Raw genomic sequence first — 60,948 nt, 5'->3', positions numbered from 1 at the left:
GTATTTTTGGCCAATAAGGCACAGAAAAACTTCGATAGTCTGACACACTGGGATTTTGGTGCTGGACTGGAAGATTTGCCAGACTATTGAATGTTATTTGTATTACACTGTAGTGCAGCAGTTAGCGTTACACTATTACAGCACCAGCGACCTGGGTTTAATGCTGGCCGCTGTCTGTAAGGAGTTAGTACGTTCTCCCTGTGTGGGTCTCCTCCAGGTGCTCCGGTTTCAAAGACGTACAGGTTAGGAAGTTGTGGGCGTGCTGTGTTGGCGCTGGAAGAGTGGTGACACTTGCGGGCTGCCCCCAGCACAGTCTCAGTAATGCAAAAAGATGCATTTCACTATGTACATGTGACTAAAATAAATAAATATCTTATTAGTTCCCCAATCCACTTTTAATTCTTTTTTTTGATGTTGCACAGTATAATAAATTTCCCAATGGACCAGGCAAGTTTAAAGGGAGTGCAGGCACCTCAGCACTGGTTAGCAGAAAGGGAATGCGGCAAATATCACCTGGTGAGCCACTTGCTGAATCACTGGGATTTCTGAATATTCAGATGGTGGATTATTGGAGTTTTACTGTCAAGAGTAATCTCAGTTGTATTACATGAAATTGGAAACTTTGTCATTTATGACATGCTTATAATCAGCTAATTTGCATTCGAGTTACAACAAAACAACATTGATTGAGGCATAAATACTAGTCAGAACACCAGAGAGTGCACTTCTGCCCCTTTCCAAGATGGTGCCTTCACACCCATTTGAAAGCAGTCCAAGAATCAATTGGCATTATCAGAGAGAATGTCAGTTTTCAGTATTGAACTCTTCACAATGTAGGAATGTGAAAAAGTAGCGCAAGGATTCATGGATAAGGTGTAAAGGATTTAATGAAATTGATAGGTAAAAACAGTTGGTAGGAGGGAGGCCAGTCAACTGGTGTTGGCCATACTGGAACTAATGGTATCAATATATACTTGGCTTTGGACAGGGAGTTTAAAAATGTAGGAACCTGCCCTGAATGACTAATTTTCAAATTAATTCCTAGCACATGATAGGTCAGTTGAGAAGAGTTGCAGTCTAGATTGTGTATTTGTAAGGGAATGTAGGGTTCACATTTCTGGGACAATGGGGTGACGTCCATTTGTAAAATACTGGTTAGGTCAGTTATGAATACCACTTGTAGTTTTGGTTCCTCCAATATGGGGAAGTGTATAAACTCACCAAGATTATAATAGGATGGTAAATTGTTGTTATGAAGTCTTGCTAAAGATACTGGGACTATTTCTACTGACACAGAAAGGAACATAATTTTATGGATTTTTAATATTTAGGGTTTTAATAGAACAATTAAAATTAGTGAATATCTATATTCTCTGGAATAAAAGGGCATTAAGTATAGTCAACATTCTAAATTGTTGAGGAGTAGGGAAGGGGAAAAGATACACTTGCACAATGCTAGAATTGATGCAGTGACCAGTGCAGCTTTTAAATTTGGATTGCTGTAATGAATAACTGGTACATCCAGAAATGTACCTACCTGATTCAGCTGTCAAAAGGTGAAATCCCTCTTTGTTTTTAAAAACAAAGGAAAAGCAACTTCTTGACAAAAAAAGCATAAGTGTGTGCTTGTGCTGTGGCCATAATTTGGCCATACAGCCGACTATCCCAACCATGGGAACAGTGCTCTCAGTGTAAACAAGGAGACTTGTGTTTTTGAATAGTTATCTGTGAGGCAGTACAGTATGGGTGGAATGTTTGTATGTTGCAATGGCAAGCAGAATAAACATTTAATATGAAGCAGTCAAATCAGTCAAGAGTTTTAAGTTCACTATGGAACATAATTGATAAAGAACATTGAAGACCTGGAACATATATGGAGTTCATTGTGGTAAAAGATAACTTTTTCCCTAAATTATGAAATAATAGAAGTACAAAAATTGACAAAATTTACTTTTAGGAGGGAGATCCAAGAGGAATTGGGATCATCTCAAAAATGATTTGACACACAATCTTTATTGGAGAACTTAAATGAACAGGGATGAAAATTACAAATTTTTTTTTAAAAATCCCCAATGAAGTAAATAATTTCAAATTTTGTCTACATGAAAGGAAACATGTTTTTTTTTCAGAACAGAGTGGAGATTTACAGTTTATCACTCAAAATCCTTTTTTCATAGGTTGACCTGCATAATGGGCAAATGTGATCCTCTCCCTCTGAAAAGTCCTCAAAGGCCTTCAAGCAAGTGTAGTGAAAGGTGTGTGAACAAGACAGCAGCACTGTTTGCCGTACAAGTGAACCACTTTTCTCTCTCCTGCCAGGTCCTTCAGCTTGGCACATTATGTTGCTTACGTGCTCCAAAGGGGTGATACAAATTGGACAATCAAATATCTCTCTCTGGATTGCCTAAGGGAAGATTTAAAAAAAAATACACATTTGACGAGAGAACAAGCAATGTTTCCTATAATGGCTACAGAATGAGGGGGGGAAAGGAGGGAAATTTCTAGGAAATCTGTCTTACAATATTAACTTTTTATTTTTAAAATTCACTTTATTAAACTATTTAGTCTGCTACTTTGTTAGGAGTATTGGTCCCTTAAACAAAAATTAGTGTAATTGTTAATTCATTTCTATGATTCATGGTTTCCTGTACTCAATGCATCAAGATTTCCGCATTGGTCTATGCTTTCAAAACAAACAATATGTTTTTGAAAGTCCTCATGACACTGAGCATAGGACACCACCATTTCAAATGTCATTATACACTGCTAAATAGTAGAACACTGCTTGCTTGATTGTAGCCATGTAAATGCCTTAGCCAATTCCATAAATAATGTGAGTTAAATAGGTCAAAGGATATGTTTTCAGGTAGAACATTCCAAATCCTGATAAAAGTATGGAAGAAAATTAAAACTAAATGCTTAATTCACAAGTTAAGATCTCCATGTACAGTTCCAATCTGATTGTAGCCAAATGGGATTCAGTGTTCAGCTTGTTACTATGCAGTAATATTCATGAAGAAAGTGCAGTTTGTATAAATTTTAGTTGACTACAGCCCAATTATTTCCATGTGCATTATCATTTCACCTTTTACCTGTTTTCCATAATGTTTTTGTGCTGCAGAAATTATGCCAAAATGCTACTTTGTATAATTTCAAATACTGCATAAACCATGTTTAACATACTCAAAAAGGACAACTGCCAGCACTAATGTGATACTACAAGCTCTGACTCGAGCAACATCCCAAACCACTTGAGTTTGCATTGTGGTTTTACTTAGGAAGTCTAAGAAATGCATGGGCTAATTTTCCTTCTCAATGATGCAATTCTCAGAAAGACCTTTACCAGAAGGTGTGACCAAGGGTGCCCACATTATTGGTTTCAGCATGAGCTGAGGCCAGATGCTCCTTTAATGTTGACAAGAACTAGGGTTGGAAATCCATGACTATTGCAAGCTTGCCATGGCTGCCAACTGCTGGGCGAGGCTTCTGTGCTAATATAGCAGTTGGAACATTCCCAGCACTGGGGATGGCAGTGTTCTGGTATGACATCACCTTTCTCCAGAATTATTATCTGGTTATCTGAACCTGCCGGAAAAACTTGTGGGGTTTTTTTTGGGAAGAGAACCTTTCTTGTACAAGAGCTTGGTGGGCTCAGTGTTATGGCTTATGAATAATGTGCATCAAGCAATTTCTGATGCCATTGAATGGTTTGCCAAATTTGATGTCATTAGAACATTTTATTTTCCAATGGCAAACAAATAAAAAGAAAAAGTGCTTAACATGACTGAGGGTTAATCAACAATTGCTGTTACTTGGGGAGTTCTCCCCATCTTCTGCCCTTGCATCCCATTCCAATTAATTTTCATCATTGACTTCAAGATGTTCTGGAGATCATCAAAAAATCCCTGGGTGTTACAGATGGACAAAACCTAGCATGATTGTTGCCTTCTTATTTGCTTGTGCTTTGTTCCCTTGGAACTGAGCTCTCCTGGAGCACCTTTTTGAATTCTGAGGTTTATATTTTCTTTAGTGTATCTGTCCAGCAGTGACATACTCTGAGTTAATACCAGCTGTGAGACATCCAGAATCAAACCAAAACATTTTTCATTACTGACCTTAAGCTGTATTTGCTCCCATTCCTCTTCAGATATGGTGTGAACACATTGCCCCTCAAACTGCTGGAGAACTCTTCTGCTTGTAGCCACTGAGTGGTCAATTTCAGAAAAAAGTTCATCGATATTCACATTGCATGATCTCACTAACCTGTCATTAATCTCTTGCAACTGTGGAAATAAAGAAGTTTCATTGATTAGTAGACCACCAGTAGAAACATAACTTGACAGCTCAGTTGCAAAAGTAAGAAGCTGCAGAGGCTGGAAATCTCAAATAAAAACACAATGCTTGAAAATAAGCAGTAGGTCTGACAGCATCTGTGGGGAAAGACACAGTTAACATTTCAGGTCAAAGGCCTTTTATCTAAACTAGGAAAAGTTAGAGATAAAATGAGTTTTAAGTTGAAGAGAAAGGGAGGTCGAGATAACAAGAGGACAGGTGGATAGACCAGCAGAATGAGCTAGTGAAGTCGCAGGTTTGGGAGGTGCTGTTGGAGTAGCCAAAATAAGTAACTACAGTGCACTTGAGGATGATGCACACTGCAGTTACTGGTGGTGATGGTGGTAGAGGGTATGAATTCCTAGTGTGGTGGATGGGATAACAGTGAAGTGTTGCTACGTCCTGGCTGGCACCAAGCATCTTGGGTGTTGCTGAAGCTGCAAAGGGTATTCCATCCCGCTCTTGACTTGTGCCTTATAGATTGTACAGCAGTTTTGGGATGCTAGGAGATGAGTCACTCAGCAATGACGCTCAGCCTCTAGCCACCTGTGTAGTCATAGTATTTGTGATAGCTTGTCCAGATTAGTTTGAGCATTGGTCATGCCCAGGATGGTGCTGGTGGAGGACCTGATGCTGGTAATGCCAAGTTAGGCTGCCTCTTGTTGGAAATGGTCATTGCCAAGCAGTTATGTGGCACAAATGTTACATCACTTATCAGCCCCTGAATCTTGTCTGGGTCTTGTTGCAGTTAGGCATGGATGACTTTGGTTGTGTATACAAGTGAAAGTTATGCAATCATGAACAGACATTCCCACATCTGACTAGTGGCTGAAGGTAATTTAGTTTTGGACACTCTCTTGAGGAACTCCTGCAGTGATGTCCTAGGGGTAGGATGATTAATCTTCAACACATTCATCTTCCTTTCGTGCAACATGTGACTCCAGTTATCAGAGTGTTGTTCCCCTGATGCCCGGTGACTTCAGTTTTAGCAGGGCTCAGAGATGACAGGCCCAGTCCAATGCTGTCTTGATAATCAAAAGGAGAATGCTGAGAAGCTGTGAGGATGTTGCCAGGACCAGAAGGCCTGAGTTATAGGGAGAGGTTGGCCAGGCTAAAACTTTATTCCTTGGAATGTATGAGAATGAGGGGTGACCTTAGAAGTGTTTAAAATTTATGAGGCATAGATAAGGTGGAGAGTAGCAGTCTTTTCTCCAGAGTAGGGGAATGTAAAACTAGGAGGGCATAACTAGGAGGGCATAGGTTTAAGGTGAGAGGGGAAAGATTTGAAAGGGTTATGAGGGTTTTTCCACATGGAGGGTGGTGAGTAGATGGAATGAGCTACCAGAGGAAGTGGTTCAGATGGGTACAATGGTATTATTTAAGAATCACTTGGATAGGTATAAGGAGGGGCAGGGCTTAGAAAATTGGGACTAGCTGGGTGGGCACAGTGGTCAGCATGGACTCGTTAGGCCAAAAGACCTGTATCTGTGCTGTGAGTCACTGTCCTCACCTCTGGAATTCGAAGCCTTGCAATGTGTTTGGTACAAGGCTATCAAGAGTTGAGTAGCCCTGGCTAAATCCAAACTGGACATTGGTGAGCAGGTTATTTGAGAGTAAGTAGTCCTTGCTAGTGCTGTCAATGACATCTTCCATCCCTTTAGTGATGAATGTTTACAATTTGTTGGATTGGATTAGTCCTGCATTTTGTGTACAGTAATTAAGTGGTCAGGTAGATGCCAGTGTTGTATCTATCGGAACTGCTTAGCTAGAAGCGAGGCTAGTTCTGGAACACAGGATTTTAGTGTTACAGCTGGAATGTTGTATGACCTTGTAACTGTACTTGACAACTATTGCCTTCAATGTTCAAGAAAACGTAGGGAAAATTTTCTATTTAAGGAATTATTGGTGTTATTGAAGCGCTCTTTCTATTCCTCATCCTTGTAAACTGTAACCAAAAGTGTGTCACAGGACAATTTGAAAGTGATGTGACTTCTCATTGTACCCTAATCTATGTATGTTAGGGAGGGACAAAAGAAAACAAGCATTAATTTTAGTACTTTCAAAACTAGGCAATATCAAATGGAAAATTAATTCAATGGAATATGGTTAGTTCCAAATGTTACCGATTTTTAAATGATTTAATCTGCTGCTAAATGTACCTTCGCAACAAAACCAAGATCCAGATTGTCATTCTTTATAACCATGCTAAAGATAGGGGAAGCCAATCTAATTCCAAATGTAGTTTTGCATAATAAATGGTTTTGCACCCCACAGACCTTTTAAATGTGAAACTAAATTAAGACATGTTTGAGTTTATTGAAGCATATGAAGGCAAATTTGGCTAATGATACCCATAGCAGCAGGAAAAAAAAGTTCTTTAGATTAACCCTTAAAATGGCTACCATTTAAAAGGATTAATACATGGTTTACAGTAAATATCTGTACCTTAAGACACCAAAGCCTACTGGGAAAAGTGGTCCAGCTGTGCCCAACAAGAAGTTAAAGCATTAGCTAAGGAAAAGACTTGTAATGTTTGAGGGGAAAAAAGAGCAGTAAACCAGAGGATTAAGAAAACTTTAAATTTCAGTGAAGGAGGACCAAGGAATTGATGAGAAAGTAGAACAGTAATTTACCAATAAACCTGAAAAGACTGTAAAGCTTCTAGAATAAAAAAAGCAAAAATTAAAGAATTAAAAAGCAAAAATTAATGTGACTTCTTGACACTATAACAGAAGAAATTATATATTGGGGAATAAGGAAATGGCAGAGAAATTATTTTGTCAAAAAAATACACAAAATATCCTGGAAATGTTGGAGAACTGGTCTGGAACGAATTGGGCACTGCAAGAAATTAACATTAATTTTTCTTGTTTTAATCTGACATGATTAAAAGTTTATAAATGTTCAGTGATGATGAATATCATCACTGAAATCTATAAGAGGTAGCTGTGGAGAAGGTTGATGCACTGTCCATCATCATGCAAAATTCTGTAGATTGTAGGACACAGATTGTAAGGTAGTAATTATAATCCCACTATTTAAGGCAGGAGAGTGAAAATGGGGAACTACCTGATAGCAGTAATAAGGAAAATGCAAATGTATATAGTTTTAGGAAAATATCAGCGGGACACTCAATATGATTGAGCAGAGTCAACATGGAGTTATGAAAGGCAAAATCATTTCTGAAGAACCTTTAAGGATATAACCAGCAGAGTAGATAAATGGGAAACCTGTGCATGTATTTGTACATTCAGAAGGGCTTTGATAAGATGCCACGCAAGCCAGTATTAAAGTTGGAGCACATGGAAATTGGGAGTAACGTACTGGCATGCACGTAGGACTACCGAGTAGGAATGAAGGTGTCACTGTTGGAATGGGAGGCTCTGGCTAGTGAGAGATGACAGGATTCAGTGCTGGAGTCCCTGCTGTTCACAATCTAGATCAATAATTTGGATGAGGGAGACAAATTTTAAAAAAGCAGCAAATTTGCTAATAATTCTAAGTTTGATGGCAACATGGACTTGTAAAGAGAATGCAGAGGATTCACAGGGGTATAAACAAGGTAACAATGTGTAAGGACATGGTAGATGGAATATAAAGTGGAAAAAATTTTTTAAAAAAAACACTCGAAATATTCTGTATCCAAGGAAGGTTATACCCACAATAGAGGAACTGCAGTGAAATTTTCCAGGTTGATTTCTGGAATGGATGGGAGAAATTAAGCAGCCTGGGCCCGAAGTCTGGAGACACAAGGGACTGCAGATGCTGGAAATTGGAGCAAAAAGACAGAAGTCCTGATGCAGGTCTTGACCCAAACTGTCAACCAGCCCTTTGCCTCCACAGATGCTGCTTGACCTGCTGAGTTCTTCCAGCAGTTTATTTTTTGGACCTATAGTCTCAAGTTAAGAAAATGTTGTTCCCATTATCATGTCCTACCAGACATGTTGCCCTGCTTTCCTCTACTGGAGGAATTCTGGATGCCAATCTTCCACCCATTTGATGGATAAATATCATGAGCCAATAAAGAATTAGGAACTGCAGCATTTCAGCATCTACCTACAGATTCCTATTTCATGGCTTGACACCAGACTAGCTATTGTTTTCCTTTTTGCCTGCAACTATTCCCACTACCCTTGCAAAGACCAACAAATTTTAAAGCTATTTAACCTGCCTAAAATCTGAATTAATTTCTTTCTTCCATCAGCCACATCCTCAATTCCTCCTAATGTGGGCATTGATCATTTAGCAGCAAGCCTTCAAATACTGCCTGCCTCCTTAGAGGATATACATTGGTTAAGGCCACGTCTGTACAAACAGTATATGAAAATTCATCAATTTAGCCAAACCTGCCAAATTATAATGAGATTAGCAGATAGTTTTACAAGTACAGGTGCACGGGAAGTTTCCCACCTTCTTCCCCTGCCTCAACTGCGATCCTTGATATTGGAATTAGATAAGTTTACTTCTCACATTTTAAAATCTTGAAGTATAATGGGAAAATGTTTGACAACAAAGTAGGTTTTAGCTGTACTAGGTAGACAAGTGGTCATTGAGTTTAGCAGCTCTCTTTTTAAGAAGTTTTACAAGACTGGATATATTGGAAGGAGTTCTTGGGTATAAAGGAACCTGGTGTTTGGTATCATGCATGCCCTTTGTGACTTGACTGTGACAGGAATGAGGCATGTGAAGCTTTGTTAGCACTAAAGATTCTAGCACATGGTAGTACCAAGGGTCTGGAAGACACTGCCGTAGAGAAAAAGAGCTTAACATTTTGATGGTAGCCTTTCATTGGAACTCTAAGCAAATCAAACTGAAATTGCAAGATTTTCTACTTTTAGTTTGGATACCTAAACATTCATCATACTTGTCTATTGCACTGAGTTTCAGATGCTATTTTTACTTATAAAAAACCTTAGAAAAAACAAATTATAATTTATTACTATTTTCATATTGGAAAAGAGTCAATATAAAGTTATTTCAGAATCCACAAACTGTCCAAATAAAGGCAAGTTGGTGGACTTGGTTCACTTTAGAAAACTTTCATTTAAATGCCCACAAATTGGTTACTAATGTGTTGACCTCCTGTAAGCCTCAAAACTAAACTAAAAAAACAAGGAATTTACAACGTATCAATGAAGATAAGACTTGATTGGTTTAATATCTTCTCAGTCACACTGTTCAAAACCTAAAGTTAGTAACAGATTGTTTGCCATCTCTGTGTGATAAAGGAAGCTCCCCGACTAAGCAAACCTGAAAACCATTATACTGTTTGGTGAGATTTAAGTCAAAATTGTTCAAATCATGAAACAAGGCTGCCTTCCTTTTGTGGGAAATAAATGAAGCTGAGCAAATTGTTTCACAAAAGACTTGACTTACCACCTTTTAAAAACATCTATACAACCAGCAAAGCTGCTGATAATATGATGCATTTGAATAGATTTAATTGCTGCAATAAATGGCCATACTTCAATTACATGACATTTGTACGAAGATTTTATAGATAAAGATCAAAGAACTGTACCATGAAGCACCCTACATTCCAAGGAACACGTCTCCCTCGGGTAAACATTCTTGTATATGGTATTGGTATAACAAAGTTTCAGTGACCTTTTAGGCTACTTTGATCTAAATTATTAAGAAACAAATGGATTACTGGAAACTACTGTATCACCAACAGAAATCGTAAAATTGTCTAAAGCTGTTTGATATAACTTGTGTTTAAACATGTGAACAGTGGTATTTTCAAACCACAAACTGCAATATTATTTGACTAACTGGTCCAAAGTATAAAGCTGCAGTTTTGTTGGCTGGCTAGATTTTAGAATTGTTTGCTTACTGTATTTGTTATCCTTTTTAACTTTGAATTTTAAGACTCTAAACAAATGTTCTCAATAATTCATTGGAGTGTTTGTAAAATGACAGCTGAATCAGGCTGTACTTATCATAAATGTGTAAAAGAAAATAGTATAATTAATTTCTCCAATTAATTTTCCATGTGCAAATATGACCACTTGCTCCAAAGTATTTCTTATCACTAATAGAACAATTGAAATTTTAATCTAACATTCTCAAACTATTTCAGAATTCAAATTCAAGTCTGGAGCACTAATAAGATAGCAAACATGGTTATTGACAAATGCCATAAACCCTGAGTCAGAGTTGTACAGCATGGAAAGAAGCCCTTCAGCCAAACTCATCCATGACGACCAAGATGTCTATGTGGGCTCGTCCCATTTGCCTGCATTTGGCCCATATCCCTCTCAACCCCTGTAAACGTCTTTGAAATATTGTATTTGCCTCTACAGGTTCCTCTGGCAGCTCATTCCACATACACACCACCCTCTGTGTGAGGGAAAAAGGTTTCCCCTCAGGTCCCTTTTTAAATTTTTCCCCTCTCACCTTAAATCTATGTCCTCTTGTTTTAGACTTCCCTACTCTGGGGGAAAAAGACTGACCACTGAGAAATATGACACTCATGATCTTACATACCTATACAAGGTCACCCCTCAGCCTCCTATGCTCCAGGGAAAAAAGGTCCCAGACTAACCAGCCCCTCCTCTTAGCTCAAGTTCCCCTATCCTGGTAACATCCTCATGAATCTTTTCTGCATCCCTTCCAGCTTAATGACATCCTACCAAAGCTGGATGACAAAATTGCACACAATACTCTGGTCTCACCAATGACTTGCTCAGTTGCAACATGTCCCAACTCCTGTATTCAATGCTCTGTTCAATGAAGGCAAACATGCCAAATATCATCTTCACTACTGTCTACCTACATCGCCACTTTCAAGGAATTATGTACCTGTACCCATAGGTGTCTCTGTCCTACAACACTCCAGGGCCCTATTTACTGTGCAAGTCCCGCCCTGTTTTAACTGGCCAAAATACAACACCTCTCACTTGTCTGAGTTAAATTCCACCTGCCATTCCTTGGCCCACTTCCCTAGTTGATCTAGATCCTGGTGTAGTCTTAGATAACCTTTGTTACCATCCACTACACCACCAATTTTGGTGTCATCTGCAGATTTACTAACCATGTTAACAACATGGTCATCCAAGTCATTAATATTGATGACAAACATCAGTGGACCCAGTATTGATCCCTGCAGCACACTGCTGGTCAAAGGCTTCCGATCTGAATGGCAATCCTCCATTATCACCCTCTGTCTCCTCCTACCAAGCCCATTTTATATCCAGTTGGCTAGCTCACCCTGGATCTCATGTGATCTAACCTTCCAGACTAGCCTACCATGTGGGACCTTGTCAAAGGCCTTACTAAAATCCAAGTAGACAACATCTACTGCCCTGCCCTCATTAATCTTCTTTACCTCTTCAAAGAAAACTAAATTTGTGATACACGATTTCCCACACATAGTCATGCTGACTATCCCTAATTAGTACTCGCCTTTCCAAATGCTGGTAGATCCTGCCCCTCAGAATCCCCTCCACTAACTTTCCCACCATTGCTGTTAGGCTCACTGGCCTGTAGTTCCCCAGCTTGTCCTTGAAGCCCTTAAATAAAGACACAACATTAGCCATCATCCAATCTTCTGGTACCTTACCCGTGGCTAAAGATAATGCAAATCTGTCTGCCAGGGCCTCTGTGGTTTCTTTCGTAGCTTCCCACAATGTCCTAGAATAAACTTTTTCAGACACTGGGGTCTTATCCACCCTAACATGCCTTAACACTGCCAGCATCTCCTCTGTTGTGATGTGGATATGTTCCAACACATCATTATTCATTTCCCCTAATTTCTTAGCCTCCATGATCTTCTCCACAGTAAATACAGATGAGAAATACTCATTTAAGACTTTGCCCGTCTCTTGTGGATCCACACATAGATGACCACTTTAATCCTTAAGAGGACCTATTCTTTCCTTAGTTACCCTTTTGCTCTGAACATACTTGTAGAATGTCTTAGTATTCTGCTTTACTTTATCTGCCAAAGCTATCTCATGTCCTCTTTTTGCCCTCCTGATTTCTCTCTCAAGTGTATTCCTACATCTCTTGTACTACAAGGGATTTGCTTGATCCTAGCTGCCTATACCTGACACGTGCTGCCTCCTTTTTCCTGACCAGTGCCTCAAAACATTCTCCCCACGACTGAGTGGGTTTCCTCCATGTGATCTGGTTTTCCTCCCACATTCCAAAGACATACAGGTTAGGAAGTTGTGGGCATGTTATGTTGGCGCCAGAAGAGTGGTGACACTTGTGGGCTGCCCCCAGAACACTAAGCAAAAGATGCATTTCACTGTGTTTTTCGATGTACATGTCACTAATAAAGATGTCTTGTCTTGTCAATATGCCTCGTTATCCAGGATTCCCTAATCCTGCCAGACTTGCCCTTCACTCTAACAGGAACATGCTGTCCCTGAACACACTCCATCTCACTTTTAAAAGCCTTCTACTTGCTAGACATCCCTTTACTTGTAAACAGCTTCTCCCAGTCAATCTTTGCAAGTTCCTGTCTGATGCCTTCAAAATTTGCCTTGATCCGGTTTAGGATTTTAATTTGTGGACCAGTCCGATCTCTTGCCATAACTATTTAGAAACTAATGGAATTATGGTCACTGGTCCTAAAGTGCTCCCCCACTGACACATCAGTCACTTGGCCTGCCTTATTTCCCAACAGGAGGTCGATTGTTGCTCCTCTAGTAGGGCCACCTACATACTGTTTGAGAAAACCTTCCTGTATACATTTAACAAGCTTCACCCCATCCAAGCCTTTTGCACTATGGCAGTCCCACTCAATGAGTGAAGTTGAAATCACCTACTATTACAACCTCATCATTCTTACAGCTATCTGCAATCTCCTTACATATTTTTTCCTCTAATTCCCACTGACCAGTTATCATCCCCTTATTTCTAAGTTCCACCCAAATAGTCTCACTGGATGATCCCACAAGAATATCCTCTAAGTACTGCAGTGATGTTCTCCCTAATCAAACAACACCCCCTCCTCTCTTACCTCCACCTCTATCATGCCTGTAAGCATCTATACCCTGGAACACTGAGCTGCCAGTCCTACCCCTCCCTCAACCATGGCTACAATATCCCAGTCCCATGTACCAATCCATGCCGAGTTCACCTGCTTTACCTGTCAGGCTTCTTGCATTGAAGTAAATGTAGTTTAGTCTATCAGACCTTCCTGTCTTGCTCCCACCTGTCCTGTCTACTGAACATGCTTGCTTTAACATTTACATGCGCCTCAACTTGCCCATCTACCTCATTACTGCTTTGGGTTCCACCTTTCCTGCCAGACTAGTTTAAACCCTCCTGAGTGGCATTAGTAAATCTCCCTGCCAGGATATTGGTCCCCCTCAAGTTCAGTTGCATCCCATCCCTCTCAAACATATCACCTCTGCCCAAGAGATCCCAATAGTCCAAAAACCTGGGAGTAATTCAGAGATTACAGCCCTTGAGGTCCTTTTTAACCTTCTGCCTAATTCTCTATATTCACTCTGCAGGACTTCATCCCTTTTCTACCCATGTCGTTGTACACATTGGTACCAACGACCTCTGGCTGCTCGCTCTCTCCTTAAGAATTTTCTGCAACTGCTCAGAGACATCCTTGACCCTGACACCTGGGAGTCAACACACCACCCTGGAGTCTCGCTCGCAGCCACAGAATCTCTTGTTTGTCCTCTTAACTATTGAATCTCCTAGCACTTAACCCTCCGTCTCCATCTTCTCCTGCTGTGCATCAGAACCAGTCATGTGCCACAGACCTGGCTGCTGCTCTCCTCTGAAAGGCCATCCCAGTAATTAAATTAATTAAAACTTAGTTCATCAATGGGTTAAATTAATATATTTCTACACTCCAAAGAGATTTACTTCAATGGGACTTCATTCATTGTAGGATGCAAAAGGTTCTATATAAATGTAATTCTTTGATTGTATACTCTAAGCTGTCCTTTTATTTTTAAAAGCTGCAATTAATTTACTGTGCTGTCATTTGCTGGTTACTTTGGAGCAGCCCTGAAGAGTAAATGAAGATGCACTGCTGCCTCCACAGAGCAATGTGTTTTTACATCCATGTTATAATAGTAGGAGGAATTGCAGCAACAATCTAACACTAAAACACAACTGGCCCTAGATGCACTGAGCATTTACCCCAAGTCGACTGACCTACATGCAGATTTCCTACAGTTTCCTTTAAAGTGGAAAAGGAAATCTGAATATCGGCTAGGAACTTGCAGCCTCTTAAAATGGCAATGAACTTTCAGACTGTGACTGGAACAGTGAGCAAAAAACAAGCTGCTGGAGGAACTCAATGGGTAGGCAACATCTGACGCCGACTACTCCTTTGCCTCCGCAGACACTGCCTGACCTGCTGAGTTCCTCCAGCAGCTTGTTGTTTATTTGTGCTCCAGATCCCAGCATCTTGTCTCTCCTTGACTGGAACCATGACAGCTTCACCCTTCTCTTCACAATCTATTTCCAGCTGCACAGGAATATACAACTACAAATTGCGTTAGGTTTCAGTTTTCAAGAGCAGTGAAACTTAATTAATAGTAATCTGGTAATGTACTACTCTTACATCTGTGCAGAATTTTCTTTGACAAATTGTGTCATTTTTCTGCTCACAATTGTATTATTGTGTCTCACTACTTCTGTCCTGATTTGTTAATCAGGAATTTATATCACACTTTCTACCACTTCCCTTAGCTGAATTAGTGACATTAGCAAGTATCCAAACTTTTGGCCAGATGAAGATTGTCCAAATGTCTTGACTCAAAAGAAAAAATAAAAACTATTATCGAAGTCATTGTGAACTAGGTTTGAACTCAGAATCTGAAGTGCCAGTTATTTCAGATGGTTGTGATTCACTGTTTATTTACAACAATTATGGAGAAGGGATAACTTATCACCATACCTTGTCTTCATAGAATCTCTTTCGTAATTTCTTGTCTTTTGGAGGCACAGATCGCCTCAGTTGCTTGTACCATTTACGAACAATATATCCACGCCAGTGACTCTGAATTCTGAGTTAAAAGTGTAAACTTGTTAAACCAACATAAAACCAGCTCTCCAGTACTAAAATTGTCAAATAAATGTTTAATGTACCATCAGAGTACAATGCTTAATTCTGGAAGCAGGGAGATCACATTGCATCAATAACTCCATTTTTGTCTTTCAAGCATACTCAGGGTAAGTTTTATTTGACACAATTATTTAGTGCCTCAGTAATATTTAGAAAGATTGGAGATTTAGTTCAGCAATTGAAAATTTGAATATATATATATATATATAGAAAAAGAAAAGCCTCAAAGTTATTTGACTGAATGCTCCCACTTCATTGATCTTCCTCAGATGTTGACCAACTTAATGTGTACCTGGATATTTGTATTTTTATTTAGTTACCAGAGCTGGTAATAACACCATCAACTTGCATTTATATAGAACTTTTTATGGCTTCTGGATATCCATTGTACCATACATCAAATAAATACTTTGTGTGTATTTATTATGGTGATGTCAGGAAACACAGCTCCCACACAGCTGTTTGCTGGTAATATAATAATGGAGCAGAGATAGTGATTGAGAGGTATATATGTTAGCTTAGACAGCATTAAATGCATAAAATACTCAGAAGGTCAAGCAGCATCTATGGAGAGAGAAACAGGATTAACTTTTTTTTCTGCTGAGATGCTGGTTTTACATTAGGGACCTATCAACAGAACTGGAAGCTAGCAGTATGTACCCTGCAAAAACAGAGGTAGGGAAACTGGAGACTGAGAAGGGAAAAAACAAAGCCAATGATAAGGTAGAAGGTAGGAGTGATTAAGTAGCAACATATTATTGATAGTGTAAATCAAAAGGGAGTAGTAATAGTCCAGAAGCATGATAAATAGCAACAAAAGAACCATTAGATTAATCTTATATCTGAAACAAAATAGTAGTGGTTGTTGAAATCAGTGTCAAGCCTTAAAGTCGCTGTGCTTAACTGAATGATCTATCAGACTATTTTACTACAATATTATGTTTCAAACTTGATATGGCAAGTAAAAGAGGGGACATTGAAAATAATTATTACTGCAGTTATGAGAGAGGATGCCCTAGAAGGCTCTTCAAATGAGGCCATATGGGGTTGAGCTTTGAAATAAAAAAAATGGGTGATCACTTTGCTGGGAGTATACAGCAGGCCTCCTAATAGTCAGCAGGAGATGGAGGAGCAGAACAATGAAATTAAATCGGGCAAATTTTCTTTATCCTATCATTATATTTACTGCTTCAAAGTTAACTTTATCATCTGTGTGATGAGCAAACTTGAAGACTCACCATCTTGTTGAAGAACTCTCTGTGAAATCAATGAGATGGGTTTTTACAAAGGATGGACAACCCACATTGCAAGATCACTGTAGAAGCAATGGTTGAAAATTGCCTCTGAATTTAACAGAGACTGGTGGAAACTGAATCTATAATTGCTTTGAAAAAGAAAGTTGGAAAATATTGGAAAAAAAGAAAGTCAGAGGCAAAATTCAGAGACCCAGCATAGTTGAAATTAATGAAACTAGTGAAAGAATCTATCAGGCAAAAATATGTGGGAGTGGTGGGGGCAAGGTGATGTTCAAGCATAGTTTCCGAGTACATTTTCAAGCTATTTTAAGCCTTGTGCAAAGGCTGGAATTCCAGTGGTGGAGCAGCATTTCAGACCCTGTCATTCCACTAGGATTTCCAAAATAGATACACCTCTGGTGTAAATTATTTTCCCTGTCTGTACCAATAGTTCAGAACAGCATGGTTGATCTTTTTTTCTAAAAACTAAAGATATCCACAATTTTCTTATGAGGATAGGTTGAGTGAGCTAGGGCTTTTCTCTTTGGAGAAGGAGGATGAGAGGTGAAACAGAGGGGGTTAAAACATACAAGCTACAGGGAGGAATACCAAGTTACAAATATACTGTATTACTGGATTAAATATTTCCCTATGTGCCCACATGTGAAAGGAAACCAAACTGATTAGTGTTTACATGTTTCCTAGCTATTTTCCTTTGTGTCCAGAGAAAGTTTGGCCATGAAAGTCAGAGACAAGAGGTTCTGCAGATGCTGGAATCTGGAACAACACATGCAAAATGCTGAAGGAACTCAGCAGGTCAGGCAGCACCTATGGAGAGAAATAAACAGTTGATGTCTCGGGTCAAGACCCTTCATTATGACCCTCACCATGAAAGTGCCCACTTTACACTGGAAGTACTCTGATGTCTGGTAGGGATGGCACAGACTACTTATAACTACTACAGGCTGTTAACAATCTATATTACAAGGTATCAACTGGAAATTTGCCAAATACAAAAATTGATATAATTGGTATTTCTCACAAAATACTTCAGTATTTCTCAGTGTTGTGTACAGTTCTGGGCACCACACTACAGGAAGGACGTGGAAGCAATAAAGAGAGTGCAAAGGGGGTGATGGAGAGAGATACAAAAGGCATTTGGACAAGTACTTAGACGGGAAACGTGTAGGATATATGCCTAATGCAGGCAAGTGGGATCAGCGTAGATAGGCACTATGGTCAGTAAGGGTGAGGTGGGCAAACAGGCCGAAAGGGCCTGTTTCTGTCCTCTGTGATTCTATGTGTTGTTTTAATTCTGAATAGGCACGTGACTTGTAAAACTTAACAGCGAACGTGTAGACGCACAAACCAATCCAATAATAAATTCACACATCACCAAAGCATACTGGTAGGAAGTTTCTTTACTTCAGTCTCTTTTAAATTGAATTTATCACATTTAGCAGTATGGCCTCTTGGAATAAAAATTACTCACTTTGCTCCAAGGAATAAGACTTTTATTTTGCCTCAACTTTATATGGTCAAATTATTTCTTAACCCTGATAACAATCATTGAAGCATAAAAGATATCTACAAATGTTTTAAATAAGATGCTTTTATCAAATAAGGTACCTTGTCGCACATTTCATTCTGTATAGGCGAGCTCCATCATGAATTACCCTGGTCTGGTATTGTTCTTTCCTACACATGGGGCAACTTTTTCTCTTAGAGAACTTTTCAAAGGCTTGCAGACAAATCTTAAAGTATAAACAAAATATAATAAGTACATTGTCATATTCAGGAATTCCTTCCTTGTAATACTTTTAATACTCAAAGTTATTTTTGAATAAAATCCAGGGTTTTTAAAAACCATGCCACAAGACCAGATCAGAAACTGGGTATTTGGTGGTAAGTGACTCACCTATTGACACCTCAAGGTCTTTCCACCAACCACAGTGGCTGCACTGTGTATCATTCTCAAATGCACTGCAGTTACCTTGCTTAGGCTACACTTGCAGTATTTCCCAAATCTTCAACCTCTACAACTCTCTATACACACACGACTGTGTATTCTAAGCACAGCTCCAATGCTATCTTCAGAATCACATAGAACATAGACCAGCACAACACACGATGTTGTGCCGAACTAATTAAATTAGTAATCAAATGCCCAACTACACTAATCCCCTCGGCCTACACAACATCCATTTCCCTCCATTTCCTGCATATTCATGTGCCTAAGAGCCTCTTTACTGGTTCTATCGTATTTGCCTCCACCACCACCCCTGGGATCTTCTCGCAGCTACATTCAGGCAGAAGGTACAGAAGCCTGAAGTCCCACCCCACCAGGTTCAAGAACAGCTTCTTCCCTTCAACTATTTGGTTCTTGAACCAACTGTCAAAACCCTAAACACTACAGTTTAACAACACTATGACCACTTTGATCACCTTGCACTAAAAGAGACTGTTTTTTGTTGTTCTAATTGTGTTCTCTTGTAAAAATTGTGTATCATTTATGTTTTTCTTGTGAATGCTGCTCATCTTATGTTATGTGCCTGTGATGCTGCTGCAAGTAAGTTTTTCCATTGCACCTGTGCATGCATGCACTTGTGCATATGACAATAAACTCAACTTTTGACTTTGACCAAGAAAAACAGGGGCAGCATGAGAACACAATCGTCTGCAGGTTCTCCTCCAAGTCGCAGACTATCCTGATTTGGAAATATACCACCAGTCCTTCATCATCGGTGCATCTAAAACCTATAACTCACTACCCAGCAGTATTGCGACAGTGATTCAAGGCGGCGACTCCCCAGCACCTTCAAGGGCAATTAGGGATGAGCAATAATTCTGGCCTTGCCAGTAACGCCCAGATACTGGGAAAGGAACAAATTAAAAGAAAAAGTCCACCGTCACCTGCATTTGTACTGCTCCAAGTTTCCCATCCCCAAGTTACCCAGTCATATCACTGACCAGTGGATTCAATTATGTATTCACAACAAACGTGATTGGTCACTAGTCTGTTCATAATCCTCATTTATAAAGCCATGTTCTTAATGGAAACTGCATGATTGACATTACAAAATATATTGGCAACACAATGTCTTACCAGTGTAAAAAAATAAAAACTAATTTTCTAGAAGCCAGGATGGTCTTAATAAGCTAAATAGAAACCTTCTGTGCTGTGACTGCTTCGTAAAATCAACATTGGGGGTGATTTTCTGATTGTTATTGGTTAAAACTGAAAAATCAACCCCACTATCAATGCAAACCCTTACTCTGGATTGCATTATTTCCTCCAAGCTGCACAAATCATTAATGATATTTTTATTTTTAAACAGATATTCTCATTATTTCTCTGCAATTTTTGTACTTACCCTGTGAAAAACATGTGAGCAAGACAGCAGAACCTATTGCACAGAAAAAAAATGCTTGTACGTTAGTTTGTAATCTCATATTAAGTATGCTAATAAAAAGTACTGAATAATGTTTCCCTTAAATTATACCCTCTTTAGTGCTAAAGAAGTGATCATGATTCTTAATGAAGAGACAGATGATCCTCAAAAATAAAAACCTTTTTAGCATGTGTGTGTTCGAGACAAGGCCATGTTTATTGCCTTTCCCTGTTATCTAATGAAGCTAATGTGTTGTTGAATGCTCATAGCAGGGTTTGGTATAACTGTGTGGCTTGATGGGTTTCTTCGTAGGAAAGATTGGAGTCACACCTGACCAAATGAGGTTAAGGGAGCAGGTTTCTTTCCCTGAAGGGCATCTGTGAAGAACTGTTTTTTTTAAATAATGTGGTTTCTTCATTGGCACTTAATGGCAGCAGCTCTTAGTTTTATTACCATTTTGTAAAAAAAAAATGAAATTACAAAGTTGTGATTTCTTTGCTCATATTACTATTTTCAGGCTTAGAGTCCTGAACCAAGAGACCAAAAGGTGTCCAGGGATTGATTACCTGGTCTCACGAACGAATTGCTGGTGAGTGTTGTGTCCTTGACAACATGGCCGAAAAGAAATTCAATACCAGGCTAAGTGACTAAATGGCAGGACAATGGAGTTGATTGGAACACACCTGTTCTACTTAGCTCCATGAACAAAATGTTAAATATTGCATGGCTCCTGATGTCTGATTGAAGGAATTCTTCAACAATCATTAGGCTCAAATTAACATATTTAACCACACCTGTTTTAACTGACCAGCAGAGAAAGAAGACATCATGTAATTAATTAGTCTATATGAAATCCAATATTAGTTGGATTAACTTTAGCACTTCCTACACCACTAGATGGCATGCCAGATAGGTGTGGGATATTCCCTACCAGGGTGAAGTGAGGAAATACACCAATATTTTTTGGGTGGATCTGTTTAATTTACCTACTGAGCCCTTACAAAGGTTGTTGAGAAGGCCATGTGGTCTCAATCTCCAGGTTGAGAAGGACATTTGTTGGCAAAAGTTCTGTAAGGGGAATAAAATAAATCCCAAAATAACTCACTTTTGAAATGAAATCAAAGCAAAACACCTGAAATATTGTGTGATCATAACAGAATAGAATATACATTTGTGTATAGGAAGAAAAAAAGATATTTTGTGATTTAGATACATTCTATTGAATTCAGTATCTTCACAGCTATTTCCAAGTATATAGTAACTTAAATAATATCTTTGTCACACAGCATTGTGCTCCTCTGGTATAGTAAAAAGTTTTGCTATGCCATTATTTAAGGTGCTCACTTGTTGTTGTATCCCAAATTCTTCTCTGCATATAGCACAAGGCTGTGCTGAATCTCCCTGTTGTACTGATCTCTTCTTTACTAATTGCCACTCATTAGCTGTCAAAGGTGCATCAGGTGCCTCGACTAGACCCATTTTCTGAGCTGAAAGGATCAAATTGATATAACAAATTCTGAGACACATTTCCATTTAAGTAAAACTTGAATTCATCTAGCTATCTTGCTGTTTGATCACTATGTATGAAAGTAATATAAATGAAGGTACTTAAATCTAATTTACAAATGCATCATCTAAAACTGCCCAAATCCCAATTAGCTACCAGAAGTTTAATGTTCATCAATTTCAAATTAAGGACATACAGACTGGAAAATCAAAATATTTCAGTTCATGTCCAAGGCCAGCAAACACACGAGCTCTCAATGCAAGGATTAATAACGTAGGAAATAGAAACAGAAGGCTATTTGGCCTCTTGCATCTTCTCTACTGTTCACTAAGACTATGGTTGATCTTTTACTTCTGTATCATTTCCTGCATGAACCCCATATCACTTGGTATCCAAAAATCTGTCAGTGTCATGAATAAACTCAGCAACTGAGCTTCCACAGCCCTCTTGCACAGAGAATTCCAAAGATTCACAACCATTTGAGTAAATAAGTATCTTCTCATTCTTGAGACATTTCCATTTAAGTAAAACTCATAGTCCACACTGCCATTGGTGAAAACTTTTTACTCTGGTTGGTGCATGGAATGTACTGCCTGGGGTAGTGGTGGAGACAGATACGTTGGTCAAGGTCAAGAGATTGTTAGATAAGCACTTGGAGGAATTTAAAATAGGGGGATATGTGGGAGGAAGGGGTTAGATAGTATTAGGCATGGTTTAAAGGTCAGCACAACATGGTGGGCCGAAGGGCCTGTATTGTTCTATGGTTCATCTGTACTGAATGGCCAACCTCTACTTTGGGACTGATCCTTGGTTTTTAGAAACCAAGCCAGGGGAATCCTCGTCATTTTATCTATCCATCAAGCTCTTTAGAACTTGACATGTTCAATGAGATCATCTCGCAATCTTCTGAACTCAGGAGGATACAAAGCCAGACACTTAATAAGAGAGACCTGTCATCCCAGGAATCAATCTGGTAAACCTATGTTGCACTTCCTCAATTGCAAGTATATCCTTCCTCAGGTAGGGAGAATAGATTGGTCCACAATATTCCAGATGCATTATCAGGTGGGCCCTATATAATTGTGGCAAGATGCCTCTTGTACTCAAGTCCTTTTGCAATAAAAGTCAATATATCACTTGTCTTCCTAATTGTTTGCTATATCTGCACATTAAAAAATTCAGTGTGTACAAAGATTCCCACCATCCGGGCCATGCTGTCTTCTTACAGCTACTATCGGGTATGAGGTACAGGAGCCTGAAGTCCTAGCACCACCAGGTTCAAGAACAGCTACTGCCCTTCAACCATTTGGTTCTTGAACCAACTGGCACAACCCTAATCACTATAGTTTAGCAACACTATAACCACTTTGATCACTTAGCAATACAATGGACTTTGTAAAAATTCTGTCTAATTTATGTTTGATTTATGTTTTTCTTGTGAATGCTGCTTATATGATTGTGTGCCTGTGATGCTGCTGCAAGTAAGTTTTTCATTGCACCTGTGCATATGACAATAAACTTGACTTTTTCTACACCAAGGTAATTCTGAATACCAATATCTTTTGATTTCTCACCATTTAGAAAATACTTTGCTTTTCTATATTTTCTTCTTTAAAATGGGATGTCTACTTTGTTCTACGTTATATTCCTTCTCTTATGTTGTTACCCATTCATTTAACCTATACATTTACACCTGTGAATCCTCTCTGTACCCTTCTCCTGATAGTCCACACTGCCATTGATGAAGCCACCCACTGACTTGGTTCAGAGGCTAATTAGAATCATTACAGAGCTGTACAGCATGAAAGTAGGCCTTTCAGCCCTTCAAGTTAGCACTGACCATTACGCACCCATTTATAATAATTCTACTTTTTTTTTATTTATCACACATTCCCGTCAACTCCCACCAATCCTACTATAGCTATATACTAGAGCCAATTTGCAGTAGTCAGTTAACTACCTCATGTCTTTGGGATGTGGGAGGAAACCTAAGCAAATGAGAGAATGCACAAGGAGAATATGTAAACTCTACATAGACAGCTGAGGTCAGGAGGGCACAGTAGCGTAGCGATTAGCACGATGCTATTACAGCGCCAGCAATCGGGGTTCAATTCCCGCTGTCTGTAAGGAGTTTGTACATTCTCCCATGTCTGCGTGGGTTTCCTCCGGGTGCTCCGCTTTCCTCCCACATTGCAAAGACGTACAGGTAGGTTAATTTGGGTTTAAAATGGGCAGCACGGACTCATTGGCTGGAAGGGCCCGTTACCACACTGTAAATAAAATTTAAAAATTTAAAAGAAAACCAAGGTCGCCACAGCTGCAAGGCAGCAGCTCTATTAGCTGCATCACTGTGCAGCCCTGCCACCATGCTCCATAAGTCATGGAGGAATGGAATGTGGAGAGACATTCTGATATTAGTACAAGTAACTTAATTTTCCACTAAGTTGTTCATCAAAGAGCACAGAATTTTGTTTTGGATTTTATAACCTCACTTCATCAAGTATCATATAAAATGTCTAGCAAATATCACTACTTAAAAGTTGCTTTTGATTCCATAATGGCTGAGCCAATGAGTTTGCTTCAAAGTGGCAAATCTTAAAATGGGTGTCAATAATTTCTCTACTGTTAATCAATAAATTATAATCATGTATCTTCCTATGACATTAAGTAGGATTGACAGCTTGAACAAGTTCCAATCAATGGCTTGATAATAATACCTTTATATTTTCATCTCATCCACATTTAAAAAATAAGCTACATATTGTACCCTCAAAAGTTAATTACAATGGCAAAGTAAATAAAAGTGAAATATGAAATGTTGAATATATTTACCTAAAGTAAGGCCCAAGGGTTTTGGATCCAGAACGTACTCTTTTTCCTCATCTTCTTTTATTTTCAGTTTTTCATTTTTTTTCATCCCTGTATCCACTACAGGCTTCACAGTGTTTCTGTCTACAGGCCTGTAACAATTCATTTTAGTCCGTTCTTTTGTTTTAAAGGTATCAGACAATGTAGGATTTTGGAGCTGCAGATTCCTAATAATGTGATCTTGCAAAGCTACAGCAACAAGCACTGTGGTGTCTGGTTTTGTAGAAATACGCTAGAGGGTACAATGGAAATGAGAATGTAAGAACAACTAATTATTTTTTATTTGAGAAGCCCTCTTGACTGAGTAACTTATGTCCAACAAGTTGTTATCCACTTATTTTGGGGTATATATTTAATGTTCCATGACTTGCTCTCCTTCCTCCCCCTTACAAATTTAATGAGTTCTCTTAAAATAAACCATAAAAAAAAGGATTGTGTCTGTCCCTGCTAAATTCCAGAAAGCCTAACTACATTGATGGATAGGGGAGCTGATTGAGAAATGAAAGTGTTTATGTGCTAAATTACATCACATAAACACTTTCCTTCCTCAGTTTCCGATTTAGGAGTCCTATGTACAGTCTGCCTGTATATTCAGCTGGAACCACCAAAATCAGCAAAGGCATAAAGCACAAAAGATGTTATGTTACTTTAAAACACAAATGTACAGAATATACATATTTTCCCTACTTTCATGAGATCTCAGAACAGTTTCTGGTCTGTAGGACTTGGCTATAACTTGTAACTTTGAAGTTAAAAGCAGGAAATACCAGAAGGTAGAGCAGGCCAGTACTCTTCACAAATCTTATCAGCTTCCAGCCTCTTGTATGGGATTCATGTCTCAGGACTTAGCATTACTTCAGCATTATGTTGTCCCTGGGGTTTAGGGAGCTTAAAATTAATAAAAATATTAAATTTAAATTGGCCTTTTTCTTCTCTGCTGGATTTGGAAATGCTAGAATAGTACAACACCAAAAGAAGTGGTATGAGTAAGGATCACTGCTGATGAGCATCTTTGGCAATGCAGAATTCATTGAATAATAAGTCCATTAAGCTGAATTTCAAAAGCAGTGTACGATGCACATACCACTTGGCATATTTAGCATATGTTGCAGAGGTAAAATATCTATGCAATATATTTAACTAGAAAATATTTTCAAAAACAATAGTTCACCACGCTAAGTAAATAATTCTGCGTTTAAAAAGTGGCCCAAAACAAAATAAGCCATATTTTCCAAACACAAAAGCACTTTTAAAGCAGGATTCAAATTCTAGATAGTAATCTGCTCTTTACAGGAATAATATTAATTTTAATAATCAGAAATAAAGAGAATTCTGGAATTAGTTATTCAATATCTGCCAGGAAAGGAACGTCATTGACAAGAAATAAATACAATGAACTTCTTTAAATAAATTGGTAAGCTAGGTGCAGTTGAGTGTCTGTTAACACCATAAGACACTGTTGTCCTAAATAATGATAAAATGGCCTCCAAATTTTAATACAACCCAAGTGATATGGTTATTTTATTCCTTTTTTTTTGTTAGGTTTTTACTGCCCTTGAGAGGTGGCGATGAGCTACCTTCTTGAATTGTTCAGTCCTTCTTGTGAAGGTTCTTCCACACTGCTTTTGATTAAGGACTTCCAGGATTTAGACCCAGAGGAGGAATGGCAATTTCATTTCAAGTCAGGATGGTATACAACTTGGAGGGGTATCTGCAGGTGAGCATATTCCCATGTAACTGCTGCCCTTGACCTTCTTGGTGGTAGAGGTTATGGGCTTGGAAGATGCAGTTTGAATAGCACTGGAAAGTAACAACAATCCATTTTGAAAATGGGATGCATTGGTTTCTATGCACTCGAATGGAGGCGTGCAATACAAATAACAAAACAAAAACTGGGTAATTAGTTCCATACCTCTGACTTTGCCCAGTAATGCAATTTAGGCACACTTAAATATTTGGAATTGTCCTTTGGGGCTGAACAGAGTGTTCTGTGGCCATCATTGAATGGTGGACAATTACACAGGTGTCACTAGCAATTAGAAAGTTGCAGGCTCAAGATGGGTTGCATGCAATGACCATTCTGAAGAGAGGCTTTTGGTGGTCTAACAAAGCAGCAGCAAAGGAGAGTTACAAAAATTGGTGCTGAGTGCCTGGATCAGTAATTATTTGCTTTATGTGAAGAACCCCTAACTAAAGGTTATGGATGCAATAAAATTTGTTTTTGGTCAGCCTTAGAATGCTGGCTTCTGCATCTTAAGAGAATGCAAATGACCAGTCCCCCTCAGCAGGACAAAAAAAATACCATCACATTACTTAACTCATTCTTTAATTTTAGACAAAGTAAATACAACGTGACTGACTGTATAGACTGCAAGGAGAAAAATCACCTCATCTTTGGTTTGTAAAATATCTCATAAAGAACAGGAAAGTGGATAACAGAGTCTCTTTAGAAAGCCAAATGCTCAAGAGTTCAAACATGTACCTTATCCTTCTGTGTTTTGCTACTTGGGCTTGCCATCAAAGATGCATTCATTGATTTGGATATTGTTGCATTTAAATCCATACTTAAAGGAAAACTGTGACCTCAACCATAAATTTCAAGGAAATTCATTTAGCCAAAGGTTTATCTAAAGTAAAACAAACATTGAAGATATATTACTCACTTTATAAACTTACTAAATTCTTCCCATTTATAATAATATGCTACTGTTTCATACATTAGTATACAATTACAAAAAGGTAGGGGGAAAAACTGGTTGCCAAAATAAAGAAAATCACTTAAAACAATTTAAACAAAATGTGCCTTTCCAAAAAGACCCAACTAGCCTAACACATCTCGTATTCAGTATCCACCTCCCTCTTCCTAGTATTATTTCTATTCTTCTCAGTCTCCATTGGCTCCCAATACTTCAACAGAGAAACTTTCTCATTGTTTACAGATTGCTCGAGAGCCACTTAGTGGGAGTCCACCACTGAAGGCCACCACGGAATTTTTCTCCGATCAACCCAATACCTCTGCAGTTGAGGCTCTGTGCTTTCTTTAGAGAGCCTCAAACAATCTGCTTCATCAGTTATTCCAATGCTTCTCCCTGGTGCCACTACAATGTCCGATAATCCATGGAATACTTGTTCTACAATACCTAGCTACTTCAACAGATTCAGGACCACTGCTTGAAGCAGACTTCCCATTGAGGACCACACCCTTAAGAGTTCCCACGATGGCAGATCACATAGGAAAGCAACTCTTGAAACCCTGCATGGAAGATCCAAATCCTCCAACATGGTTTCCTGCATGTTGCATGGATAAGTAAATCCATTTCCTATACCCTAGAAGATGGGCATCAACTACAGAATCATTTTAGAGAGCATTTGGATACTCTTTACATCTTCTTTCAGCTTCATAACAGTTCCAAGGCATTCAATGGAAATGGAAGATATTTGACAAAAAGTCTGTGGGGTTATTAATACCCAACAGTAAACCACAGTTCTTTGCTTCAAGCCCGTTACTTTTTCAGGCAAACAGCGCTTGTGTTCTGGAATTCCTTCTTGTCAATCCCCTCCTTTAAGATATTCCATAAAACCTATACCTTAGTCAAGCTTTTGCTCCCCCACCCCCTACCCCCCCAACCACCCTTATGGTTCTGTGAAGTATCCTACAAAGCTTTTCAAAACCCAGTTGCTAAACACATAAGAATAACTTACGCAGCACGGTAGCGTAGCTGTTAGCGCGATGCTATTACAGCGCCAGCGATCGGGGTTCGATTCCCGTCGCTGTCTGTAAGGAGTTTGTACGTTCTCCTGTGTCCGTGTGGGTTTCCGCCGGATGCTCCGGTTTCCTCCCACATTCTAAAGACATACAGGTAGGTTAATTTGGGGTTTAAAAAAAATGGGTGGCGTGGACTTGTTGGGCCGGAAGGGCCTGTAACCATGCTATTTAAAAAAGTTTAATTAAAAAAAATTAAAAATTTAATTTAAAAAATTTAAAAACTGCTGTTGTTGAATTATACTTTAACAACTATGAGTTTAGAATGATTATTGGGGGGGGGGGGGGAGGAGGAGAAAGAGGTTGGCAACTTTTGAATGAGATGTTAAACAGAGGCTATGTCTGTTCTGTAGAGTGAAGGTGGGAGATTCCTGAAACTATTTAAAAGTAGATAGTCCCTAATGAAAAGAAGAGGCTGTCAGATAACTTAATGAAAGTCTTTAAAGGTCAGAATGGCTCTGATTGTTTGTATGCAAAAATGTATTCATTGTATCTACTCAGTCTGCTGGAGGAACTCAGTGGGTTGAGCAGCATCCATGGGAGGAAAGGAATTGTTGACAATTCGCGTTGATACCCTGCATCAGGGCTGAGAGTGAGAAGCAAAATGGCCAGAAGGGGAGTGGCGAGACAGGAGTCTGAGGTGATTGGTGAACTGAAGAGGGGTGAAGGATGACAAGCTGGTTGCACCAGGTAGGGAAGGGATGTAGAGGTGGAGTTGGGAGACAGTGGCAGGTGAATGATACACAGAAGCAGACAAAGAAAGAAAACAAAATTGAGAGGCAGATGGAGCGAAGTGGGGGGAGGGAGTGTGAAGGTCAGAGACAGTTGCTCAAGGGAGATAGGTAAAAACACAAAGGGTTACCAGTGGAGAAGATAGAGGATAGACAGGTCAGTGTGGGAGTGGGAAGTGGAATCCAAATGGCATGCAACCGGGAGCTTGGGATGGCCACTGCAAACTGAGCGCAGGTGCTCTGTGAAATGGGTGCCCAATCTGCACTTGGTCTCAGTGAATGTAGAGGAGGCCACACTGGGATCACTGAAATGCAGTAGACTAGGTTGGAGGAGGTGCACATGAATCTTGGCATTACCTGGAAAAGCTGTTTAGGTCCCTGGATGGAGGTGAGGGAGGAGGTGCAAGGACAAGTGTTACATCTCATGTGACTGCAGGGTAAAGTGCCGGGGTCAGGGAGGGTGAGGTCCCTGTGGAAGGTGGAAAGGGGCAGGGAGGAGAAGATGTGGCTGCAGGTGGGATCTCATTGCAGTTGGCAGAAATGACGAATATGCTGGATGCGGAGGTTCATAGGGTGAAAAGCAAGGACTAGGGGGAACTCTGTTCTGTCTGGAGAGAGGTGGGATGAGAACAGAAGACTGAGAAACAGAGGAGATGCGAGATGAAAAACACTGATGCTGAAGGAACTCAAGGAACTCAGCAGGCCAGGCAGCATCCATGGAGAAAAGCAGGCAGTCCTGACCCAAAACATTGACCACCGGCTTTTCTCTATGGATGCTGCCTGGCCTGCTGAGTTCCTCTAGCATCATAGTGTTTTTCATCTCGATTCCAGCATCTGCAGTCCTTTGTTTCTCTAGAGGAGACGTGAGAGTGGGCTCCATCAACCACAGCAGAAGGGAAGCCACACTTCTAAACAAAAAAAAAGGATATTTGAGATGTCCTGGAATGGAAGGCCTCATCTTGAGAGCAGATGTGGCAGAGACAGAGACTGGGAGAAAGGGATGGGATCCTTACAAGAGACAGGGTTGGAAGAGGTGTAGTCTAAGTAGCTGGGGGAGCCAGTGGATTTACAGTAAATATCAGTAGATAGTTTGTCTCCTGAGATGGAGAAAAAGAGATCGAGAAAAGGGAGAGAAGTGTCAGAAATGGTCCACGTGAATTTGAGCAGGTGGAAGTTAGTGGTGAAGGTGATCAAATTGATGAGTTCTGCAGGGGTGCAGGAAGCAGCACGAATGCAGTAATCAATGTAACAGTGAAAGAGTTGGGGAGTGTAACGGAGAAGGTTTGGAACAGGGACTGTTTCCACATAGCCAACAATGAGGCCTAATAACATAGTCACGAAGAACCTTCTTTCCAAAGCAAAGAGTGAAAATATTGACCTCTCTACAACAGAGTAGATGAGGCAAATGGACGAACAAGATAAAGGGAAGGATAAATCAGGTAAGGGGAAAACAGTCAAGTAAGCAAGGGAGAAAGGTTAGAAGGTTATGCTGATGGTTAGAATAAGAAGGATTGGATAATGAAGCATAAATACTCACCTGGGCTGAGGGCCTATTTCTGTACCGTACATTTTATATAATTCAATGCAAGACCTGGTGAGTTTTCCTTAGAGTCCTGCTCAATACTTACTGATCAACCAACATTACCAAAGCACATTACTTGGTCGCAATCGCATCTCTCCTCACAATTCTTGCTTTACAAAAATTAGCTATCACATTTCCTATGTTATAACAAAGGCTACACTTCAAAAAATACTTAACTGGCTACAAGCTGAGGTCATAAAAGATGCTATATAAATGCATTTTAGCTTTCTTTTTTGGTAATTCACTTGGGACGAGAAGTTAAAAAAACTCTGGTACACCTTACTAGCTACAAGTAAAGGAGCACCATATTTAACTCTCAAGATAACTCCTGTGGGCATCTTGCTCATTGAAAGTTATAATGTGTAATTGAGAAGGGATTGTTATAAACAGCAGTTCCACAAACCAGTTTTATGTGATCAAATAATGAGGATAACCTCCAGACTTGCTAAGTGGGTCTCTGTCTTTTTGGAGTGAGTCACGTTTTGGGCTGGAAGCAATCTTGTCTCACTCTTTAAAAATAAAACACATCCTTTTTGCATTCCAATGGATTTGTAATTAAATTTTAAAAAAAATCTCTTGAAGTTTGCATCTTATGAAGACACACTAGAAATTCCAGTGCTCCCAAATGATTGTGTAAGATGCCAATTTCGGTAACAAATCCAGCTACCTGGGCATGACATTGGGTTTGAGGAAGATAGTTAGGATAGGGGAGTCTGATTGGGCCTTGGGTTGGTAGGAAGGATTAGAGCTTCTGGTGAGGGGCTGAGGAGCATCGAAAGACTTGGGGGAGGGGGGTGGTGGTGTGGTGATAGGGAGCAAGGGTGAAGAAGGTGTCTTGAAGAATGCATAGCTACAGTGAGAGCAGCCATCAAGTAAGTGGCTGGGGGTAGAGTGGAGATCATGGCCACCATCTAGGCTTCAAGGGGATTGGAGTGGTCTTGGGGATTCGGGAACTGGTAGGATCAGAGGATTCTCAGGGGTTTGGGAGGATGAAAGGATCTGAGGGACTTGGGGAGGAGATTCTGGTGAAGGGAACCCCTTGCCCAGAGAATGTGTTCCAAGTTGACCTGCAATGCTTCAAAGGGAACACTGTACAGGGAATAATATAATGTATGACCAGTGTGGAAGAAAGTTGCATCAGGGCTGCAAGGGTAACTCAAGCACAACCCAAGGGCTTAGGTAAATTTCTGGATCAATACAAAACAAATAGGAAATAGCTGTTATTGCATTTCACTCAAGGAGTAATTAATTTTCAATCATATAATATCAATAAAAATAGCATTATTCAGTTGTACTTCTTGATTAACATGCTTATTGTGTTGAAACTGTTTGAAAGAAAGAAAATCATTAATTTCGTATTGTTTTTATCCCCCCCCCCCCCCCCCCCCCGAGTCAGTGGACAAGATTTTGTAAGCAACTATTTCTTAATCAACAGGAGCTCTGCTTATCATTTTAGAACATAGAACATGACAGCACAGTACATGCCCTTCACTCATGATGTTGTGCTGATATTTTATCCTGCTCTATTATCTAACCCTTCCCTCCCACATAGCCCTCCATTTCTCTATCATTCATGTGGCTAAGAGTCCCTTAAATGTCCCTAATATATCTGCCCCCACAACCTCTGCAGGCAGTGTGTTCTGTGCACTCACCACTTTCAGTGTAAAAAAAACTTACCTCTGACTTCCCCCTTGTATCTTCCTTCAATCACCTTAAAATTATGCCCCCTCATATTTGCCATTATCATCCTGGGAAGAAGTCTCTGACTGTCCACTCAATCTATGCCTCTCATCATCTTGTATTGGTTTATTATTGTCACTTGCACTGAGATACAGTGAAAAACTTGTCTTACATACTGATCGTACAGGTCAATTCATTACACAGTGCAGTTACATTGGGTTAGTACAGAGTGCATTGATGTAGCACAGGTAAAAACAATAACAGTACAAAGTGTCACAGCTACAAATAAAGTGCAGTGCAATAAGGTGCAAGGTCACAACAAGGTAGATCGTGAGGTCAGAGTCCATTTCATCGTAGTACACCTCTATCAAGTTACCTCTCATCCTCCTTCTCTCCAAAGAGAAAAGCCCTAGCTCACTCAACCTATTCTCATAAGACATGCTTTCCAATCCAGGCAGTGTCCTGGTAAATCTCCTCTGCACCCTCTCTAAAGCTTCCACATCCTTCCTATAATGAGACAACCAGAACTGAACACAATACTCCAAATGTGGTCTAACCAGAGTTCTATAGAGCTGCAACATTACCTCGCAGCTCTTGAACTCAATACCCTGATTAATGAAGGCCAACACACCATATGCCTTCTCAACAACCCTATTGACCTGTGCGGCAACCTTGATGGATCTGTGGACATGGACCCCAAGATCCCTCTGTTCCTCCACACTGCTAAGAGTCCTGCCATTAACCTTGTACTTTGCCTTCAAATTCAATCTCCCGAGGTGTATCACTTTGCACTTTTCCAGGTTAAACTCCATCTGCCACTTCTCAGCCCAGGTCTGCATTCTATCAATATCCTGTTGTAATACCCATGCAAGTACTCCCTAAACAACCTCCACATTTCCGCTGTGCACTTCCAAGAACATCTGTTCCCAATTTCTGCTCCCAAGTTCCTGCCTAATAGCATCATAATTCCCCCTCCCCCAGTTAAATACTTTCCCATATCGTCTGCTCCTATCCCTCCTTCAAGGCTATGGGAAAGGTCAAGGAGTTATGGTCACTATCTCCAAAATGCTCTCCCACCGAGAGATCTGAAACCCAATCAGGCTCATTGCCTAGTACCAGGTCCAGAACGGTCTCTCCTCTTGTCAGCCTGTCCACATACTGTGTCAGGTTTCCTTCCTGGACACACCTAACAAATTCCTAAGGCTAAGGAATTGGTGCAGGGTTTCAGATTTGTTGATCATTGGGATCAACAAATTACCTATGCTCTTAAGTTCATCACCCTTGTTCCCGATACTTCTCACATTAGACAATCCGACTGACTGCAACTTTCAGTCCATCAGCCCATCCAACTGAGTGCAATTTTGCCCTTTCAAATGCCTATCTTTCCTCACAGTCTTTCTACACTCTGCATCTACTTCTGCACCAAATGCATCAACCTCTGACCTATCACTCTGGTTCCCATCCCCCTGCCAAACTAGTTTAAACCCTCCCCAACAGTTCTAGCAAATCTGCCCACAAGAATATTGGTCCCCTTCCAGTTCAGGTGTAACCTGTACCTTTGCCAGAAGAGACCCTAATGATCAACAAATCTGAAACCCTGCCCCAATTCCTTAGCCACACATTCATCTACCAAATCATCCTATTCTTACCCTTACTGGCGTGTGGCACAGGCAGCAATCCAGAGACTACTACCCTTGAGGTCCTGCTTTTCAGCTTTCTACCTAGCTCCCTATATTCCCTCTTCAGGACCTCATCTCTTTTCCTACCTAAGTCATTGGTACCAATGTGTACCACAACCTCTGGCTGTTCACCCACCCCCTTCAGAATGCTGTGGACCCGATCCCAGACGTCTCTGGCCCTGGCATCTGGGAGGCAATATACCATTCAGGAGTCTCTTTCACGTCCACAGAATCTCCTGTCTGCCCCCCCCCACCCAACAACTTACTATGGAATCCCCTATCACTACCACCCTCCTTTTCTCCCCCTTTCCCTTCTGCATCATATGACCAGGTTCAGTGCCAGAGACCTGGTCACTGCGGCTTTCCCCGGTAAGTCACTCCCCCCCCCAACAGTATCCAAAGCAGTATACCTGTTATTGAGGGGAACGGCCACAGAGGTACTCTGCACTACCTGCCTATTCTCTGTCCTTCTCCTGACAGTCACCCAGCTACCTGCCTCCTGCCATTTTGGAGTGACCACCTCACTATAGCTCTTATCTATAAACTCCTAGTTATCCAGTAGGAGCTGAAGGTCATCCAGCTGCAGCTCCAGTTCCCTAACACGGTCAGTAAAGAGCTGCAACTGGGTGCACCTCATGTAGATGTAGTTACCAGGGAGGCTGGATGTCTCCTAGAACTCCCACATCTCACAAGCTGAACACGCCACTGACCCTGGAGCAATTCTCAGTACTCTGGCTTGACACTAAAGAAAACACCAAAGCAAGAAAGGAAGGGACTTTCCAGTGACTTACCTTCACCTCTTCTCACCAAAGCCTCAATACCCCCACTCTAACACTGGGCCACTCCCAAAATAGCCAGTCTGCTTATACCTGCCTTCCCTTTATTTGCTGCTGTTAATAAGACAATCAACTGGTAACAATTTGTAAATGTGCCTCATTTAGATTCTTGCTGAATTTTACTTATAATTCACTTCTGCAAGTAGCTGCACAGCACCATTCCACAGGAAGTAACTACCTGTATAGCAGTCTTAAAATCTGTTAACCATCACTTACTTTCAGCAATTATCATAACCTTGCTCCACACCTTATGGCCAACACTTCAGATTGCCAACTAATATGTGTAAATTTAAAGCATTTTCTGGCAATATGTCTGTACAAACGAAGGAAAACTTATCCAGTAAACCCTTTCTCCACTTAGAACCATCCATGATTTTTTCAAAGTGATCAGACACCCCAATATTTTGTCATAACCTATTCTATATGATTTTCAATTTAATATGCTTAATTTGCTATACCATCTGGAATATAAAAACTTTCTGTGTCTAATGATACCCCAGGAATTTTAGGCCAGAGTGTGCTTTTGGGAATGTGTTGGGACTGGATTTGAGGTTAAATTACTGATGTAAATGGTTAGGTAATTGTGTTCAGAGTACATGTTATGTTGATGGGAATTAGGGTATTAGGAATAGAATGAGGTTATTGTGGATTACAATGCTGGTGTTACAATGGTAACGTTGTGGAATAGGGTACAGGTATTAGGATAACAGTAATGGTCATTAGTGTTGGGAATTAAGAATTTTTAGTGTCAATGCACAAGTTTTCCCTGGGATAGGAATAGAGGTTCAGCCTTAGCTGTTGTGAAATTAAAGTGGCACAGGAAAAGGTTTATAACTTACCCCAAAAAAATACAGTAAGCCCGAGGTTTGGGAAAGTTTCAGAATTCAGCAAAGGAGGACCAAGGTATTGATAAAGAAAAGGTAAAGAGGATACAACAGTAGTCTGAAAGAAACATAAAAACTTCCACAGCTATTTAAAAAGGATAAAAAAAAGCTAATGTGGTCCCTTACAGACAGAATCAAGAGAAATCATGCCGGGGAATGACAAAGAAATTAAAATGAATACATGTCATTTTCATGAAGGAAAACAAAAAACCTCCCTGAAATACTGGACAACAGTAGGTCAACAGTGAAGGAGGTCCTGAAGGATATTAACATTACTATAGAATTAGTACTGGAGAAATTAATGAGACAAAAAAATGATAAATCCCGTGGATCTACTGATCGACATCCTGGGGGCTTGAAGACAGTAGTTAATGATACTGTACCAAAATTCCTTAGATTCTAGAACGTTTCCTACAGATTGGAAGGTAGCAAATATAATCTAAGTGAGGGGGAGAAAAAAAATAGGGAACTTTAGATCTGTTAGCCTGACATTCATAGTAAAGAAAATGCTGGGCAATGTTATTAAGGAAATGTTAGCAAAGCACCTAGAAAATAATAACAGGACCGGGCAGCAAAAACATGTACTTATGAAAGGGAATTCAGGTTTGATAAATCTGATAGTTTTCTGAATTTGTAACTATCAGTTTAGACAATGGGAATTAGCATATTTGAACTTTGTGAAGTTATTCCATAAGATGTCATGCAAAAATTATTATACAAAATTAGAATGCACAGTGTCCGGTTGATATACTGTACTGGCATGGACTGAGAACTGAAAATAGAGAATAGGAATAAACAGGTCATTTTCTGATTAGGAGGCTGTGACTGGTGGTGAGATATCGAAGAGCGTTGGTCTTCAGAGGGAACTGGATGTCCTTGTACACGAATCACTGAAATTTAATATGAAGGTACAGCAAGCAATTAGAAAGGCAAATTGTACACCGGCCTTTACTGCAAGGATTTGAGTGGAGATTTTTTGCTCCAATTATTTACAGCCCTGGTGGGAACAATTCTGAAACATTGTGTACCCAAGAAAAGATATATTATGATAGAGGAAGTGTAGAAAGATTCACTAGATTGATTCCTTGACTGGTAGGTTTATCCTACAAGGAGTGATTAAGCAGACTGAGCTAGACACTCCATTTCAGAAAAATGAGAGGTTATCTCATTGAAATGTGCATAATTTTTACATGGTTTGTCAGGTTAAATAAAGTGATGGTGTTTATCCTGGTGTTTAATCCAGGCAAGTGTGAGGTGCTACACTGTGGGAGGTCAATATAAGGGGAAAGTATACAGTTAATGGCAGGACTCTTAACAGCATTGATGTACAGAGGGATCTTGGGGTCCAAATCCATAGCTCCCTGAAAGTGGCCACACAAGTAGATATGGTGGTAAAGAAGGCATTTGGCAAGTTTGCCTTCATTAGTCAGGGCATTGAGTATAAAAGTAAGGAAGTCATGTTGCATCTATAAAAGACTTTGGTTAGGCCAAGTATTGTGAGCAAGTCGGGTCACCCCATTACATGAAGGATGTGGAAGCTTTGGAAAGGGTACAGAAGAGGTTTACCAGGATGCTGCCTGTATTAGAGGGTATGAGCTACAAGGAGAGGTTAGACAAATTGGGTTGTTTATTCTGAAGCGTCAGAGGATGAAGGGAAACCAGATAGAAGTCTATATATTTATGAGAGGCATAGATGGGGCAGAGCATCAAAATCTTTCTCCAACGGAAAAATGCCAAATACTAGAGGATGTTCATTTAAGCTGAAAGGAGGAAAGTTTAAGGGAGATGTGCAGGGCAATTTTTTTTTACACAGAGAGTGGTAGTTGCCATGGGTAGTGATGGAAGCAGATACAACAGTGGTGTTTAAGAGGCTTTTAGATAGACATATTAACAGGCAGGGAATGGAGGGATATGGATCACGTGCAGGCAGAAGCGATTTAGTTTAATTTAGCATCGTGTTCGGCACAGACATCATGGGCCGAAGGGCATGTTCCTGTGCTGTACTGTTCAGTGTTTTATGTTCTATGTAACCAGAAATCACATACCCCAAAATAAAGGATGAACAATTCAGGACAGAAATGAAAAGAAATTTCTTCATTCATTGGGTAGTTAATCTTTGGAATTCTCTATGCAAGAGGGATGTGGAGATTCAGTCACTGAGTATATTCAAGCTAGAGATTGATTGATATCAAGGGATTCAAAGAATATACAGTTAGTGCAGGAAAGTGATGTGGATGTAAACATCTTGTGAATGTCTGGTGTGAGGGCTGAATGGTCTACTCCTGCTTCTGTTTCATATGTCATTAATACTGGGGATTCATTTTGGGGGATGGTCAGGAGTGGGGAGAATTAATGATGATAATTGTGGATCAGGGTATTACTGTTGGTAAGGAGGGGTGTAACTTGTGCTGAAAGTTGGGGATTAGAGTGTTAATTGTGAGGAGTCATACAGCATGGAAACAGGCCCTTCGGCCCAACTGGTCTATGCTAAGACACCCATCTAAGCTAGTCACATTTGCCCTCATTTGGCCCATATCACTCTAAACCTCTCTGATCCATGTACCTGTCCAAGTGCCTTTTAAATATTGTTAATGTACCTGCTTCAACCACTTCCTCTGGCAGCTCATTCTCTATACGGACCACTCTCTGGGTGAAAATGTTGCCCCTCAGGCTCCTATTAAACCTTTGCCCTCTCACCCTAAACCTATGCCCTCTAGTTCTTTATTCCCCAACTCTGGGAAAAAGACCAAGTGCATTCACCCTAACTAAACCCCTCATGATTTTATACATCTCTATAGGATCACCCCTCATTCTCCATTGAATAAAGTCCCAGCCTGCTCAACCTCTCTCCCTAACTCAGCCCCTTGAGTCCTGGCAACATCCTCGTAAATCTCCTCTGCACTCTTTCCAGCTTAAAGGCATCTTTCCTATAGCAGGGTGACCAAAACTGAATGCAATATTCCAAATGCGGCCTCACCAATTTCTTGTGCAACCACAACATGACATCCCAACTCCTGTACTCAATGCCTTGAATGATGAAGGCCAACATGCCAAAAGTCTTCTTCATCGCCCTGTCTATCTGTGACGCCACTTTCAGCAAATCATGTATGTACTCCTAGGTTCCTCTGTTCTACAACACTCCCCGGGACCCTACCGTTTACTGTGAAAGTCCTAGCCTCATTTGTCTTCCCAAAATGGAACACCTTGCATTTATCTGAATTAAACTCCATTTGCTACTTTCCCAGCTGATCAAGATCCCTCCAATTCCTGATAACCATTTTCACTATGACACCAACTATTTTGGTATCATCTGCAAACTAGAGAACACTGGAGGTTAGGGTATAAATGTTGAGGATTGGGGCTGAAAGTGGACGTTTAATGTTCAGGGTTGGAGATTAAATGTAATGGAGGGGGGTTAGGCCAGTAAAGGTGAAGAATGGACTGGTAATAACGGGGTTAGGCTGTGAATGATAGGATTGAGGCTGATAATGTTGGGACCTAGGCTGGTTTGTGGTGGGGAGAAAGTGGGATGGGTGGAAGCTAAGCTGGCAACTGTTGAGGGTTTGGGTAGTAATGGTGGGGACTAGGCTGGTAATGCTAGGACCAATGACTCTTACCAATTTTTACAGATGCACCACAGAAAGGATCCCATCCAGAAGCATCATGACTGGATACGGCAACTGCTCTGCCCAAAACCGCAAGAAATTAAAGACAATTAAGAGTGCAGCCCAGTACATCATGCAAACCAACCTCCCCTCCATTGACTCCGACTATACTTTTCGCTGCCTCAGTAAAGTAGTTAATATAATCAAGGACCCCTGTCCCTCTGGTCATTATCTCTTCTCCCCTCTCGTGTCGGGCAGAAGATACAAAAGTCTGAGAGTATGAACCACCAGACACCGTCATAAGACTCTTGAGTGGACCTCTCATACGTTAAAGGATGAACTCTTGATCTCCCAGTCTACCTCATCGTGGCCCTTGCACTTTGTTTACCCAGACTACACTTTCTCTGTAACTGCAACTGTATTTTGCATTGTTTTCTTTTTACTACCTTGATGTAATTATGTATGGAATGATCTGTCTGGATGGCACGCAAAACAAAAAATTTTCACTGTATCTCGGTACATTTGACAATAATAAACTAAGACCAATACCAATACCTAGACTGGTGTGGGGAGTAAGCTGGCAATGATCGGGATAGGCTAGTAATGCTGGGGGCAAGGCTGGTGATAGTACGAACTAGGCTGGTCATAGCGTCATAGTGAGGACTAGGCTGGCAAAGGTGGGTTAGGCTAGTAATGCTGGGGGCTAGACTGGTTATGGGCAGGCACGGTAGTGTAGTGGTTAGCGTAATGCTATTACAGCGCTAGTGACCTGGGTTCAATTCCAGCCACTGTCTGTAAGAGGTTTGTACATTCTCCCCGTGTCTGCATGGGATTCCTCCGGGTGCTCTGGTTTCCTCCCACATTCCAAGACGTACGGGTTAGAAAGTTGTGGGCATGCTGTGGTGGTGCCGGAAGCGTGGCGACACTCGCGGGCTGCCCCCAGAACACTCTATGCAAAAGATGCATTTCACTGTGTGTTTCAATGTACATGTATAAAAATAATAAAGATATCTTAATGGTATGAACTAGGCTGGTCATAGTGGGGACTAGGCTGGCAAAGGTGGGGTTAGGCTAGTAATGCTGGGGACTAGACTGGTTATGGGTAGGCACGGTAGTATAGTGGGTTAGCGTAACGCTATTACAGCGCCAGCGACCCGGGTTCAATTCCGGTGCCTGTAATTCCACTGACTGTAAGGAGTTTGTATGTTCTCTCTGTGACTCCGTGGATTTCCTCTGGGTGCTCCGGTTTCCTCAGACATTCCAAAAGATGTACAGGTTAGGAAGTTGTAGGCTGGCAAAGGTGGGGTTAGGCTAGTAATGCTGGCGGCTAGGCTGGTCATAGTATGAACTAGGCTGGTCAGCGTGGGACTAGGCTGGCAAAGGTGGGGTTAGACTAGTAATGCTGGGGACTAGACCGGTAATAGTATGAACTAGGTTGGTCATAGTGGGACTAGGCTAGCAAAGGTGGGGTTAGGCTAGTAATGCTGGGGGCTAGGCTGGTCATAGTATGAACTAGGCTGGTCAGAGTGGGACTAGGGTTGGCAAAGGTGGGGTTAGACTAGTAATGCTGGGGGCTAGGCTGGCCATAGTATGAACTAGGCTGCTTATAGTGGGACTAGGATTGGCAAAGGTGGGCTTCGGCATTAGGTTGCAGAGACAGTGCGGCTCCAACCTCCCGAGCCCAGCCAGTTGCGGTGGCTTGCGGCCTCGACACGAAGCGCAACGGCAGTGAGTCTGTTTTAAACACACTTATCCATATTAAATATCACATAACAGATCCTAAGTCTGACACACCTTCATGAACCGCAAACATGGGGAATTTCGAAAAGCCAACGCTCCGATAACTTAATGTTAAAGAATTAAAATCGACCCCGGCGCGGGGAGGAAGCAGCCAGGCCCGAGAGCAGAGGCGGCAGCAGTTACCTAGCAACGGCCCCGCCAGCCAAAATTCACATAAAACAAACACACGCTGTTTGGAAATAATAATAAAGGAATCGCCGTACATTTTGTGAAGAAGTTTTTAATTTTTTTTCTTATTTGGGAATAAAGTTTTTTTTCAAATCAATTCAAACCCCGTTTGTAACAGGAGCCTGCGCAGTTTCAATTCCGTGGTTTTGGTGAATTAAATACTTTTTTTTCTGCACTAAAATGATTTGCGTTTATTTCTATGTGAATTCTGACTTCAAACTCCAGCGTGTCGTTATCAGGTAACTCCTGCTGCTTCTCTCTGGTAGCTCGAATGTCTTGGCCTGTGTGAGGGCATTTGTTTTTGTTTTAATTTTGGACAAAGTTTGAAATTTAAAGAGCCAGAGGTCTCTTGCTCAATTAGATAGGGACATTTACGAGACTTCAGATTCAGAGTCCAAATCTGCGGTGGAGGCTGTACTTGAATCACCTCAGCAATTGGGTGCTCAGATTTAATAACTCAAACGAGACAATTCCACACCCCGCCCGCTTACTTCATGTGCATATAATATTAGCTATTAGTTCACAGGAGGTGGTTGACACTGGTAAGACTCCTATTTATTGCCCATTCACGGTTGCCCTGAGAAGCTGGTTGTAGTCCTTGTGGGTGTTGCTACTTAGAACTAAAAGAGAGTGGCCAGGAAAATATCATTTGAGGTCAGTCAACTCACAGCTAAGGTATATCAATGCATTAAAAGTCACACCATATTCAGTTCTTTAAAAGTATACTAACCCTCATGTACTTCAGCAAAACTCTGATAACTGCTATCTGATTATTCAGAAATCACGACATTTCAACATCTGGCTCACAAGTAATGTCTCCTGTACTCCCCTGAAATTCACTGGAGCCCTTGTTCCCACACTCCTCTGAAAATGCAGACCAATGACATAGTAGGTACAATTATTGGTCCATTACTGGAGAACATGAAGTCAATCACAACAGTTTCTAATTTGGTTGTTTCTTAAGGCTCTTTGTCTTTTGTACTCTTGCTACCCTACATTGAGAGGATATCAGTGCCCCTGCCTGTAGTAATGTCTCTACCGGAACTTTGGAGCTTTTAAACAAGTTCCAATATTGCAGTGTAGGCCTCTTTTAATACATCTAACTCAATCTGTGCATGATTCATGCCATTCTGTAAACAACAAAAGCCCCAAAATTCAGAATCTCAAGTTCTGCATCAGCATTGTTTATGCTAGTCAGAATTCAAATGATTTTAAACACACAGCTGAACCTTAGCCTTAGACTATACCGCAGGATTCTTGTAGTGGCACAGCTGTGGTCCTGAAACTCTGATGAACTGGCAGATTGTGGACTGTTTGCCTCAACTTTGTGCAATTGAGAATTTTGAATATTCCCATTGCTCTGAAAATGTTAAATCACTGTCCAAACGATCCACTGGATTCGTGCTGCTTACAACGGAACTACCCTTCACTTTAAAACAGTTCTTAGTGTGTTTTCAGCTTGTCAGCTTTCTTAGCAGATTTGTTTCTCAGTCTTGGTGGCTTCTGCAAATGCTTCTGTAATGGAAGCTGTCTGTCTTAGCAGCTCATCATAATGCAATATATATATCATTTGCTGACCCTCAGTAAAATAACCATGTGTTCTTCACATGCTGGTTGACAACTGAACAGCCAGCTCTCCAAATCCTGGATGTTTGAAAAGTGCTCTTAATATTCTGCTTATATCACAAGGTTGACATTTGCCAACTTGTATTACTAACATAACTAGCAATGTCATGCAATTTCTCGGCAACCCTTTGGCTATTTATCACTTGATCTTTCCTCAGTCTCGTAAGCACACAATCTCTTCATGCAATGATCCAGCTTCTAACTTATCTCCTCCCCGGGAAAGTCTCCTGTTCAACTGTTCTATGTGCTCTTTAGTCCAAGTTTTACATTTCTCTTCAAACGAATTGTCATCAAATTCCATCTGTAATGGTTCTTTTCAGTCACTAATTGTAACCTGAGTGGCTCCTGACTCTTTTCACTGCCCAATGCCAGAAGTTTTTTGCATCTGCACTCCCTTAATCTGAGTGACTCATCCAATCTATGCCCACAATTACTGGTGCATACAATATAGACAACAAGACCTTTCTATCTCCATCTTTCCCATAACTTGTAGAGTCTCTTCTATATGGCGCCCCATTGGTCTGCTTCAATGAAAATTTGTTGAAGTATTTCCGATACATGTCCTGGTTCATGAAAAATCAATAAGCACCTTATCGTTGTTTTCTCAATCAATAAAGTAGCCTTCAATTTAGTGTCTGCACTATCCTCTTTGGAATGTAGTCGATCTGATTCAGCATTCCCTTTTCCACCTCCTTTTTGTTGGAATACACCATGTGAATGGTACCCCAGGGGTCTGATCCATACTTTTGCTCCCATGTATCCAAGTCAAGCTCAATTGGGAAAAGAAATGGAAGAGATGATTAAATATGTGGCTAAACATAGGTTTTGAGGACAATTTTAATGATTTGCCAAAACAAGTGTTTGAGTAGATACCTCCAGGTTGCAGGTACATTTTAGACAAAGACACTGACAGTGATGACAGTTTAAAAAAAAAGAGGCACATTGAGGATTAAAGCTGAAAGAATGGATATTGGTTTTTATCAATGTAAGGGCTGCAATAGAATTAAGCCTTTTGAGGGAATTTTAAACAAGGTTAAAGATTACAGAATCCTCTGATGGAGAAGGGGAATATCTATGAGCAAAAATGATAAGAATGCAATAATTACTAAGGCAGCAGTGTTCAAAGGTTTAATAGAAAATAATGGACACCCATTGTAATACAGTATGTTATAAAATACGATGGCATGAAATGGTTAGATATCTATATATTGCTGGTGTGTTGGTTCTGAAATTGGGGGGAAAAGAGGTTTGAATTAATATTTACTTTCCCTACCCTGCAGGGTTGGATGGATTTTATGGGTGCAGAGAGAAAATTGGTCAGAGGTGATTACGTTACACTGTGTGCCTCATGATGACAACTTAGAAGCCACTTTGACAGCATCTCTGAAAATAACCATGGATATAATTGTCCTGCCTTTATGTAACTAAGGTCGTGTGGGTAACTACTAATGGGAGAAGAGAATTACAAAGCATAGGTGTTGTACACCTGTACAGATATGGCCTCAGAGCTCATCTATATGGGGGAAATAGTAATTTGACAGCAGCTGCCAAACATCACATTTACCTGCACAAACGGGAACATCCTGAGGCAATACAAAAGGTTAGTACATGTAAAATTAGTGAGAAGCATGGAACTGAAACCAGAGGATCAACTGTAAGTGATGTTTATAGTTGAAAGGGAAGTGACTGGCAGTTGAACAAAGTGGTCAGGCTTCAAAGAGAAAGTACTATCCCAAATATGAGCATTTAGATCCAGCATTGTGTACGTGATTCAATAATCTCAGAGTCTACAATGTGGGGGTCAACCCTGACATGTTCATTACCACAGCAAAAATGTTTGATGATGACTTGGGCAATAATGATTGACTTTGTAGGCTCATGTGCAGTTTTAAGAATTAGTAATTCATTGGCTTTGCAGTGATAAAAGGAGATGTAACTGAGGGTAAACTTGACAGATGCACAAAGCAATGAAATTGAATTTTTCACAAATTCTTCAGCCAAAGTTTTTTTTTAAACTAGGACTTTTCTCAACCCCAACAATCTTCATAGAATGTTAAAATCTGGATCTTTAAAATTTGAATCTTCTGTGTGCTGTAAAAGTTATGTGAGCAATATTGAACCATTATGACATAAATGTATGTCTATAAAATGGATAACAAAATGCTGATTTATTTTGTTGATATGCAACAGTTAATCTATCTTTTATCTTAAATGAAACACAATAATGACCACTTCTGAGTTATTTCATGCTACTCTGGAAATTTGATTGGGCATGAGACACCCTTGCTAACTGATGCATCAGGGCTCACGGGTTAGTATATTTCTCCAAAGTACCACTCCTTGTGATGCTTTGCAGGAGAAATTGGACCATGTTGTTCAGGTAATGCTCATAGTTGGGCATTCCCGTGTAAACATGGGCCACCCAGCCCAGCACCGGACTGGGATGCCAGCCAGATAAATGAATTACTTGCCATCATCCTTCAGCAACACCCTCACTGCACCATCTGCACACTGTGATGATCAAATTATCACCCTTCCCAATCTTGTTCTAAGAACACCCAAATCTCAGGCTCTGTTTTCCATTCCCCAAATCCACGCAGCATTGATTCTTTCAATCCCCACTTCTTTCCCCTGATTCTGTTCTCATTGGCTCTATGGCCACAACCCTTAAACACCGGGTCCAGGCTCAGAAAGAAGTTGAGTTGAGTGAGCTAGGGCTTTTCTCTTTGGAGAGAAGGAGGATTAGAAGTGACTTGATAGAGGTGTACAAGATGATAAGAGGCATAGACTGAGTGGACAGTCAGAGGCTTTTTCCCAGGGCGACAATGGCTAACACGAGGGGACATAATTTTATGGTGACTGGAGGAAGGTATGAGGGGGATGTCAGGGGTAAGTTGTTTACACAGAGAGTGGTGGGTGTGTGGAATGCATTGCCGGCAGAGGTTGTGGGGGCAGATACATGAGGGACATTTAAGAGACTTTTAGATAGACACATGAATGATAGAGAAATGGGAGGGAAGGGTTAGATAGATCTTAGACCAGGATAAAATGTCAGCACAACATTGTGGGCCGAAGGGCCTGTACTGTCCTGTAATATTCAATGTTCTAAGTATGAAAGCCCCATTTTCAGTGCCAGTCAAGTATGCCCGAGTGAAAAGTATGATAATGGAAATTACTTTAGATTGCATTAAGTTATATTATTTCTACAAATTTAATATCTAGTATTAGGCACTCTCCTGGCTGCAATTGTTCTACTCCCTTGCATTGATGGTTCATTCAAATTGCTGAATATCCAACTATATCACAAAGCATTCTATGCACATTTTGTATAGAAGAGGATTGGTATGTCACCACCCACCCCAACAGTCTCCAGTGCACCTGAACACATAGTCACCACTGAGGATGTAAGATTGGTCTTCCGAAGAGTGAACCCGCGGAAAGCATCTGGCCCAGATGGTGTCCCTGGCTGTGTCCTTAGATCCTGTACAGATCAGCTGGCAGGGGTATTTGCAGATATTTTTAACCTCTGGTGGATCTTGACCTCATAATCTACCTCGTTATGACCTTGCACCTCATTGTCTTCCTTCACTGCACTTTCCCTGTAGCTGTTTCACCTTATTCTGCATTCTGTATTATATTACCTTGTAGTACCTCAACGCACCATGTAATGAATTGATCTGTATGAATGTATGCAAGACAAGTTTTTCACTCTACCTCAGTACAATGACAATAATTTCCAAGCAAAAAGGCATATTAAAACTTATTTTATCTCTAACCTTTCCCATTTTGATGAAAGGTGATTGACTTGAAACAAACTTCTTTTTCTGTCTCCATAGATTCTGCCTGCTGTAATAAGAGTTTCAGTATATTGTGTTTTTATTTCAGGTTTCCAGCATCTGAAGTATTTGCCTTCTATATATCATAAATTAACCTGGGGCACACCAATACTATAAGCAACTTTTTCTGGTTCAAATCTGTATGCTTTTTACAGTTCTTCTTCAGTATCTTTGACACCATGCAAAGCCAACAACTGGTGGGAGAAAGACTTTAACAGATCTCTTAGTGCCATTATTTTACAGTGAGTGAGCACAGGGCAACATAAATGCTCAGCCACTTAATGCAATAGGACATCTTATCTTCACTACTTTCACTTAATGATACAAAATAATAAATGTGTTACACTACCATAACAAACCCTCTTGTTCCCTCTCCCATAGAAGGATACGGGCCTAATGCAGGCAAATGGGAAACATGTAGATGGGCTTCACGGTCAGCATGGACGAGGTAGGCCGAAAGGCTCTTTGCTTTATGACTCCTCTGTCCGCCTACTTATTGCTTACAGTTTGAAAAGACCATAGATTAACACAATGAATATGTCATGATAGGCAGAAGAATTTACTCAGTGTTTGCAACCTTTGGAAGAACAACTTTGCTTGCGTTATTAAATGACCTTTTGACAAAGGGCTCTTTAATCCATATGTGTGAATACTTTATGAAACCAAGAGGGAATGTGAATAGTGATAAGAATGAAAAAAAGCTTCAGAGGGATATGGACTAGCTAAATAAGTGAGCAACAAAATGTTAGATGCAGTGCAATGTGAAAAAACATGAAATAATCCACATACAAAACAAAAATAGTATTTTTTTAAATGGTGAGGGATTGGAAAAAAATTGATGTTCTAAAGGACCTGGGTGTCCTTGTACTCAAGTCACTGAAATGTAAAGTACAAGTCCGGCAGGCAGTTAAGAGGGCAAATGGTAGTTTGCCTTTTTTTTATCAAGAAGACAGAAGTCCAAGAATAAAGAAGTCTTGCTACAATTAGGATCTTGCTGAGACCACAGCTGGAGTATTGTGGACAACTTTGGTCTCCTTAGCTTAAAATAAAAGATGGATGACTATAGCGGGAGTGCAGCAAAGATTCACTAGACTGGTTCTTGGGATTGAAGGTCAGTTATATGAGGAGATCTTAAGCAGGTTAGGTCTCATTTATTGAGAGCTTAGAAGAATGAGAGTGACCTCATTGAAACAGACTAAATTCTTACAGGGCTTCAAAAGGTAGATAAGGGGAGGATATTTCCCTTGACTAAGGTATCTAGAATTAGGGTTCACAGTCTCAAAATATTTGATAGGCAAATTGGGAATGAAATGAGAAGAGATTTCTTCACAGAAGTGGTGAATCTTTGGAATTCTCTGTGCTGTAGGGCTGTGGAGGGTCAACCATTGATTGCTCTCAAAACAAAGATTTAGACAAATCAAGCAAAGTGGGGATAGGGCAGGAAAATGCTGCTTGAGGTAGAAGATCAGCTGTGATCTTGTTGAATGTCAGGGGAAGCTTGAGTGACCAAATGGCCTGTTCCTGCTCCTATTTCTTAAGTTCTTTTGTGCATGTTTGACTCATGAAGGTGCTGATGCTGAGTGCTGGGTTGATTAACAGTACTGAAAATCCAAAGGCCACCAGCAAGGAAATGTTTCTATGAATGGTGTCATAATGGTGTTATTATGGCTCAAAATTATTACTATCAAATCATAATCTTCCTCAATAGGAGATACAAACAAAATTGGAAAAACTAAATGGCTCTTGGGAAATTAGATGGATTAGAGAAGAGTGCTGAGAATCCAGCAAATGATAACCAATTCCTGCTGTGAGGGATCCAGACATTTAATATTGAGCAGCTGCTTTTGGGTGATCAGATTTTCAATGCTTCGAAATTCTTACAGTGGAATCAGTCATAATGGCTCGCGTAATATATTGAATTCTGCTCAATTTGAACTGAAGTGCTTGAGGTTTTACATCACCAGGTTCGTGGAAAGTTAGAGTTTGGTTTTAAAAAAAAGTTTGCTTTTAATTACATTCATGATGGAGAGAAATTCATTTAGGTTCTTTTTCAAACCTGTCAGTCATCCATTAGTTACTAACTTGCAGCAATCATTTATATGTGATTATGATGATGGTTGACAAATGGCCTGGCAATTTTGATTGTTTTCCCTATCCACACCAATACTTTTGCCACAGGTGGCCTGGCACTTTTTTCACCCCCCTCATTTTTACCTGGTACTGTTTTGCGGGCAGGTTTTATCAGGGCGGCACTCTGAACTCCCAGTATCGTTAGTCCTTTCAAGGATCGCCATGCCTCTCTGTAGCACAGAATATGAATAAATTATATTATCATTAATGTTTATTAGTGAGCATTCATATACATCTTGCATGTTATCATTATTCACTCCTAAGTCAATGGTTGTTAGTGAATGATAACTATAGTACAGTCTTTACATTTGTAGTTGGCTGGGTACTAAAAACGGTCATGAATTTTATATGCTGTTTAATTACTCCTTCCTTGTGGGTCACCCTCCTCTGCTGAGATTGCAAGAAGATGGAAGTGTCAGTAGGCATCAAACCTGAGCTTAATCCATTCAATCTCCTGATTTCTAGATTTGTCTATCACAGCGAAGGGCAGTGTATAGAGTCCTGCCCTCCTCTGTTTGACCCCATCTTATCTGACACAGTTGACTTTGTAGATGGAGGATGTGTCATACAAGTTTGATTTCCCCACTAAGGTCAGTGTCAGCATGCCTGGGCCTAGCCTTTCTCTGAACTGTTCTGCTGTTGACTGGGCAATAACACTACATTCATAACCCCCTTCACAGATTGCTTGTTCAGCAATGTTTTGGTAAAGCAGGAGATTTTCAACAAAAGTTATGAAATGAATGGGTGCTGTTTAAATTCTACCATAGTCAGGCGGGTAAGAGCACTGGATGCAGGGCCAACCACTGCAGGCTGGTAGGCCTCAGATCTACTTTGTGGCTTGTATGGATTAACTGTTCCCGGATGGACTACAATTATCCTTGTGATCTCTGGGCTGATCAAGAGTAACATCAACGAGGATTCTCTGTTATTATCTCTAATCTATTTATTGACTCCTTAATGGGGAAAAAGATCAAGCTCAGTTGTAATAACGTGGCCACTGGTCAGTGCGGACATGATGGGCCAAATAATCTGTTTCCATGCTGTATGACCCTATGAATCTGTAATTGGAATTCCTCAGCTGGAATCCCTTAGCTGGCTGTGGAAGGGTTGGGTTGGGTGGGGGCGCGGTGGTGGTGGGTGATGGAAGGGGTGAGGGACCTTCCATCAGAACGGCACTAACTCTGTTTCTACCTCAATAAATGCTGCTTGACCTGTGACGTATTTCCAGAAGGTTCTGTTTTATTTCAAGTTTTGCAATTAACAGGACAAATAGCCGCTTGATGGCCAGCTGGTACGTATTGAAAGTGTACCCCTGCAACAGCTAGTGGTTTCAGAATGGATGAAAGGAAATGGCTGGATAAAATTAAGGCAACAATTTCCCATAGAAATTCCATATATTAATCTGGTACTGTTAATTTTGAAAGCAAATAAAAGTCACTTCAGGTGCATAAAAGTGAACACACTTGTCTGAAATCTGTTCAATGCAAATGGGTTAGTGTGGTGAAAACACAAATTTTCGATAAACACATGAATTGTTTGAACTCATTGTTTGGGACCTTGGATTCGGAAAAATATTATTTAGGCTGTTGAAGTATTATTTTAATTAAAAAGAATTAACTGAGAGTTTCAGATATAGAAGCAACATTAAAACACACAGGACCTTAAAATTCTTTTCTTGAATTATTGAAAGTAATTTCCTCCCATTATTTTTTTTGTTTGTAGTGTCAAACAAGGTATGTTATTTGTCATGCTGTGGTTTGCGTATTTTCTTAAAAAGGCTTCAACTTTGATCTGATTTAGGTGCACTCAGAAACACAGATGGCAGAAGTAACGAGCCATTGAGGTACACTGTCAGTCAAAGCAACCTGTAAGTCAACAACAGTCTTGACTTTTAAGTAGGAAGGCCCAGTACATTTATGAGGCTTGTATGTTCTTGCGGGAAAATACAGACCTTTGCCTTTCTGCTCATGACAAAGGTGTGGAGCAATTTGTTAGCTAAAGATTTAATTCACTAAAATCAAAGGGCTGCAGTAGCAGGCTAGACTGTGGACATTGCTTGCGTTTTTAGCTAAACAATCCAATCAAAAAGACACAGCAAAGGTGGGCTCAGCAATACATAAAAGCTGCTTTCTTAAAACTGTCATCGAAATGGATTTCAGTACGTGCTTTTATTTCCCTAGGGCCATTGTTTATCTTATTTATAAATGCCTTCTAAAGACCTTTTTATTTAACTTTCATCTTGGCTTACCTGCCACCTAATTCATGGCATTTTATAAACTGACCTTGCCTTGTGAGGAGATGACTGTTGTTTTTGGTGGGGGGAAAAAAGATTGCACAAGAAGACATCTGAAAATGGCTGTTTTACAAAACTCCCTTTGTAAGCAGGGATAACCCATGTAACTACAGGCCAGTGAGCTTTAGGCCAGTCGTAAGGAAATTATTGGAGAAAATCCTAAGAGAAAGGATCTGTGCAAATTTGGAAAGGCAGGGACTGATCGGGGATTGTCAGCATAGTTTTGTGCAAGTGAAATTCTGCCTCACTAATTTGATTGAGGGTTTTGAGGAAGTGATTAAGAAAATTGATGAAGGCAGGGCATAGACGTTGTCTAGATGGACTTTAGTAAAGCATTCGACAAGGCCCTGCATGGTAGGCTGAGCCAAAAGGTGAAGGGACATGGGATCCAAGGTAAGCTAGCTAATTGGATCCAAAATTGGCTTGGTGATAGTATCAAAGGGTAGTGGTGGAAGGATGCTTTTCTGATTTGAAGTCTGTGACAAGTGGTGTATCATAGGGATTGGTGCTGGGACGCTTATTGGATGTGAATGGAGGAGGTATGATTAGTACTTTTACAGATGATATGAAAGTTGGTGGATAGCGAGGAAAGTTGTATAATGCTATAGCAGAATATAGATCAGATGGAAAGTTGGGTGGAGTGTTGGCAGATGGAATTTAATCCTGACAAGCGTGGTGAGGTGAGGCATTTTGGGAAGTCAAATAGGGGTAGGACATATCCAGTAAATGGTAGGGTACTAAGGAATGTTGATGAATAGAGGGTCCTTAGGGTTCAAGTCCATTGTTCCTTGAAAGTGGCAATAGAGGTAAATAGGGTGTTGATGGCAGCATGTGGCATGATTGCCTTCATAGTGCGAGACATAGAATATAAGAGTTAGGATGTCATGTTGCAACATTATAGAACAGTGGTTAGACATCACAGAGTGTTGTGTGTAGTTCTGGTTGCAGGGCAGTAGACATTGTCTACCTGGACTTTAGCAAGGCTTTTGACAAGGTCCCACAGGGTAGACTGGTCCGGAAGGTGAGAGCACATGGGATCCAGGGTGAACTAGCCAGTTGGATACAAAATTTGGCTTGGTGGAAGGAATCAGAGGGTGTTAGCGGAAGGTTTGTTTTTCATATTGGAGGCCTGTGGCCAGTGATGTGCCACAGGGATTGGTGCTCAGTCCCCTGCTGTTTGTCATATATATTAATGATTTGGATGACAATATAGGTGAGATGATCAGTAAGTTTGAGCATGTCACCAAAATTGGTGGTGTGGTGAACAGTGAAGAGACTGGATAGGCTGGGATTGTTTTCCCTGAGGCAAAGGAGGATGAGGGGTGACCTGATTGAGTTATATAAAATTATTAGAGGCATAAATAGGGTGGATAGTCAGAACCTTTTTCCCATTGTAGGGGGGTATCAAAAACAAGAGGTGAGAGGAAGGAGTTTTAAAGGAGATTTGAGGGGGAAATTTTTACACAGAACATGCAGCCAGAAGAGGTGGTGGAATTGGATACAATCACTAGGTTTAAGAGACATTTAGACAGGCACTTAAATAGGCAAACCATAATGCGGGCAAATGGGATTATTGTAGGTGGGCAGAAAGGTTTCTGTGCTGTACATATCAATGAATTACAACACATACAGATAGTCACAACAATGAATCAGAATCAGTCACAAAATCACAATCTCATTGATTTTGGTCTTTTTTGCTACTTGAAAGTGATTTGTATTATCTCTCTACTTTTAACAATTAACTTATTGTTTATTATCATTTCCGTTTATTACATTTTGGAATAACTGTGATGTTAGAGGTCGAATCAAGACTTTGACATATCAGAAGTTCTGTTATAATTTTTCAAAGCTTTTTCGATATGAGACATACTGTCATTGGATTGAAGAATAGCCAGTCTAACACATTAGATGATGAAGGCTGAATTGAGTTGTTATTGACTAGTTTAACATTAGACATGGGAATATTGTGTGAATCTCATTGAAGGATTTAAGATGCTAATTGTAATACTTTCTCCTTTGAGGCACATTAACACTAAACAATTTCAGGAGTCCAGCTGAAACTAATGGCGATAATGTTGTTTTTAATGGGGATCTGATCACCGACAGCTGGAAGTTATTGTGCAGTTTGCAGAACACTGAGAAGGATGGTGACACAGAAGCAGAGTGAAGGATGGTAACACATATATGGGATTGGGCACCTGTTCAGATAGATGCTATGAAGGAAGCCGTGCCTGGTTTTGTCAACGAGGAAAAGACTTCACCTCAGGATTGGGTTATTGCAGCTCCAAACTTCTGCATAGCTGACTCCCAACTAGCTCTGCTCCAAATGACTCTCCTATGAGCCTGAAGAAGATAAATAATACAGGAGCAGAGCTTGTTCCCAGAGTTCAGACATCATTTCCTGTCTGATATGGGAAGCAATTTAACAGGAGATGCTCTGCATAATGATCAGTGACATGCTATCTGTATGCTTTGGTTGTGGGAACACAATGCATTTGTGGAAACTCAATCAAGTCTGTCATTATGCAAAAGGTATGCCATGAGCTACCAATCATGATGGGTACAAATCAGCCCTTTGGTGTTTAAAAAAACATGCACCACTCCAATGAATTTTAAGGGCTTCAGAATCCATAATTTGAAATGAACTACATTCCATTGGAATTGCATGGGCTGATGTAAATTATACATAATAATGTGGGCCATTTGGGCTGAATGGCATAACTTGTGCTGTCATTTCTACATAGACAAGAAAATCCAACAAGAATTTGTTAAAAGTAAGTTCTTCAAACAACTTTATAGAATTCTTGAAGGGATGACTGACTGGATGGAGAAAGGGAATAAAACAAGATGGGGTTAATGTGGGTTTTCAAAAAGTACAATGGCATGGTATAAATGGGAAATGTGGCACCTCGGATACATGTTGGTTGGTTGACAGAAAACAAAGATGTGGGAAGACTTTGTGAGTGGTCCATTTCTGTTCTAGGGACGTACAGATGATTTATATTTGGGCAGAAGAAAAGTCATTTGATAGACAAATAAGGGGTTTCGAAAATAGGGGAAAGGATCTACATGTTCAAAATCAAGATGTCCTGAAATTGCAAATGCCGTAAAAGGACCAATAGTACTTTGGGTTGTATAAAAAGAAAATGGCCTAGAAACACAATCTAAAGTGTGCAGTGGATGATTAGAACAGTGTCACACCAGTGACCATTCCTTTTGATGACCTACTGCAACAGACTTCTGTAGCAGGCCTTGGATACCATGAGGGGCTGTGTCAAATGCTTTACTACATTCAATGTAGACAACATCCACAGCTCTACCTTCATCAATCACCTTCGTCACCTCCTCAAAAAACTCAATCAAGCCCTCCATTATGTCCTCTCTGACTTGCCCTACACAAAGCCATGCTGACTGTCCCTAATTAGGCCTGGTTTTCCAAATGCTCAAAAATCCTGTCCATAAGAATCCTCTCTAATATCTTCCCTACCACTGACATGAGACTCACCGGTCTATAGTTTCCAGGATTATACCTATTTCCTTCTTGAACTCGAGAACGACATTAGCTACACGCCAGTCCTCCGGGACCTTGCCTGTGGCTAGAGAGAACTTGAAGATCTTGGTCAAGGCTCCAGCAATCTCAGGTCTTGCCTCTGTTAATAACCTGCGGTATATCCCATCAGGCCATGGGAACTTATCCACCTTGATGCTCTTCAAGAGGCACCACACTACCTCTTTCTTTATCTCAAAATGCCCAGCACATTAGCATGCTCCGCACTGATCTCAGTATCCTCAACGTCCTTTTCTTTGGTAAATACTGATGCAAGCTACTCATTTATGACCACACCCTCTGCCTCCAAGCACATGTTCCCTCCTTTATCCTTGATTGGACCTATCTTCTCTGTAGTTATCCTCTTGCACTTGATGTACGTAGAGAATGCCTTGGGATTCTCTTTAATCCTACTTGCCAGCTCTCTTAATTCCCTTCTTGAGTTCTTTTCTAGATTCTTTACAATCCTCAAGGACTCTGTATGATTTTACAAAAAATGCTGGAGGAACTCAGCAGGTCAGGCAGCATCCATGGAGGGAAATATACAGTCGACATTTCAGGCCAAGACCCTTCATCAGGACTGGAAAGGAAGAGGGCAGAAGCCAGAATAAGAAGGTGGGGGGAGGGGGAGGAGCACACGCAGGCAGGTGATAGGTGAGTTCAGGTGATAGGCGAGTTCAGGTGAGGGGGGAATGTAGTGGGAGGGGGAGAAGATGTAATAAGCTGAGAGGTGATAGGTAGAAGAGGCAAAGGGCTGAAGAAGAAGGAATCCGGTAGGAGAGGGCAGTGGACCAAAGAATAAAGGATGGCGGAGGGGAGGGGAGGAGAGGAGATGGGCAGGTCATCAAGGCAGGAGAAGGGAGCCATAGGAATAAGGGAAGACAAAGGAATTGGGGGGGGGGAAGAAAAAGAAGAGGTTCGGGTTACTGGAAGTTAGAGAAATCGATGTGGAGGCCATCAGGTTGGAGACTCCCAAGGTGGAATATGAGGTGTTGTTCCTCCAACCTGTACCTGGCCTCAACATGGCAGCAGAGAGGCCATGGATAGACATGTCAGTATGGGAATGGGATGTGAAATTGAAGTGGGTGGCCACCCACTACCTTCCTCCTCTCACCTGGACTTGCCTCTCACCTGAACTCGCCTATCCCCTGCCTGCGTGTACTCCTCCCCCTCCCCCTCCCCCCACCTTCTTATTCTGGCTTCTGCCCTCTTCCTTTCCAGTCCTGATGACAGGTCTTGACATGAAACATCGACTGTTTATTTCCATCCATAGATGCTGCCTGACCTGCTGAGTTCCTCCAGCACCTTTTGTGTATTGCTCCATGTTCCAGCATCTGCAGAATTTCTGGTGTCTCTGTTTTATTTTAGCTTCCTAATGCTTACATATGCTTCCTTTTCCTTCTTGACTAAATTCAACACCTCTCTTGTAATCCAAGGTTCCCTTACCTTGCCATCCTTATCCTTCCTTATTACTGGAAAATACCTGTCCTGTATTCTCTCCAGTTGGTCTTTACGCACCCTCCACATGTCAGATGTGGACTTGGCCAAAAACAACTGTTCCCAATTAACTCTATGTAGTTCCTGCCTGATCCCCTCCTAGTTTGGTTCTGCCCCAATTTAATACTCTCCCGCAAGGTCCATACTTATAGCTATCTTAAAACTTAAGGAGTTGTGATTACTGTTTCTTAAATGCTCTCCCACTGAAAGGTCAGTCACCTGCCCAGGCTCATTTCCCAACATCAGGTCCAGTATGGCCCCACCTCTCGTTGGACTATCTACATACTGATTTAAGAAACCCTCTTGGATTCACCTAACAAATTTTGCCCCACCTAAACCTCTTGCACTAGGGAGGTCCCAGTCTATATTGGGGAAGTTGAAGTTGTCCACAACAACAACCCTGTTTTTGCAGCTTTCCCTTATCTGCCTGCATATCTAATCCTCAATGTTTCAGTCGCTATTGGGGGGTCTGCAGTATAATCCCTTCAGAGTGATTGTACCTTTCTTATTTTTGAGTTCTACCTGTATAGGCTCAATGGATGAGCCTTCCCTTGTGTCTCCTCTGACTAATAGTGGAACCCGCCCCCCACTGTCCTTGCTGAGATTGGGTTTGTTGTAGACCTATTGATTAAGATCATAACTTGCATGTCCATCAATTGATGGGGTTGGTCATTTATAGTCTCATAGAGACATTGAGAGATAGAGCATAGAATCAAGCCCTTTGCTCCACCATGCCAATAGTCCATGGCCCATTTTACACTGATCTTATATTAATCTCAATTTTTTTTTCTCCCCATGTTCTCATCAACTCCCAGTAGATTCTACCATTCACCTACACGTTAGGGGCAATTTACAGCGGCCAATTGACATGTCAACTTGCACATCCTTGGGATGTGGGAGGAAACCGAAGCACTTGAAGGAAACCCATGTAGGGAGAATGTGCAAACTCCATGCAGACAGTGCCCAAGATCAGGATTGAACCAGGTCTCTGGCACTGCAAGGCAATGGTTCTACTAGCTGTGCCATGCTTGCGGTTGATGCTCTTGTGAAGTTGTCATGCAGTGAAGGTCATGTTCATTGTGCCTCTAGACAGATGGAAACTACAAAGTGATTTGACACTTCTGAGTCTTCTCTTCCTTTTCTAGATCTCCCTCTGTCTCCATCATAGGGGATAAGCTAGCCACCAATATCCACTGCAAACCTACAGATTTTACTTACTTCTACCCTGCCTCCTGTATGGACTCCATTCCATTCTCAAAGTTCTGATGTGGAATGCCTCATTTGTTCCAATGTGACATTCCACACAGATGCCTCTGAAATGTCCTCCTTTCTAAATTGTGGCTTCCCCTCTACCACAGTGGATAGAGCTCATTTCCCGCAGGAGAAATATCTCTCTGCTCTCACCCCTTCTCCTGCACAGAGCAAAAACAAGAGTCCTTGGTCCTTCTGTCCCACTAGACTTCACATTCAATGGGTCATCCTTTGCAATTTCCACCAGCTCCAATAAGATTCCACCACCAGATGCATATACCCCTCCTCTCCCTTTTCAGCATTTTGCAGGGCTAGCTCCCTTTGTGACTTCCCGGCCCGCTGTTCCATCCCCACCAATCACTACCTGTAGTATGGCACTTTACCATGCAATATCTGTCCTCTTACATCTTCCCTTCACAACACTTAGGAACCAAAAAAGTTTCTCCAGATGTATCAATGATTCACTTGCACTCTTTCCAATCTAGTGTGCTGCATTTGGTGTTCACAATGTGGCCTCCTCCACAGTAGAGAAACCAAATGTAGATTAGGTGGTTGCTTTGCAGAGCACCTGCCCTCAGTCTGCAGGCATGACCTTGACCTTCAGGTTGCTTGCCACTTTAATTCACTATATCACTTCCACTCTGACCTCTGTGATCTGTGGCCTCCTGCAATACTACAATGGAGCTCAACCTGAGTGAGAGGAACAATACCTCTTTTTTTTCATCTGGGCATGTGGCAGCCTGCAAGACTCAATATTGAATTCTCCAACTTTAGATAACTCTTCCTTTCTGTTTGTATAAGAACTGGCTCTCTTTGCCTGCTATCCCCTTTTTCTGCACCGTTTTTTCTGTATGGTTAGACTATACAATGTTCCACAGATTATCCAATATGAGCAACACATTACATAGACAAAGAAGCTTAATCTTATTTTACCTTCCCCCATGATTTCACCCTATCAGGGAAATTCCCTTTGTTCCACCTGTCGCTTTCCCCCACCTTCTCCGTTACCTAGGCTATCTTGTTTCTCTCTTTCTCAGTTCTGATGTATGGTACCAGACCCCAAATGTTAATTGTTACTCTTTCCACAGAAGCTGGGTGACTAGCAGAGTTTTTCCAGCATTTTCTGTTTTTATTTTAGATTATTGTAGATTGGTGCTTGATGGTTGGCATGAATGCAGTGGGCGGAAGGGTCTGCTGCCACGCTGTATGATGGAAAACTCTGGAAATCATAATAACCCTTTCTAGAAATTATGTTGAAACCATGGCCTATTCACCCACCAAAGGAAATAATTTATGTCCATTTATCTACTCTATTCATTTTGTTATTTTCAGTATCTTTATTAGATCCATTTTCAATCTTAATTGGAGAGAAAACCCTATGTGCTCTATTCTTGTAACTTGAATTATGTTATTTCAGGATCACCCTGCTCAACCTGTATCTCCTACTTCCGGGGCTATTGTATCACTCCCATATAACAAGGATCTTCAAACTGCACTCAAATAGTAGAACTATTTTTCTGCATAGTCATCATGACCTTTGCTGTTGTGTACAATGCATCCTAATATAGACCCTAAAGCCCTTTCTGCCTTTTATTTAACATGTCCATTCCCTTTTAAAGATTAATGCACCAGCACAACTAGGTTAATAAATGATTTTTGTTCCCATTTCTATCCATTCAGTGTTATACTGAAGACTTTGCAGACGTATTCATTAGGTGACAGGTGCAGATGAAATCTGCACTCCAGCATGCACTTGCAACCTAGAATGAGCAGAGATTTTGAACATACTACCCTGTAATAACAACAGGGAAAAAGTCTTATGGATCCCTTTTGCATTTGGGTAATATATTTTGTCCCTACTCTTTGCTTATTGCTCTCCATTTCAGAATTTCAGTCAAGCAGTACACACCATACCTTTGCCTCTGCTGGTCTCCAAGTAGCATTCTGATTCACACAATTTTGGCCTTGCTTGACACATTTTATTCCTCCCTCACAATGGGGAACCTCCTTTGTAACATTCCAGAATTCTGGCATGGCACTTGAGTGCAAAAATGCTCAGCACTACCTAACTGCCTTAGAAACATACTGCAGTCTCTTAAGATTTCATTAATTTAATTTGAATCATGCATGATCTGACCCATTTACACAATCTCCCCTGTGTTGCATCTTCTAAAAAAAGATTGGTACAAAAAATATCAATATTGGTTAATAAAACTGAATAAAGTTCTTAGACAAAGACATTTTGCAATATTGTATTATTTCAAATGTGGAAAAGACACATTGGTCTTTGTAAAGAATCAGAATAGCATGTGACCAAAAATTGTTTTTTTGCCTTTTAGCTTAACTATCAGAGAGAAGTGACTTCTTCATTTAATCAAATATCAAAAATTTATAATCCTGCTCTTTCAATGTTATTACTAATCAACATCTACACCAGGGGGAGCCAGTAGGTCTTTATGCATTCAGCAGGTCCATAGGAATGTTCAGAAATGAGGATTGTGTCAATTCAGTGTAAAAAGTGCTGGGAATAAAGTGTGGCTTAGTTTGTACATTACTAAGATTGTAATAGTAGAGTTGTGGTTTTAACACTGCTCCTGCTCTACTGGTTCAATTAATAATATACTACTAGGTATTGTACTGAGCTAATTGGAGGAGGAATTCAGGCTTAATAAGAAATTAAATAGAAGCAGGAGGTCATCCTGCCTTTGAGCCCGCTCTGCCATTCAGGTTGCCATCATGGTTGGCTGGCACCTGGTCCACTTTCTGACTTAATTTCCCCACATCCTGTGTTTCTCTTAGTGTCCAAAAATTTATTGATCTTTCCCTTGTATAAACACAACGAATGAGCAGCCACAGCCCTCTGATGCAGGGAATTGCTAAGATTTACAAACCTCTGCATAACAAAATTTCTCCTCATCGCAGTACTAAATGGCTGACTCTTTTCTATTACTGTTCAGAACCCTCTAGATGTAAGAAACAGCTTGTCAGCATCTACCTTGTTGATACCTCTTCTTCCTTCTAAATTCTACTGCATTTTACTTAATCTTGACAACCCACTCAATCTTGAATCAATCTATGAAATTATACCGAACTGATGCCATAGGTAAGGTCCACAAAATACTCCAACTGAGATCTCACCAAAGCTACAAACAATCTCAGCAATACTCCCTGACTCATGTAATTCATCCTGTCTACAAAGGCCAATATACTATCTGCCATAGTAAGGCCCATTGCATTGTTAGCATTCATTTTGAGAGGACTAGAATATAAAAGCAAGGATGTAATGTTGAGGCTTTATAAGGCGGTGGTCAGACCACATTTGGAGTATTGTGAGCAGTTTTGGGCCCCATATCTAAGGAAGGATGTGATGGCATCGGAGAGGGTATGGAGGAGGTTTTCAAGAATGATCCTGGGAATGAAGTGGTTAACATGTGAGGAGCATTTGATGGCTCTGGGCCTGTACTCGCTGGAGTTTAGAAGGATGAGGGGGGAATCTCATTGAAACTTACCGAATATTGAAAGGCCGGGATAGACTGGACCTGGAGAGGATATTTCCAGTAGTGGGAGAGTCTCGGACCAGAGGGCACAGCCTCAGAATAGAAAGACGTCCCTTTAGAATGGAGATGAGGAGGAATTTCTTTAGCTAGGGGGTGGTCAAT

General features: G+C 40.6%; 1 protein-coding gene across 4 annotated transcripts; it reads right to left on the bottom strand.

Moving 5' to 3' along the window:
• Nucleotides 1-1,752: 1,752 nt before the first annotated feature.
• Nucleotides 1,753-41,043, bottom strand: rnf32 (ring finger protein 32). 4 transcript variants are annotated; one of them, XM_052016570.1, is made up of 10 exons: nucleotides 40,936-41,031; nucleotides 39,154-39,216; nucleotides 26,864-27,008; nucleotides 24,346-24,613; nucleotides 21,351-21,493; nucleotides 19,989-20,021; nucleotides 18,244-18,368; nucleotides 15,212-15,320; nucleotides 4,116-4,283; nucleotides 1,753-2,404 (listed from the first exon to the last, which is right to left on the bottom strand). In XM_052016570.1, exons 3-10 carry the CDS (start codon nucleotides 26,942-26,944, stop codon nucleotides 2,144-2,146), a joined length of 1,188 nt encoding a protein of 395 aa, XP_051872530.1. In that variant the 5' UTR covers nucleotides 26,945-27,008; nucleotides 39,154-39,216; nucleotides 40,936-41,031; the 3' UTR covers nucleotides 1,753-2,143. The 4 variants fall into 4 exon arrangements, with proteins under 4 accessions (XP_051872530.1, XP_051872532.1, XP_051872531.1 ...); XM_052016572.1 differs by lacking the exon at nucleotides 39,154-39,216 and having other exon boundaries at nucleotides 40,936-41,043; XM_052016571.1 differs by lacking the exons at nucleotides 39,154-39,216; nucleotides 40,936-41,031 and adding an exon at nucleotides 34,608-34,668.
• Nucleotides 41,044-60,948: the final 19,905 nt, after the last annotated feature.

The sequence above is a fragment of the Pristis pectinata genome, chromosome 5 (assembly GCF_009764475.1).
Source record: "Pristis pectinata isolate sPriPec2 chromosome 5, sPriPec2.1.pri, whole genome shotgun sequence".
NCBI lineage: Eukaryota > Metazoa > Chordata > Chondrichthyes > Rhinopristiformes > Pristidae > Pristis > Pristis pectinata.
Note: the sequence above shows the minus strand (reverse complement) of the source record. Positions and strands in the feature narration are given on the sequence as shown.

Coding starts and splice junctions, on each gene's coding strand:
- rnf32 (XM_052016572.1), bottom strand. CDS start 26,944: ATGGATTTAAATGCAACAATATCCAAATCAATGAATGCATCTTTGATG. Junction 20,022..21,350: donor AATTTGGGATACAACAACAA/GTGAGCACCTTA, acceptor TCTGTGCAATAG/GTTCTGCTGTCTTGCTCACA. Junction 18,369..19,988: donor GCTCACATGTTTTTCACAGG/GTAAGTACAAAA, acceptor TTATACTTTAAG/ATTTGTCTGCAAGCCTTTGA.